The 70,937-nt window shown below is 42.4% G+C and overlaps 5 protein-coding genes across 17 annotated transcripts in view; 2 read left to right on the top strand and 3 right to left on the bottom strand.

Annotated features, from left to right (window-relative positions):
- LOC147254433 (chloride channel protein 2-like) overlaps window positions 1-9,516 on the bottom strand; it is a 192,478-nt gene extending 182,962 nt beyond the window's left edge. The window contains exons 1-2 of the mRNA XM_086216066.1: window positions 9,190-9,516; window positions 8,986-9,091 (exon numbers count right to left, since the gene is read on the bottom strand). Coding sequence (XP_086072192.1) covers window positions 8,986-8,988 — 3 coding nt within the window. The 5' untranslated portion in view covers window positions 8,989-9,091; window positions 9,190-9,516. The remainder of the gene's footprint in view (window positions 1-8,985; window positions 9,092-9,189) is intronic.
- A 13,173-nt stretch (window positions 9,517-22,689) lies between these two features.
- Window positions 22,690-27,319, top strand: LOC147254432 (homeodomain-interacting protein kinase 1-like). 8 transcript variants are annotated; one of them, XM_086216058.1, is made up of 14 exons: window positions 22,690-22,959; window positions 23,095-23,286; window positions 23,379-23,557; window positions 23,633-23,756; window positions 24,208-24,327; window positions 24,675-24,761; window positions 24,877-25,064; window positions 25,338-25,580; window positions 25,688-25,858; window positions 25,966-26,139; window positions 26,242-26,315; window positions 26,597-26,693; window positions 26,801-26,971; window positions 27,081-27,319. In XM_086216058.1, exons 1-14 carry the CDS (start codon window positions 22,756-22,758, stop codon window positions 27,163-27,165), a joined length of 2,109 nt encoding a protein of 702 aa, XP_086072184.1. In that variant the 5' UTR covers window positions 22,690-22,755; the 3' UTR covers window positions 27,166-27,319. The 8 variants fall into 8 exon arrangements, with proteins under 8 accessions (XP_086072184.1, XP_086072181.1, XP_086072188.1 ...); XM_086216055.1 differs by having other exon boundaries at window positions 26,242-26,415; window positions 26,523-26,693; XM_086216062.1 differs by lacking the exon at window positions 25,966-26,139.
- A 2,498-nt stretch (window positions 27,320-29,817) lies between these two features.
- On the top strand, window positions 29,818-34,722 carry LOC147254431 (homeodomain-interacting protein kinase 1-like). 6 transcript variants are annotated; one of them, XM_086216049.1, is made up of 15 exons: window positions 29,818-30,089; window positions 30,225-30,416; window positions 30,509-30,687; window positions 30,763-30,886; window positions 31,338-31,457; window positions 31,805-31,891; window positions 32,007-32,194; window positions 32,468-32,710; window positions 32,818-32,988; window positions 33,096-33,269; window positions 33,372-33,542; window positions 33,650-33,823; window positions 33,931-34,101; window positions 34,209-34,379; window positions 34,489-34,721. In XM_086216049.1, exons 1-15 carry the CDS (start codon window positions 29,886-29,888, stop codon window positions 34,571-34,573), a joined length of 2,454 nt encoding a protein of 817 aa, XP_086072175.1. In that variant the 5' UTR covers window positions 29,818-29,885; the 3' UTR covers window positions 34,574-34,721. The 6 variants fall into 6 exon arrangements, with proteins under 6 accessions (XP_086072175.1, XP_086072177.1, XP_086072178.1 ...); XM_086216051.1 differs by lacking the exon at window positions 32,818-32,988 and having other exon boundaries at window positions 34,489-34,722; XM_086216052.1 differs by lacking the exon at window positions 33,650-33,823 and having other exon boundaries at window positions 34,489-34,722.
- A 7,401-nt stretch (window positions 34,723-42,123) lies between these two features.
- On the bottom strand, window positions 42,124-59,235 carry chrd (chordin). The gene is made up of 21 exons (XM_086215146.1): window positions 58,820-59,235; window positions 56,631-56,734; window positions 56,420-56,546; window positions 54,597-54,752; window positions 54,382-54,499; window positions 54,185-54,272; window positions 52,170-52,311; window positions 51,744-51,881; window positions 51,446-51,528; window positions 49,810-49,957; window positions 48,390-48,496; window positions 47,969-48,248; window positions 47,633-47,874; window positions 47,385-47,498; window positions 46,023-46,214; window positions 45,813-45,906; window positions 45,633-45,689; window positions 44,571-44,674; window positions 44,095-44,358; window positions 43,261-43,354; window positions 42,124-43,083 (listed from the first exon to the last, which is right to left on the bottom strand). The coding sequence occupies exons 1-21, from the start codon at window positions 58,959-58,961 to the stop codon at window positions 43,019-43,021; spliced, it is 2,859 nt and encodes a 952-aa protein (XP_086071272.1). The 5' UTR covers window positions 58,962-59,235; the 3' UTR covers window positions 42,124-43,018.
- Window positions 59,236-66,971: 7,736 nt separating this feature from the next.
- Window positions 66,972-70,077, bottom strand: LOC147254429 (uncharacterized). Its single transcript, XM_086215792.1, has 4 exons — window positions 69,747-70,077; window positions 69,122-69,205; window positions 68,750-68,998; window positions 66,972-67,513 (listed from the first exon to the last, which is right to left on the bottom strand). Exons 1-4 carry the CDS (start codon window positions 70,075-70,077, stop codon window positions 66,972-66,974), a joined length of 1,206 nt encoding a protein of 401 aa, XP_086071918.1.
- Window positions 70,078-70,937: the final 860 nt, after the last annotated feature.

Genomic DNA, 70,937 nt, shown 5'->3' with positions numbered 1-70,937 from the left:
ATGTTAGTGTGTGACAACATCACAACGAGATCAACCACCTGAATAGTCAGTCTTATTACTGCTATGCCAACTCTGGCCACGTGGTTAGTTTTGTCAGAGTTTGAATCCAGTAGAATAGATAAGAGCAGCAAGAGTGTGGGAGAAAACTACTGACAGGGAGGTGCATATGTTGTCCATTACACCTTCAAATACCAGCAATATGTATTTAGCTTGATGCTGTTGGCTCCTGACTTCCAGCAGCAAAACTGTCCAAAACATGTTAACAAACTCTAAAGAGCATCATCGAGCATAATCCAGATCTTCTTTATCCTGCCAGAAATGCTCAGTAATCCAAAACACTTCTTGGAACTAAAAATAAACTAACTCTAATTTCTGGCTCAGTGTTCTGCACAGAAGCACTGAACAGGACGATTTATATTTGGTTTGTGATTAGGCCCGTCCATCCAGCCATCCATCCATCCATCCATCCTTTTTCTATCGCTTATCCTGTTAAGGGTCGCACCAAAAACGCAGGTGAACACTGGTGTTTGGGCACTCTGAAATGGTCGACTCGGCATTTCGACCCGCGTCCACCGACCCTCCAAGCGACTGGGGTGTTTAGCGGCTCGCCTCAGCTCTGCTCGGCTTGCCTGCAGTGTGACAAAGGCAACCCGCTTTGTCTCAGGTTTCAGGTGGGGTGCGCTGCGAGAGCTGCTCACTCCTCTCTCATTAAAGTTTTGGCCTCTGCCATGAGATCAGTCTTCCTGTTGATGCCCCTGAAACTCTATTTCACTCCTTTTTTTCAAACAATTTACATGTGTATGATCTTACCTGAATTAATCTATGTCATGCTAGGGAACTCCCACCAACTGGGGAACCCTAACGTGAACTGCGCAAGTGCAACTGCGTTTATAAACAAGTTGTATAGTGATCTTGCACATCTTTTTTATCGATCATGGCAGCGCACTGGCAAGATCGTGAAGTCCGCCAGCTGTTACTCATACGTGGTGAAGAGGAGATCCAGTGGCAGATTTCTGGAACCGTACGGGACACGGTGATTTATGGGAACGTCACTGTCATTTTGAGACACGGTGCACTTTTTTGTGTAATGATGATATTGTCAGACCCGCGTCTGCTGGAAGCTTGAATGGGACCTAATGCCGAGCAAATGCGGGTACAAAAACCCACTTTGGTCCGCGTGTTTCAATGTGAAAGGGGTAATATAGACAGACAACCATTCACACTCACAGCCATTCCTACGGTCAATGTATGTAATATAATGTATCCAATTAGCCTAGTCCCCATTTGCATGTCGTTGGACTGTGGGAGGAAGCTGGAGGACCCACGCAGGCACAGGGAGAACATGCAAACTCCACACAGAAAGATCCTGTACCTGAGCCGGGGCTCGAACCTGGAACCGTCAACAGTGCTAACCACTGCCACCGTAGGCCCATACAGACCATTCGAAATTCTTGTCAAACTCAAGGAAGGAGACAGCCAGAAATGTTGTCTCAACATCAGTAAATCAACAAAAATATCAGTAAAATTGGGATGGCCCCCTCATCTTTAAGTCAATGGTTGGTTCCACTACAAAAAATAGGTTCACCATACCACACCTGAGACATTGAAGCATCGTGTCTTAATATCAGCAGTTGCTAACAGTAGCTAAATGACAACAATGCTTGGGAGCATCAGTGAGGACAGCAGCAATGGAAACAGCTGGTATGTCAGATGAGTTCCCTCCTCACTATCTTAAAATAGAGGTTTCCATCTCCTGGTTGTGCATTTAATCTTTTTTGAAAGGGCAAAAACACCTCATGTGAAGCAGCCATAAATCCTTAGGTGCGAAACTGAAGGAGTTCATCAACCTTTCCTTATGGGACACTTCAAAATGCACAATGCAAAACGTGAAGAAAAACCCTGCCTACATGACCATATTTTTCTCTCCAGTTTGTTTACACATAAGCAGCCAGATAATTTACGGGTAGCTGTCCACCTGCAGGAATAAATGGCATACATCACTAGAGAATCTCTGTCTCATCCTGACTTTAATACACAACAGCCTGAGGACACACACACACACACACACACACACACACACACACACACACACACACACACACACAGAGCAGCAGCAGCACCACCACCAGAACAGCTTGAGGTGGATATTTTCTGTATGATTCTTTTGGTACAGACTCTATTAACTTTCACTGTGACACTGCAAACCAGTAGCACCTCAGGGTGCACATCTCCTACCTATACCCTAAAGGACAGTATTATTCCACCACCTGTTCCTATATTTTCCTCAGCAGAGGCTCTAACTGTCAAGTCTATACTGAAAAACATAAATGCTAACAGTTTTTTTTTTGTTTGTTTGTTTTTTTTGCTTTATTGGTTGCAGAGAATAAATCCCCCTGCAAATCTCCTGGGCTGGATGTGTTCGATGTTGAGGTTCGCAGAGCTTTCTCTCTCTCTCTCTCTCTCTCTCTCTCTCTCTCTCTCTCTCTCTCTCTCTCACACTCACTCTCTTTCTTTCACACACAAACACACACTGTCTCTCTCTCTCTCTCTCTCTCTCACACACACACACACACTGTCTCTCTCTCTCTCTCTCTTTTCTGTCACCAGCTTGGCAGCATATATACAATAACACATTCATGCAATGTGTTGTGTAATCTATTGTGTATCATTTTGTAAAAAGTGTTGACTTAAAAACTATTCATTTTCTCTGTTTAAGAGCTTTTATCATGTGTATATTTGTTTAATTTCAATTGAAGGGCATGTTTTTGTTATCCATCTTCACACTACTGATCAGCTTTCAAAAACGTTAAAGAATGTTCAGGAGCACGACACCTTTTTTGTTGTTGTTGTTGCTGTTGTTGTTGTTGTTGTTGTTGTTGCGGAAATTCAATGATTTGCCATCCTCCCCCGAAGCACACAAGAGGGTAGATACGCAACAGTTTTGTGGTCTTGTGGCCAACTAGGACATTTGCAGTTCATTAAAATATACAGGTTATAAAAAAGTGAGACAATTCTGCAAAGTATTATAAACATATTATCTGTTGTATTCGAATATATTGTATTGTGCTAATTGAACTGGGAAGAGTAGAAGAAAATCATTACTTGGCAGTGGAAATTAATATTGTAACTTGTTGGCACAAGCACTTCTTCGATGACAAAATTCTGCTTATTAGAAAGAAAATTCATCTCCTCCTGCCATCAGCTGACAGCACAGCGCCTATAACCCCAGAAACCACAGAGGCAGCTGTAGGACCAGACATACACTTTGACAGTTTTTCTCCCATCAGCCTTCATGAGCTTAGTTAAATAATTTCCTCCTCTAAACCGTCCACCGGTCTCTGTTATCTGGGTACATCCCACAGTCCTTTAAAGTGGCAGTAATTAGACCCCTTCTAAAAAACAAAACAAAACAAAAAACCCACCCTGGATCCAGGAGTTTTGGCCAAATATAGACCAATATCAAATCTTCCTTTTCTCTCCAAAATTCTGGAGAAAGCAGTTGCTAAATACCCTAGTGACTTTCTCCACAGCAACAGCTTATTAGAGGATATCCGGTCAGGTTTCAGGGTTCATCATAGCACAGAAACAGCACTAGTCAGAGTTAAAGTTACCATTGACCACCATATCCTTCTACAGAGACTGGAACATGTCATTGACATTAAAGGAACCACACTTAACTGGTTTAGGTCATATTTACTAGGTCATACATACTAGGTCAATCTCAGTTCATACTCACTAATGATAATCCCTCTGAAACCACTGCAGTCACATATGGTGTTCCACAAGGCTCTGTGCTTGGACCAGTCCTCTTCACCCTATACCTGCTTCCTCTAGGTCACAATTAATTTCACTGCTATGCAGACGATACACAGCTGTACTTATCAATGCATCCACATGAAAAAAATCAGTTGACTAAACTGGAGGCCTGTCTGAAGGAGATAAAAACATGGATTGACCTATAATTTCCTTTTATTAAACTCTGACAAAACTGAAGTTATTTTGCTGGGCCCAAAACACCTTAGAAACACCCCATCTGATGAGATAGGTACCCTGGATGGCATCACCCTGGCCCCCAGCACTACCCTAAGGAACCTGGTGGTGATCTTTGATCAGGATCTGTCCTTTAACTCCCACATTAAACAAATGTCAAGGACTGCTTTCTTTCATTTACGTAGCATCGCTAAGATCAGACACATACTGTCTCATAAAGATGCAGAAAAACTAGTCCATGTTTTTGTCACTTCCTGGCTGGATTACTGCAATTGCCTCCTATCAGGCTGCACCAGTAGATGTCTCTCCTGTACTGGCCTCTCTGCATTGGCTTCCTGTCAAATTCAGAATAGAATTCAAAATTCTCCTTCTAACATACAAAGTCCTCAACAGTCAGGCACCTTCATATTTGACAGAGCTCATAGTCCCCTATTATCCAGCTAGAACCCTTCGCTGACAGGATGCAGGGTTACTGGTGGTTCCTAGAGTTTCTAAAAGTAGAATGGGAGCCAGAGCCTTCAACTATCAAGCCGCCCTCCTGTGGAACCGTCTCCCAGTCTCGGTCCAGGATGCAGACACCCTCTCTACCTTTAAGAGCAGACTTCAGACCTTCCTTTTTGATCAGGCTTATAGTTGGGCTGCTTAGGCTGGCCCTTAGATATGCTGCTATAGGCTTAGACTGCCGGGGATCTCCCATGGTGCACTGGGCTTCTCTCTCTTCCTCTCTTTCCTCTCTGTCCTCCTGTATGTGTCATACATAAATCACAGTCATACGTGTTACTAACTCATCTTCTTCTCCAGAGTCTTCATGTTCCCAACTTCCCAGATCCCAGGTCCTGCTGGAGGAGGCTACAGTCCTGAAGAGGCTCAAGCTGCCACCCTTAGCACCACCTGCTCACAACCCCATTTCTCCATCAGTCTCTTTCCGTTTCTCTCCTTCTGATTAAGTGCTGGGTCATGTGGTGGTATGCAATCATGTATCAACAAAAGAAACTGTCAAGATTGTAACTCACCTGCCTTGAAAACCATGCAAATCACTGTAAATAAAAAGTGTGACACTTTTGTCTTTAATTTTTAAAAACAATCATGGCTGTCCATGTTTTTTTCTTCGTGTGTACTGGTAATTTGTTACTCTACACATTCCACTGTAGATTGCATTACATAATAGCCCATTACAATGTTACATTAAGCCTTACATGTTCCGATGTATCAGCACAAAGTTCAGCAGCAGTTAGTTTTCGCCCTAGGCTTGATTACACTCTAACTGCATGTAATTTCTTCATCTCCCTTCTTTGTTTTTGTATGAATTTTGTGCTAATAAATAAAAAGAAGTCTGACAATATTATATCATTAATCGGAAGATTGACCAAATTATCAAACAACTGAGCAGATAGTGACGTTTCCTTTCTGGACATTCTCATTTACAGACGAGGGAATGCATGCTGATTTTAGAGTATTTACATGGAAATGGTCACTATTACAGAAACAAAATTAAAATGTAGAAGATCTGCAATTATTAAGAGCTGCCACTTGAAGCATTTTTTTTTAAATCTTCACAAAATTAATTTTCTCGATGCCATGATATCATGCTATGAGTGACTTTTTGTGTTCCAAGCTTACAACTGTTTCTCCTCAACATGTCATTATCGCAACATCAGAGTCTCATTAACAGAAACTGTAATTTGCATAGCATCATCTAAGTTGTTCCCCGGCTATTTTGCGAACAATCAAGGGAAATGATTATCAGCGCTAATTGAACAGGAATGTTATTGGGATTGCGCACCACACACACACACACACACACACACACACACACACACACACACACACACAGAGCGCAACATGAAATTAAGACGATTAAAGCTTCATTTCTAAAGCTCCACCTACAAACTGAACTCCATTATAAAAGCTTTTCCTTCAATTTTGTTCATTTGAGGAATATTGGAAGGAGGCGGGTTATTTGATAACCTCTGCATGCCTTATTTCAACATTTAGTCTTGCAACACACACACACACACACACACACACACACACACACATGCTCAACCTCTCAATCCATCAAAGAAGGAGCAAGATTTACAGATCAATATTAAACACTGGGGGCTACCCAACCCCTCCCTGACACTCCATCCCCTTCTTGCCTCCACACTACAGCACATCTTCTGTCTGATACAGTCCCTCAAGTGGTGAACTTTAAAGTAAATCCCATTACATGCCCTCCGCAGCACGTCCCCCAGTGCTCTCTGTATTTATTTCATGTTAGACATCTCTATCAGTCTTGCAGATGTGCCGGACTGATTTGTGCTCAAAAAAAGTCCTCCAGCAAGCAGCTCTTCACCGGCTTAGTTCCTGCCACGCCTAATTGTTTCACACTTCAGCATTAATAGAATGTGTCTAAAGAGCCCAAGAGGAGAAATGTAGTTTTATGGTGGAGTGGAGAAAGTCTCTGTTCAGCATATATTCTCCCATGAGCCTATAGCTTCAGAAGACAGGATAGAATTGATCAATGAAGACAAATAAAAGCCATTCAACCATGACTTTATATCTGCGGAGAGGATAAGAAATGTCCCAAAGTGCAAAATGAGGAATTTTCAAGCAGTAATACAGAAGAAAATGTCATGACAAAATTGTTCTTTGGCACAATGGTGCTGGAGTCCAAAGATATATCAGCTGCTTGGAGAATTAATGAAGTATATTATAAGTAAAGTTCAGGAACAAGACCTCGCCTCCTCTTGTTCAGCCACCACACAGGCCTCACTAATTCAACCACCTGTAGCTAAGTGGTCTCATCACTCCCAGTGGAATAATTGCAGAACTATCACTGTGTACTGTACCTAAAAACGGTCCAAAAAAATAGCTGCTTGGTGGCAGGGCATAGTTTAGATTTCACAACAGTGTGTGTGTGTGTGTGTGTGTGTGTGTGTGTGTGTGTGTGTGTGTGTGGATAAGGATAAGGATAAGTCATCTGTAATACCTTCCTCATGATCAGATGCCAACACTTCATAAGCCTATTAGTTGAAAACAGATAATTATGCATCCCATCAGTTTCTCAAAGTATTATTTGCACAAATATCTGGTATGATTTCATTCTGCAACAGTGCAGAAAATATAGACTTCGTTATCATCTCCTAGTCCCATATGTTTCCCGTATTAGTAGCATAAAAATGATGGATATCTGTACCACTCCTCTTCATTATTTTGAATCTAAGATTAGTAAACAGTGGAAAGAACTCACTCTCTACTGGTTCACCTTAGCTTATCAACAGCTGGTGATGCTAAAAGCTACGAACTCTATGCAAATGTTCCAAACATGGTCACGTCCATCATTACACACTTGACAGCTCTTTTTTTCATATACTGAAAGTAAGACAGTACCCTAAACTTAGGTACTACATTAGCCAGTGGCACTTATCAATCACCAGTCCCCACGAGCTTGCTGTTGTATCACGAACAGGGTCAAAGACCTCAGAGATAGTTTGATCCACATTAGGGGGGGCGGGGTGAAATTAATCGTGTCTCTCTCTGAACTGGAGACAGCGTTGAAACCTTTTGAAAGGAAGTTGTGTACTCTTGAGCAAGTATGAAATCCTTTTTTGCCATTTCTTTTCATTCAGAAGGTCCTTTTTTTGGTCTCTTGATATTATGTGCAATATGTTTGCTGTATGTATATGTATCTGTCAATACAACTGACAGTTTGTGTCAGAGAACCATCTGGGAAATCCTCTGTAGAATTTTTTTGGAAAAGAGCAGGCTAACTGTCACAGTTATCGGTACAGTTAATAACATCAGTTATTCAGATCAGTTAACATACGTAGAGCCTGAAGTCAGCCACTAAGTTTTATCGAGGCATTCTTTACTGTTCTTTAAAAAGGGAATGCTCTCCAAATCGAACCGAATTGATGCTACAGCAGCATCTAGGCTTGCCTCTTCAGGAGTCACAACTGTTGTTTTGAACCAGCAGTCTCACTGTTGTCGCTCATAAACCACACAACTATCCCTCAAAGCTACTCACTTTTGATGAGAACACTAGCACATACCTTGAAGCCCCATCTTGTGTGGATCAAGCTGCCTCACAAGGTAAATCTACTCCAGAACCTTTGTCAAAATGAAAGGATGTCAATATGTTACTGTGGTCTGCCTACCTGGATGCTACAGGTCAATCTGACTTCAGAGAAGGGCAGTATGGGTAACATAGGAAAGCAACTGATTAAAGATGGAGGTAAGTGAGGGACAGGAAAGCAAAAATAAAAAACAAAACAAAACAGGATGCTGTAATATTTGGAAAATCATGGAGGATGATTTAATCCTTGGAGGGATGCTCCTCAAGGACCACAGTGGCTCTAGGCCCCCTAGTGGGACAATCCAGACACAGGCACAGTCCTCGTGTTGTCATTTATTGTACTTTACTATGATCCAGGATGTGTGGAGTGTGGGTTGGCTCCATGCCAGCAACATAAAAGCAACTTGTTGCCTCTGTCCAATTCAGCATTACAGTGTGTGTGTGTGTGTGTGTGTGTGTGTGTCTGTGTCTGTGTCTGTGTGTTTGTGAGTGTGAGTGTGTTTGTGAGTGTGAGTGTGAGTGTGTCTGTGTTTATGCGGTCACCATAATTAGAGGACTTTTTTCCCCATTTCCAGAAAGAATCAGGCACATGATCTCTCAGCCATCAAAACATCACTGCTAATAGTCTGGAGCCACTTAAAGAACTGTCTTGTGATTAGTGAGGCCGAAACTGATGTGCAGATATTTATCTGCTGAGGAAGGGAACCGTGACCACTGCACTAAACTGGGGCTCCTTTGAATAAATGCATTTGTGTGTGCGTGTGTGTGTGTGTGTGTGTGAGAGAGAGAGAGAGAGAGAGAGAGAGAGAGAGATGATGAAGTTCGCTGAGAGGCGATGTAAAGCTGTTAAGGGTGGATGAAAGGCAGCTACTTGCACACACAGACACACAGACAGAGACACAGACACACACGCAAAGCCACATGCATCAACTCACCATCCTGCTTGGGGCCCCAGGGTAGCAGTGCGTCCAGTAAATCCCAAGAAGACGTCCTGAAGCAGTGGTGAGCGCTCAGTCACCTGCAACTCTCCATCTTCAAATCCTGCAAGTTCAAAGACAAACTTTCATCGCAACAGCTCATCCTCAACAACTTGACTGCTGCTGCTACTGCTGTTGGCATGTCAGACTGTGGCCACCAACCTAGTCTGGATCCTGATGTTTCACGCCACCTCCAGGAACAGGCTGGAAGGGAATCCTATTGGTTGTAGCAGCCCAACTTCCAAGACGCATTTAATATCCTGGAGCACACCCTCTCTGAAATCCGTCCAGATTTGTTTCAGAATGACACAAGTGAGTGCGTGACTGCGCGCAGTGCGTCTCTGCCTTCACTGCGCTATTTCAAATAAAGCAATAAACCAGTGAAAGGATGCTGCTTAGCTCAGACATTCAACAGCCGGTCCTCAGCGCCGCTCCACTGTAGCAATGCAGGTTGCTGTCATGAACACAACCTCCCGGTCTCTCCACCCTGTCGCTGCTCCAGATATGCAGAATCGGAGACGGGCGCCCGCTGCCTGGTGGACTGGACGACACTGAGGTTCGGTTGGAGTAGGGTTGGGGGGGGGGGGGGGTGAGGGGGCGCACTTCTACTGGGGAGGAAGGGAACGCATGGAGCTAGAGAGGAGAGGGAGGAGGCTACCTGTGAAAGCGGAGTTGTCGGGCTTTCACCAGTTCGGATCATGTGTCCGTAGTTACGCCCCCGCAACTGTTTGGGCTTCTCATGGGTGTAGCAGAAACAACTGATTGGGATTCAGGTGAGGGCGGTGGAGGGTTGCGCATCTTAGATGCTTGGGGCACAGGCGCAGGTTGGGGGAAGGATATGAAACATCTGTCTTACATGCGCGTCAAATGATGTGGAGAATTTCTCAGAGACCGGGGATCTTCACACTTTCATAAATACAACAAATAATAAATAATAAACATAATAGCGAAAAGAGAATACAACCAGAATTCATCACTAGACGACAATTAAAATAAAAAAAAACACAAAAAAAAGAGTAACAGCACAATAAGTAAGGAAACTTGTGTTTGGTTGATTATTTTTTGTTGGAACAGTGCTTCTTGGAAATAAATCTACAATTGGAAAGCCTGTTTATTTCCCTTTTAACTGTTGCCACATTTGTAAGGGACATCCATTTGAGGGATGAGCAGCAGAGCTGAGTATGTGGGTTGCGCCCATGTAAAATTGGCCAAATCTTCTCTGACAATGCCAGACAGCTTATTTGGCCATTGACTCTTGTTTGGTGTGTGATGGATTGGTTAATTGAAGTTTGAAGAAACAAAACATATTGACAACTTAACAATTTATCCATTTAACAAACAGGAGCCTCAGTAGTGTGTGAAAGAACCATACTCAGCCACAACAGCCTGGCACCTCCTCCTCATGCTGGTCACCAGCCTGGTCACACACTGCTGTGAGATGGCATCCCATTCTTCAACCAGCATTTGTCGCAAGTCAGCCAAAGTGGTTGTGTTGGTCACTCTGGCACGAACAGTACGCCCAAACTGATCCCACAAGTATACAATGGGGTTGAGCTCAGCACTGCAGGCAAGCCATTCCATCCTCTCCAACCCCCAAATTCTGGAGGTCTCTGATAAAGCCTGCTCTGTGGGGGGGTGAGCGTTGTTTTCTTGGAGGATAGCGTGCGGTCCCAGACTGCGAACATATGGGATTGCCACTGGTTGCGGAATCTCAACAGCAAAATAAGCTGTTTGCCTTTGGAAGAGAAGATTTGGCAAATTTTTTCATGGACTTCAACCCATCTCTCCAAGGCTATAAGATCTATTTCCAAGAGCACTGTTACAACAAAGAAATAATCTACCAAACATAAATTTCCTATACTTTTTCTGCTATGTTTACATAAAACACATTAAATGGGCATTAAAGAAGGGCGGACCAATTCGGACCAATACATCATATTGTCAAAAATGGAATACCAGATACTTTTTGTATTTATCTGATTTTTATATCTTATTTCAGTACAGGTTTAGAAATATTAAACCAAGTGACATGTTGCCCCATCAGCAGGCAAGTTGTCATACTAAGCTGCTTTGTAGCAGCTCATCCCCTACCCATGCTTCCACTTCTATGTAAATATGCCTGGATTTTGCTCCATAAGATCAGTGTACGATGTTAAGAGAAAGTCATGAATTTATTTATGTATTTAAGTAAAGTTTCGAGCACCTCTGCTCCTCTTACGTCTGATGACAAGCAGGGGTGTGACCTTTGTCAAATAAAATGACTTGATATCATTTTGAATGACTTGATAAATGATACCCAAGTATAGGAGGACTTGTTGTTGTGGTAATGCTTAACACTTATATGGGACCATCATCAAAAGTGTGCAACAGAGGTGTTAGCGGTTTTGCAATTGAACCCTGGTAAAATTCTCAATGGTTACTGGTTCATTAGTGTGTCCAGTTCATATTTCATGATAACATTTAAAAACAAAACAAACAAACAACAACAACAACAACTTTTACAAGCAGGTAGATCATTTTTTGGTCTTCAAATGTATTTATTTTTTCTGTTCCCATTGCACAGCCTCTCCAATATTCTGTCCAGACTTCAGAATACTTGTGAAATGTTTGAACCAACAGTTTGTTTAGCTCATGTGACTCTCCACTCATGCGTTGCCACTATGACAAAATCCCTGCACTAAACTATCCCTTCATGACCCTTTTATGACTAGATGTAACAAAACAACCAAGGTGTACAGGTTGTCGAGAAAGTTATAGTGTTTAATGAGTAAAATGATGAGTGAGTGTAACACAACAGAACTCAGGGCAAAAAAAGACATCACTCAATTTAAAGAACCAATGATAACAAAACCCAAGACAAGATGATAATCTGGCTTGATACCTGGTCAGAGAGCCAAATTGTGAGATTGCTGCACAAATAGATTTGTTGTTGGGTCCACGTAGTGTATTACTGGAGAACATTTGTTCTTCTGTTTGCTTTAGTGGTTCAGTAAGGGTCTCTGAAGACGATTGAAACAGCTGAACACATAACATGGTTCTGCCAGACATGCCTTAGATGCAGTCATAACAGCAGAAATCGTCACTCATATTTCAGATGTTTGATTTATGAATTAAAGTTTGATTATAAGCCAGGACTTGAACCTGGAACCTTCTTGCTGCGAGGTGACAGTGCTAACCACTGCACCGCCGTGCCGCCCCTCAGGAAACCACTTCCTGGCTTTTCTGTCTGAACCACCAGCGAAAGTAAACCTCTCAAACGGCATCCTCTGTGCGGGAAGATGATCCCAAGTCCAACTGTCTTCTTGAGTCGGTTTAATTAAATGCTTGATCATGTAACATAGCAGAGGATGTATCCTTGAGTGAAGCATTCCGTGAAGGGAGAATGAAGTTACAACTCTGATTAACCTCATCGCCTTGCCTTAAACCTGCATCCAAAAGAATATGAAGCCCCATTAATCACTTGATATCTCTCGCTTCAAGCCAATAAACTCATCTAAATGTATCTAAATGAATGGATTAAACTAGTGAAAAAGCTGCTCCAAAATGAAGCCAAACAGACCAAAAAAATGTACACAAAGTGACACCACTTAACCTTGTGACAATACTAGGCGACGAAGGAACAAACTAAGTGTGGATGCAGCATGGTATGGGTTGTGCATGTAACTGCTATAAGCCACATGAGCTGCCATGATTGTCTGAGTTGTACTCACACACAAGAAACAACTACTCTACATGTACCTTAAAAAGACACAAAGTAAACAGAGCTATTAAAATGTAGTGGTGCTGGACTAAGCTAGATGCTCAAAGTCGCCACAAGTTTGTCTCTAACAAACATGGTGCAACGGAGCAGCTAGAAACAGGCAGGCTGATGGGCAGTGGATGTAGAGGAAGCAAGCTGTGATTGGCCGGTGGGTGAACCAATCAGCTCTTGGGGATGGAGACTCGCTTGCTGATCACACACAACTTAAATACAAGATGGCAGGGGTTGCTTGTCTTTGGCCCACCAGTCCCACCAGCTTCATGAGAACCGTGTTTAGAAAGGGCTGAAGCAGGGAATCACCGGCCTGTAGCCTCACTGGTATGAGGTCGACTGTAGTGTTTCCTTCTGATTCAAACCTCCCTCTTGACCTGTTCCTTATTCAAATCCACCAGAGGGAGCAACCAGTCGTTTTTCGACAGCACATTCATAGGAGCTCTGTCCCAAGTCACACACACCTGTTTTTAATTAAATTTTATTTCGCTTTTCATGCCATCACTTCATAAAATAAACAACAACATGGAAAGATGTAAATATCACAAATTAACAATTCCCTCATCCTTGAAAACAATGGGTCTTATTCATGAAATATTGATCTTACACAATGCAGGATATAGACATTTTTAAACCAAACATTAAATCTTACAGACAACTATTTGTAACTTCTTCCTCCTGACAGCTATAGTATAATGTATATAATGTATCTGGCAGTCACCCAGGCATGCAAAGACTGTTCCTCCAGTGTTGTTTCTCCTTCAGGTTTGCTTGGTAATTAGCTATAAACAGAGTGTATAAAATGCTCCCATCACATTTTTATTAATGTAATACTCAAACTTGAGTCGGTCCATATCTCAAAACTGATTCAGGAATCCACTCAAACCTGATTGAGGACATTTGCAGAACACGCAGAGAGGAAACTGTTTTTTCATAACCACTACATTTCTGGAGTGTTTTTGAAACAATAGAAAAATGCAGTATATCCCTGTAACTTAGAGGCTAACTTACTGTAAAAATATGACACCAACTTTCCTCAAAACCACTTGTTTAACCTGGCAAGTACCATCCAAAGAAGCTAAACATGAAAATTGTCTCCATCTAGTGGTCAGTCTCTACAGGTGTTCTGCTGTCGTCTATTTGTTTGCATGCCAACGCCTTTCCCGGAATCTCCGAGACAGATCGACTGTGAACGTTCAACCCTAAACTCATGATGTGCTGTTCCTTTCACCAGACTCCTGACTGTCAAACAATAAACCTTTTAAACAGTCATTGACTGCTTCTAAGCGCATGCTGTTGTTGCACCAGACTCCTCTCCAGCTGTGAGCTACAGTGGAGTCAATCAAGCAACTGCAACATGCAGTATTGCCTCCTCTGCAGCTGCGATCCACAGCAGAGTCACCCGTTAACTCAGAGGGATGATGTATTTAGATTTATCAGAAGACACACAGAGTCATTTATAGCTGCAAATTAAAGCCCACTCTGCTTTCATCTGATCTACAGGCTCTACTTGTGACCACATTTGACTTCAGACAAATAAAGTACTTGACTATTAAAAATTTGCAGCAGCCAAAGGTTGACAGATTAATAAACAGAGCAAATAAAGAGCAAAAGAGAAACAGTGAAAATAGATATGAAAAATATAGCAAAACAATTTGTAAAGTGTTCATATTTATATTCAACATTTATGTAGTTAACATTTATTCTGCAGCCCTGAATGTGACATTTTTTCACACACCGGGCGCGCGCGCGCGCGCACACGCACACACACACACACACACACACACACACACACACACACTCAAACATTGCCCCAAAATTTATGAATATTTCATTTTGGCGCAGATCCATTTAAGATAGCAAAAAACTTCCTCTTTTCACATTGAGTGTGGCAGAACATTTTATTCCCCAAATATCTGGGTGTTATCATATCACCTTGTTGGGGGTATGCACTCTCCAATTGCCCTCCAGTTTAGTCTGTTTTTACCAAAAACACCAGATCCCCCCCCCCCCCCCATGTTCGATGTATCCACAAAACCTGCTTGCAGTGATTATATGCATTAAAAAAGATTCTTTCTTCTGCCAAATGGAGATGTAGCATCATTTTCTCTGTCTGCACAGATCGATAAACAGTGGAAGTGGAAGAGCTTCTCATCTTGAAGCAGCTTGAAATAGAAGTGGTCCGCTATAGGGTATTACCATAGCTGGTTGGGACTTCCACTGCTTCTGTAGGTGATGAGCAAAGCTCTGGGTCAGACAGCAACATTATTTGAATAACGCTGCAACAACAACAAGCTACTTGGTTGCATTAAGCTCCCAAATGTGTGTTTCATTGCTGCTGCTTGTGCCTTCATGAAGTCTCTGCATTTGTTGACTATTGTCATGATGCTGTGTTGAGCTGCAGCTGTGAAAATGTTGCTTTCTGAACAACTACTTTGCTTATTCTTGTACAAATATGGTTTATATTATTACCATCATTATTATTATCAAGCCAATAATGATATGATCAGTATACACTATTAATAATACATTTAAGCTTGAGTTAAGCAGGTTTGTCCCATTGAGTTCATTAACTTGAACGATAGAGTGGAGCCTCAGAGAACAGGTTACAGAGAATTAGCAAGACTAGGGGGCGCTGTGAGAGCACCTACCACCCCTCTGCCCAGCCAAACCCAAACAACTAGTGATGAGTGGGCCCTCACAGCCCCCACATATGTTTGAGTGTGTGTGGCTGTTCCCTTGACTGACAAGGTGATGACACCTGGTCACTTTTTGCATGGAGGGGGCCACCTAGTGAAGCATGGAAGTGAGACTGCTATCACAGCGCACACACTAGTCTGTTCCTTCATGCAAAATCCCAGCATCAGAAGGCTTCCCTTCCCTGTGAGCCCCTCGTCTCAACTTGAAGCTTTAAACGGGACCTTGGTAGAAAAGTGCAAAAGGTCAAAAGTTCATCTTGTTGGAGGGAGGAGCACTTTTTAGTTTCTAATGCATTTTTAACGTTTATTTTGATAATACAGGACCTGACACAGGAGATATGATGATCATTAAATCTCGACACGCTTACTATTCCTTCCATATCAGTCAGCACATGTCCTCTTATGCACAAAGTTGTAATCATATGAATTTTTAAAATGCAGCACAAGAGGCGATATTTTTTAGATCAGGCATAAGATGACAACAGCAGTCATTGCACTTAAATGTTTGATACATCTCAACACTGTCTCTGCTACTGATATGCAACAGCAAATCGACAGTGAAAAAGACATTTCATCTTCAGCCCCAACCTTGCCCTGAATTTCCCTCCTGTTTGAGCAGATGTCAGCGCAGTGATGGCGAGAAGCTGGGAGAAGACGGTCCAGCCTCTGGCCTTCTCAGGGTGCAGATAATGAGCGTGTCTGAGAGCGAGGTAGCGGGAGTAATGATGGTCTTCTATTACCATATCTGGCCATTTTGTCACTCGTGTGGCTGGAGCAGAAGCACAAACAACAATAAACCCTGCAGGAAATGATGTCATGTCAAACTGGTGCAGGAGTCATGTTGGGAGGAAATCAGTTAATAGAAAATTCTGCTGCATACGAGTTGACTAAGAACAGAAGGAGACATTATTCACATTGTAAGGTCTTAAGATTGTTTACCTGATAGATTTTTTTTATTGATTTTAAAATCCATTCATTTATAAGGAAGTACACAGATTTACAGTAGACTAAATTTTAGTTTGCTTTTAATTTAGGAACCAGGATTGCCTCTCAGAGCCTCCAGTACTTTTCTTTTGGTTGTTGCCACAAAGCAGAACTGAAACATTTGGTGATGTCATTTTTCCTTTTTTCCTTTTTTTTTTTTTAAACACCAACGATTAAAAGGCTTTGATTTTTTTTTTAAACTTGCAAATCGTGCCCTGATTTATTTTACTGAGATCCACATGGGCTCCATAGTCTATAACAGATGCAGCTAATTAGCCTGTTAATTAATCTATTTAATAAATCTTTGGACAGAAATGGATATAACACGATTTGAACTGGATGATGAAGAATGTAATAAAACCTTTTTATGGGAGTTTGATCACTACTACTGGTCAAATATTTAGCCCGGAGGGTGGATGGCACAATTCATATTTGATCGAAATGAGCATATACAATTAATTACCATTCATTTGATTATAATTGTGATGGTGATTATCTGATAGATGTGCTGATGGTACCCACTGTTGTGGTTGTATCTTGAAATTGTTTACGTATCATGTTTACAAGAATCATAGCTTTCAAATGATGTGGCACCGGTGGACAATTCAAAGCAGAAGCTAGTTAATATTGTTGAAAACAAGTATTTTTTTTCTCCATAGAAATTACCGTTGTACATGCTTGCAGCTAAAAAAAAAAAAAAAAAAAAAAAGGCAAAAACTTTAAACGTCAGTTTCAGTTAAAAGTTACAGATATTGGTCATTTTGATTGTTGGTGATGGTACATTTAACTGTTAATGCTACTTATAATAATCTACTTTTGTTTTTTTAATTTATTCTGTGGGAGTAAAAGAACACCTATTTTTGTGTTTGTGAAATGTAATGATTGTCTCTGTTAACATCAATATTTAATGAGAGTAATCCATCCATTTTCTTCCACTTATTCCTGTTAAGGGTTGCGGGGGGGGGCGGAACCTATCCCAGGGGGGTGGGGGCTGCAGCCTATCCCAGCGACTAAGGGTGAAAGGCAGGGTTCACCCTGGACAGGTCACCAGTCCATCACAGGACCAACACATAGAGACAGACAACCATTCACACTCACAGTCACACCTACAGTCAATTTAGAGTATCAGTCAGCCTCGTCCCCTCTTGATGTCTTTGGACTGTGGGAGGAAGCTGGAGTACCAGAGAGAACCCACACAGGAACAGGGAGAACATGGAGACTCCACACAGAAAGATCCTGTGATGGAGCCGGGACTCAAACCTGGAACCTTCTTGCTGTGAGGCGACAGTGCTGACCACTGCACCACCGTGCCACCCTATGACAGAAATCATGTTTTTAAAATACTTTGGACTTGCTGTGTAATTTTTCTCATGTCTGTTATTGCTTTTCAAGCAGGCTTTCATGAAGATTAATTCAAACTGAGCAGGTTTAATAGCAAAATCATCAAAGACAAACATCAGTAATCCAACCACACACATATTCAAGTGTGTGATGTCCTTCTCACCTAAACCATAGCAGGGGGTAACAGGCACCTCCTCGTCCTTTCTAACTGTTCAACTAATAAAGTTTGGGTGCATCACAGCTCCAAATCTTTCTGTCTTCAGACCTGAAAGCTTTGAGGTAGGATTTTGGTGGCTTGTGGATTCATTAAATATACTGAGAGAGAAACAACACTAATTTGAGGAAATTGTCAAGAATCAGACTTGAAAGTTTATTTCTGACCTTAATTCAAGTTTACAGCAAAGTTTAGAATTTGAAAATGTCCTCCTGGACCAGCTCAGACGATGATGTTGCTTCAGGTAGGAGGGAAAGGTGCTGAATTTATGAATATATGCATGCAAATGTTTTACTGAAATGACTGAAAGGTTATTATGGACAGAGTTGCTCTTGATCACTTCTGCAGTTTCTGTACAAGTTACACGAACAGGGAAAATATTGCTCAGAATATTTTACCGATGTTTAATATTTTAAGGCTTTTGTTGGTTATATAATCTCTTTGGTGTAACTTCCTTTTTCTAAATGTTTTTCCAAGATAAATCAGTAAAAAAACAATAATAAAACAATGTCCCCTGTTTTGGCCCATGTTATGTTTCCTGAGTAAGTCATGAGAATGTTTGATATATGATTCATTGCATTTGTGACACTTTACCCATTAGTTATACTACTGACTCTTGCACAGTCAATCGAAGTAAAAGATAATAAACTAATGTGTTTTAACAATGAAACATGGTAGAGGTGCATATAGTGTTCAACACCACAGCAGTCTGAGCAGGGGCCGCAGGGCTTGAGGGTAGAGTGGCCGTCTGGCAACTGAAGGGTCGCTGGTTCAATCCTCACTTCTGCCGGTGACCATGTCAAAGTATCCTTGAGCAAAATACTGAGCTCCTTAATTGCTCCTGATGGCCCTGCGATGAACTGGTGACCCACACTCTAAAAAGTAAGTCAGAGTATCTGTTGACACCACTTAATTTAATACATACATGCAATTTAAAAAATGTAATTAATTGATTTAGATAAACTTCCTAAGTTGCTAACTTTATTTTTTAAGTTGTGATCAAATAACTATGTTGGTAATTACAAAAACTTCATTTAGCATTTCATGTACACTCAGATTTCATTGTTGGTAAGCTCAAAACAAAATTCAAGTTGCCATTACATAATAAACTTAGCTTAATAATGGAATTTTTCTCAACGTTGACTTTTCCATTTTAAGTTCCATCTCCTACCCAGACAGCTGAATAAGACAGGCTTTCATTGAGATGGTGAAAATTGAGCTTGTTTAACTGTGGGACTGCTCGCTACAGCACTGTTATCCAAGTGCCACAGCCACATTTTTTTAAAATGGAAGGAAATTTTAGTCATGTAAATGCAATGATGTCATCTTAAATGACTTTAATCAGATTTACATTTTGTTAAATGTGTCATTGTTTTTCAGATGGGTTGTGAGCAGGGCCGGATTAACACTCCACAGTGCCCCTGGGCAACAACCTGTTAGTGCCCCCCCCCCCCAACCCCCAAAACCCACAAACCCAACCAACACCGCGGTATCAACAATTAACCACAGAAGATTATAATATTGTCCAGTCAGTGCTTTAATATTAAACAGTCTCCAAGTACAAATTAAATGACAGAACATTTAACTTGGACTTGGAATCCCTGTCCTTTTTTAATTTTTGTTTAGCGCTCCCACTAAGCTGACCTCCTCTAAGGATCTAGGGCTCCTGGGCAACTGCCCAGTTGCCCTAATGGTTAATCCGGCCTTGGTTGTGAGTCTGCCGTGCATTCACCAGCACTGGTTTTGTTCATTGGGAACATAAAGCCCGAGATCACATTTATCATGAAATCACTCCCGTGAAGCTCAGCAAGGTGTCGGGTCAGAAACTCTTCCCTTCACTTGCCAGTGTTGTAGCACGAGTGCAGTCTCATCGGAGAGAGAGTTGTTTGTCCACCTCAGTCACCATTTGAAGAAATATGCGACTGTGGTGTGTGTGTTTAAAAACTGTGATTTTAGCACCAATATCCATGGGACATTTGGCTCCCACAAAAGCAGAAAACGCGCTCCTCACACACTGCAAGACTTTAAAGACGATGTGCTGAAGACGACTTGTGCATGTTCTCCAAATGCTCGCTCACTCACTCACTCACTATAATATTTTGGTCCCCATTTATGCTATTGGAAATACTGTCGCTAATTTCTTAACTATGGGAAACCTGGAGGCGACTTTCATGGCCAAACTTGATCGGTGCACCAAGAAACTAATGGATGTGGTTTCATCAAGAGGAGGAGCTTCAGGAGCAAGGATCAGGCAAATTAAGGACCTACTTCTTGAGGTATGATAAATATTTAGAGTTTGCCTAAATACGCTATGGGCAGTTCGACATACTGCAGATTAGCCTCATTTGAACACTTTATCCTGACACCCTCACTACCCTTGTTTCACATAGCACAACACAATTGAAATGTGGAGAGAAGCAGCCATCCGGTGCCTTGCTGTATACCTCGGAGAGAAAGAAGAGGACCTGTTCAAAGAGTTTGGGGTCTGTAAAGTAAGATTGCTCCAGCGCTACTCATTGCCAGTAGATTTTTTATAAAGCTGGCATAATTTTTATCCAGGATGTAACTCCCCCGTTGCCTGTTTGTATTTTAAAAAGACGAGAACAGAACCCACCTTCTCTTCTCCAGCTGCTTCAGGCGCACGCACCACCACTACATATTTTTGTAACATGGTATTTTGAGACACCGTACTTCATCAACAATAAAACTAGGTGCCAGTACATAATATGAGCCATGAAACGTTCTGGTTGGTTTTTCAACTGGAAGGTTACATTGTTCGATGCTCAGAGTTTCGAGTTACCATGAACACACTGTTACTCAGAAGCAGCTGGAGAGAAGTGTGTGAGGTTTTTTAAACTATTTACCCCATTTGTGCTGTTAATGAAGTATTATGCTTGTTGTGATCATGATTTGTGGACATCAGAAGCTTTTTTAATCTCAGACTCATGATGTGTTAGACTCTGGGTTGTGTGTTGATACTGTCTGGGAGACGCTGTCACATTTTCTTCAGGTGACGTGATTTTTTTGAAGAGGCAACAAAGAAATAAACTGAGAATGTTTCTCTGTCAGGCTAGTTAGTATTATGATATACAGTATGTTCAATGTTCAGGATAGTTGTGACAGCGGACCAAAAAAAGTGTTGTTTAATAAATATGTACATATGTTAGCCCAAAGAGAATGTTTTTAGTTCGTTTTCAGAATGACTGATGCGGGCTTACTTATGGTGATTATACTGATGTCACTATGCAGCTTTTAGTCTCTTGCAGTTTGTCTCTTGCCATAACATTTGACGAGTTGGCTTTTGCTGTTCTGTGTCGATGTAGACTTTGTAGTTTCGATGGCAATTTTGAGCCGGTCACACTTCAACATAGGAATTACAAACTTTTGGCACAGAGGACCAGTTGAAATGTAATTTTGTTTTCTCCCTTTGTTTTTGCAATGCTCAAGTTCAAAATAAAAATAAGCAGTTAATTGCACAAAAGCAGTGGTTGAACCGTCTTTCTTGAAAGCACAAAAAATATAAAAAAGAAAAAGAAAGAAAAAGTATATATGTATAGTTTTAAATTACTGCTACTTAAAAAGTTGTGTGCATTGTTATTATTAACTAGAAAACAAATTGAACTACTTAAAAAAAAAAATTGAGTTACCAACTTAAAAATTCGTAAGCAGTACTTAAAATAAGCTTTGACTGAAGAGGGAAAGCTAATTCGTCCAATGTAGTATTGTTTGTTGGTTCAACGCATTTCAAATTAAGTTATCATTACTGAGAAAGATTAATGGCAACTGTTGCGTTGATTTTTTTTCGGTCCATCCATCCATTTTCTTCCGCTTATCCTGTTAAGGGTCGTAGGGGGGCTGGAGCCTATCCCAGCGTCTACAGGTGAGAGGCAGGGTTCACCCTGGACAGGTCACCAGTCCATCGCAGGGCCAACACATAGAGACAGACAACCATTCACACTCACATTCATACCTATAGTCAATTTAGTATACCACTATAGTGGTTTAGATTCAACCACGACATCAACCACGACACTCCAGTACCCTGGCATCGACCTTTCTGGGGAGGCTGAGGAGTGTGACCCCCCCCCCCCCCCCCCCCAATGATTGGAACACAACCTCTGGTCCCCTTTCTTAAAAATGGAGACCACCACCTCAATCTACCACTCCAAAGGCACTGCTCCCCAATGTCCATGCAATGTTGCAGAGATGAGTCAACCAAGACAGCCCTACAATGTCCAGAGCCTTGAGATCCCCAGAGCAGATCTCATCCACCCCCGGAGCTCTGCCGCCGCACAGTTGTTTCACTGCCTTGGCGACTTGTGCCTTGGAGAGGAAGTCTTCCTCCGGTTTTGTTTCCTCCATGGAATACGTGTTGGTGGGATTGAGGAGTTCCTCAAAGTACTGCACTGTCCAACTATCTCTCCATTTGAAGTCAGCAGCCTCCCATCACCACCGTAAACAGTGTGAGCAAGTTGCTGTCTCCCCATCTGAGGTGACGAATGGTTTGCCAGAACCTCTTTGGAGCAGATCGATAGTCTTCCAATCCAGTTTAAGATCACTGACAGATCAAAGTAAGCACAAAGAAACTGGTTTCTTAGAGACCACAGAGCACGGAATTTAGACACGTGTCAGTGACATCGAAAGCCCATATAAAAGAAATCAGCTTCATCAGTAAAAACATTTCACCCATATCGGCCACCAGAATCAGTTGTCACCCAGAAAGTCTTTGGTGTAAAAACATGTCTTCTTCAGTTCAGCCCACGACTCGCTGGCTACGCTCCAAGACTTCCACCTACCAGGTGGTGTCCCACCTTGGACAAGGCTCCTTTGGTCTCGTCACCAAATGTATCAAGACAGATGAAAACAGTGACAGAAGACAGAAGACAGTGGCCATCAAAATGATTAAGAATGAGGAATATTTTGCTGGAATGGCCCTTCAAGAGGTAAGAAGGCAACCTGAGGATTCTCAGCATCCACGCTTGTGATAATCCTTTGGGACACGAGTCTGGTGCTAACCACTGCACCAGTGTACCGCCTCCTTTGTGACATTTTAAAATCTTAGTCTCATAAATTTTCAGATCGCGGCGTTGAAGAAAATTAGCAGCCTGCACTCAGAGAAGAGCAATCTTGTGAAATGGTATGGCCATTTCATCAACAATGGACACATATGCCTTGAGTTTGAGCATCTTGATCAGAGTCTCCAGCAGTTCATGTGTGAGAGACAGAACAAACCTCTCCTCCTGGAAGAGATACGGCCTCTCGTCTCTCAGGTATCTTCTATCATGTCAAATTCTGCAAGTAATAGAGTTCAGAAAAAAGATTTCTGATGAAATATTTTTGACCTTGTTCTTTAACTTTTCAGATAGCAAATGCTCTTCAACACCTTAAGTCCATTGGAATCATACATGCAGACCTCAAGTTAGATAATATTATGCTGGTCGGTCGGAATGAGCCCTACAGAATCAAGGTTATTGATTTGGGCCTGGCCTTTGAGGTGTCTGCTGCCAAGGTGGGCTCATATATTCAGACCCGGCCATACCGGTGAGTAACTGCAACCCTATTTGATCTCTCAGTATTGTCTTGGTGGCTGAAACTTAACTGTTGATGCTCTCTCAGGTCTCCAGAGATCCTGCTCGGAGCTCCGTTTAACGAGGCCATAGACATGTGGTCTCTCGGCTGCACCGCTGCAGCTCTTTACCTTGGTGTACCGCTCTACTACGGAAAGAATGAATATGACATGGTAAGTAGCACATCAGGTCTGTTCTGTTTTGAACTTGGATCAAGATTTTATTGAACCTGTCAAGTGTATATTTAGTATATTTTATCTTTACGCGAGTGAATGAACTTTTTACATTCTTTCACTGTTCATACAGTCAAAAACTGCAAACCAAAAAAAGAAGAAAGTGACAGACATTTTGCATTTGTTACATGTTCATTTCTTATTTCAGTACTGACTTAAAATCATTTAAATAGTGAGTGGGAACATGTGGCATGTTGCTCCAATGGTATGTCAGAATGATGTGTCTTTCATAGGAACTTGGAGGTAATTTGTGACGTGACGATTAACTACCTCACTTTTAGCCCAACCATGTGACAACAGATATAGCTGTTTCATTGAAACATTCATACTTGATTATTTATGTAAATGAATGAATTGTTTGAAACTGACTTTCTTTGTGTTATATCTTTAGTTGAGGTACATCATGTGGACGCAGGGTCAGCTCCCAGAGAACCTTCTGGCTTCTGGAAGCAAGACAGAAAAGTTCTTCCAGAAATGCTCTGACCTTCACACCACCACCTGGACATTAAAGGTATGGAACTCTCCAGTAAACCTTGAATCTTACTGACACACACACACTTCTTCTAGTGCTTCATATTTTAACAAACAACATCTCTTACTCATCATTTTTCCTGAGAGATCATAGATGATGGTTGTTTTCATCGCCTGATAGGTTTTTCGAAAGAATCAACCTCTAATTGGCCTGTACTTGGTGCCTAGTTTAGACATGTGGAGTTAAGATCCAATCAGAGGAAGAGAAGCAGGCTCTACACTGACACACAGAAAGCATTGGTTTAGTTTTGACTGAGGATTTTGAGAGGATTAAATAAATGTTTTTAGGTGTGTCTCTTGACATAACTTTGATCTCTGCCCCCCCAGTCAAAAGAACAGATCCTAATAGATGCTGGGATTGAGTCTAAAGAGACCAGGGCAATCTGGTTTAGCAGCCTGGATGATCTCCTGAATGTAAGTGACCTCAGTAGAAATGAATAAAGGTGTTACACGCTCAATAAATCCCAATGATGTTTCTATTTACTCTGAGAACTGAGTGATACATCTGAACTCTCTTTTGATTTTTCAGCGCAACAAAAACGTTTTCAACCGGGATAAAGATCAGGCTACAAGGAGAGCAGATACACTCATGTTCGTGGACATGATTAAAGGACTGCTGCAGCTCGATCCGTCCCAGCGGATGACACCCTGCCAGGCTCAGAAGCACCCCTTTATTAGCATGAGCTACCTGACGGAGTTTCACTCCAGCAGCTCCTAGTAAGTCCAAGCTCTGAATTTGATGAACTATTCCTCCCTTATCTCTGTGATTGTGGATTTATGTGTAATGTCTGGGACATATAATGAGCTCTTGCTGCATTTTATCCTGCAAGTTTTTTTGAATAAGTTTTACATTTGCACTGAGTTGATGACGGGAGCAGGCCATTCAGGCCATGGAGTAAAAAAAACTGATCCATTTGCTTCATTTGAACATGATTCATTCTATATATGTTATATTTTCAAGGCTAATGGATGACTTGATTTTTCTTTCAGTGCACAGTCCTGCTTCAAAATCATGTCCATCGCTAAGATCAGGACACAGCCAGCTCCACAGCAGTCCCATCCCAGGACTGCCATCCCGGTCCGTGAGAAGCTTTGTCCTTCTCTTGCTAAGAGAAGCAGTCTGGACCACCTTCCCCACAACAGTGGACAGAAGAGTGGCATCCAAGAGATGAAGAGGAAGCGCAGTCCTGGTCCTGATCCACTCAGGACTGCAGATCCTGGAGATCAGCACAGGTAGGCTCACCTGCATCACTCTTTAAAGACTCAGAGATTGACCTTTTTCAGTAAAGTCAAACTCATCTTGTGCACAACCAAATAATATTTCCTTCCTACATGGCCAGCCGATTCCATCAGATGGCTCCTCCTCCTGCTAAGAGGAGCAAACAGGACCCTCCTCTCAGCAGTGGCCACAGAGGTGACATCAGGGGAACGAAGAGGGCTCGATCTGAAGATGAGATGAGAGCACCCCCCCACCACAGAGGAATCAGGACTGCAAATGATGATCAGCACAGGTAGGCTCACCTACATCACTCTTAAAAGACTCAGAGATTAAACTTTTTCAGTAAAGTCAAACTCATCGAGCGCCAAACAAAATAATATTTCCTTCCTACATGGCCAGCCGATTCCATCAGATGGCTCCTCCTCCTGCTAAGAGGAGCAGACAGGACCCTCCTCTTAGCAGTGGCCACAAAGGTGACATCAGGGGAATCAAGAGAAAATGCTCTAAAGATGGCACGAGCGCAGCCCCCCACCACAAAGGAATCAGGACTGCAGATCCTGGAGATCAGCACAGGTAGGGTCACCTGCATCACTCTTTAAAGATTCAGAGATTGACCTTTTTCAGTAAAGATATCTTTGCACCCAACAAAATAATATTTCCTTCCTACATGGCCAGCCGATTCCAAGAGTTTGCTCCTCCCCCTGCTAAGAGGAGCAAACAGGACCCTCCTCTCAGCAGTGGCCACAAAGGTGACATCAGGGGAATCAAGAGAAAATGCTCTAAAGATGGCATGAGCACAGCCCCCCACCACAAAGGAATCAGGACTGCAGATCCTGGAGATCAGCACAGGTAGACTCACCTGCATCACTCTTTAAAGACTCAGAGATTGACCTTTTTCAGTAAAGTCCAACTCATCTTGTGCACAACCAAATAATATTTCCTTCCTACATGGCCAGCCGATTCCATCAGATGGCTCCTCCTCCTGCTAAGAGGAGCAGACAGGACCCTCCTCTCAGCAGTGGCCACAGAGGTGACATCAGGGGAACGAAGAGGGCTCGATCTGAAGATGAGATGAGAGCACTCCCCCACCACAGAGGAATCAGGACTGCAAATGATGATCAGCACAGGTAGGCTCACCTACATCACTCTTAAAAGACTCAGAGATTAAACTTTTTCAGTAAAGTCAAACTCATCGAGCGCCAAACAAAATAATATTTCCTTCCTACATGGCCAGCCGATTCCATCAGATGGCTCCTCCTCCTGCTAAGAGGAGCAGACAGGACCCTCCTCTCAGCAGCGGCCACAGAGGTGACATCAGGAGAACGAAGAGGGCTCGATCTAAAGATGAGATGAGAGCAGCCCCCCACCACAGAGGAATCAGGACTGCAAATGATGATCAGCACAGGTAGGCTCACCTGCATCACTCTTAAAAGACTCAGAGATGATACATTTCAGTAAAGAAGAAATACATTTTCTGCCATTAAACTTCTTATTTGACAAATATTTACTTCCAGGAAGAAGAAGCTTAGGTTGGGCCACACCCACAGCAGCGGCGTGTTTGGGCTGTCCGACCACGGAAGGACAAAGAACGATGGCTGAAGCTGGAAAGCTCAAGCTAGAGTCGCCTGAGAAAACCTGGCATAAGAAGCAGAGAGACAACAGCAGCTCCGATGGCCCTGTTCTTGTTTTATTTCCCTGTTCTTTTGATTTTTTTTAATGTTTGTTTAAAGAAAATAAAATTGACATCAAAATAGACTCAGCTTGTTTTGTGTCAGTCCATTTGACAAATAAAGAATGTTGCGTTTTTCCTCAAAATTTGAAATATCCTCGGGGACTGGATCTTTCTGTGTGGAGTCTCCATGTTCTCCCTGTTCCTGTGTGGGTACTCTCTGGTACTCCGGCTTCCTCCCACAGTCCAAAGACATCAAGAGGGGACAAGGCTGATTGATACTCTAAATTGACTATAGGTATGAATGTGAGTGTGAATGGTTGTCTGTCTCTATGTGTTGGTCCTGCGATGGACTGGTGACCTGTCCAGGGTGAACCCCGCCTCTCGCCCGTAGACGCTGGGATGTGCTCCAGCCCCCCCGCGACCCTTAATAGGAATAAGTGGAAGACGATGGATGGGTGGGTGTCAGCCTCACCGCTGGTGGACCTCTTGGGGGGCTCTGGTCGGGTCTCGGACCAGAGGGGCCCTATGCCCCTGGGCTCTGCTCATGCTGTGGGGGGGTGCTCGATGGGACCGGGGTCCTCTCTGCCCCGTCTCTCTGTGGGTTGCTTCCAGGTGGGCATTGCTGCTCCTATTCTTTCCTACGGGTCCTGGCATGGGTTGGGCCTGTGGCTGTTTCCTGGGGGGAGGGGTGGCCTGGGGCTCCCCGTGTCCTGGGGGTTTCTGGGTGCTCTGGTGACCTGGTCCTGACCTGCCTGCTATCCTGGACTGGGGGTGTGATGTCCTGGCCCCCCCACATCAGCTACAGCCAGCTACGCACAGCATCCAAGACAAACCGTAGCACACACATACACACACACATACACACGCGTATACACACATACAAGCATGCGGCGCACAACTGACCCATAAACACACACTCAGACATTTATCTAAAAATTATATTAAACCAAATGGTAAGCCTGCACTGGAAATTCTGCAACCAATGCTTTTTCCTTTTTTTTTCTTTTCTTCTCTCTGTTGTAGTTGTAACTTTTTGTTTGTTTGTTTGCTTTTTTGTTTGTTGGTTTGGTTTTTGTTTTTTTCTGCTATTGTTGTTGTTGTTTTTGTCCCCCCCCTCCTTGTCTTCCCTATCCTGTCCCTGCTCTCTCTTTCTATCCACTCCTGAGCCTCAGTCCGGTAGCTTCATCAATGAACCAACACCATTCCAAATAAAATTAAGCATAAATGGCGATAGGAGGAGTTTGTCAGATTCCTCCAATGCAGAGTAAAACTGCTTCAGTTCAACAAGGCACCAGGAACATTGATGCTGCTTGCCCCAGCTGCTGAACAGGACAGGTTAAAAAATATAAATAAAGTCTTCCACCTGAGGCAGGACCTCTGCCCTGACCCAGAGTGGGCAGTCCACCCTTTTCTGGATTGGTCTTGAGGACCATGGTCTCAGACTTGGAGATGCTGATTCTCATCCCAACTGTTTCACACTCAGCTGCAAACTGCCCCAGCAGGAGCGAGAGGTCGTTGTTTGATGGAGCTAAGAGGAATCTACAAAAAGCAGAGACGACATCCTTCCACCACCAAACTCAACAACCTGACAAACGGCAGCCTTGGTGTAGTCCAAACCTCACTGGGAACAAGTCTGACTTACTGCCAGCAACGTGAACCAAGCTCTCACTCCCTTGATACAGAGACTGAAAGGCCCTTTGCAAGGGGCCATCTTCCCCAAACTCATGGAGTACCCCCTCCACACACACACACACACAAACACACACAAACATACACACAGGACGCCCCTGGGAACATGGTTATAAGCCTACTCTAAATCCACAAAGTAGATATGGATTGGTTGAAAAAACCCCAATGCCCCTTGCAGCACCCTAGTGGGAGTAAAGAGCTGATCCAATCTCCTCAATCTGAGATTCAACTATCAACCACGACATCAACCACGACACTCCAGTACCCTGGCATCGACCTTTCTGGGGAGGCTGAGGAGTGTGACCCCCCCCCCCCCCCAATGATTGGAACACAACCTCTGGTCCCCTTTCTTAAAAATGGAGACCACCACCTCAATCTACCACTCCAAAGGCACTGCTCCCCAATGTCCATGAAATGTTGCAGAGATGAGTCAACCAAGACAGCCCTACAATGTCCAGAGCCTTGAGATCCCCAGAGCAGATCTCATCCACCCCCGGAGCTCTGCCGCCGCACAGTTGTTTCACTGCCTTGGCGACTTGTGCCTTGGAGAGGAAGTCTTCCTCCGGTTTTGTTTCCTCCATGGAATACGTGTTGGTGGGATTGAGGAGTTCCTCAAAGTACTGCACTGTCCAACTATCTCTCCATTTGAAGTCAGCAGCCTCCCATCACCACCGTAAACAGTGTGAGCAAGTTGCTGTCTCCCCATCTGAGGTGACGAATGGTTTGCCAGAACCTCTTTGGAGCAGATCGATAGTCTTCCAATCCAGTTTAAGATCACTGACAGATCAAAGTAAGCACAAAGAAACTGGTTTCTTAGAGACCACAGAGCACGGAATTTAGACACGTGTCAGTGACATCGAAAGCCCATATAAAAGAAATCAGCTTCATCAGTAAAAACATTTCACCCATATCGGCCACCAGAATCAGTTGTCACCCAGAAAGTCTTTGGTGTAAAAACATGTCTTCTTCAGTTCAGCCCACGACTCGCTGGCTACGCTCCAAGACTTCCACCTACCAGGTGGTGTCCCACCTTGGACAAGGCTCCTTTGGTCTCGTCACCAAATGTATCAAGACAGATGAAAACAGTGACAGAAGACAGAAGACAGTGGCCATCAAAATGATTAAGAATGAGGAATATTTTGCTGGAATGGCCCTTCAAGAGGTAAGAAGGCAACCTGAGGATTCTCAGCATCCACACTTGTGATAATCCTTTGGGACACGAGTCTGGTGCTAACCACTGCACCAGTGTACCGCCTCCTTTGTGACATTTTAAAATCTTAGTCTCATAAATTTTCAGATCGCGGCGTTGAAGAAAATTAGCAGCCTGCACTCAGAGAAGAGCAATCTTGTGAAATGGTATGGCCATTTCATCAACAATGGACACATATGCCTTGAGTTTGAGCATCTTGATCAGAGTCTCCAGCAGTTCATGTGTGAGAGACAGAACAAACCTCTCCTCCTGGAAGAGATACGGCCTCTCGTCTCTCAGGTATCTTCTATCATGTCAAATTCTGCAAGTAATAGAGTTCAGAAAAAAGATTTCTGATGAAATATTTTTGACCTTGTTCTTTAACTTTTCAGATAGCAAATGCTCTTCAACACCTTAAGTCCATTGGAATCATACATGCAGACCTCAAGTTAGATAATATTATGCTGGTCGGTCGGAATGAGCCCTACAGAATCAAGGTTATTGATTTGGGCCTGGCCTTTGAGGTGTCTGCTGCCAAGGTGGGCTCATATATTCAGACCCGGCCATACCGGTGAGTAACTGCAACCCTATTTGATCTCTCAGTATTGTCTTGGTGGCTGAAACTTAACTGTTGATGCTCTCTCAGGTCTCCAGAGATCCTGCTCGGAGCTCCGTTTAACGAGGCCATAGACATGTGGTCTCTCGGCTGCACCGCTGCAGCTCTTTACCTTGGTGTACCGCTCTACTACGGAAAGAATGAATATGACATGGTAAGTAGCACATCAGGTCTGTTCTGTTTTGAACTTGGATCAAGATTTTATTGAACCTGTCAAGTGTATATTTAGTATATTTTATCTTTACGCGAGTGAATGAACTTTTTACATTCTTTCACTGTTCATACAGTCAAAAACTGCAAACCAAAAAAAGAAGAAAGTGACAGACATTTTGCATTTGTTACATGTTCATTTCTTATTTCAGTACTGACTTAAAATCATTTAAATAGTGAGTGGGAACATGTGGCATGTTGCTCCAATGGTATGTCAGAATGATGTGTCTTTCATAGGAACTTGGAGGTAATTTGTGACGTGACGATTAACTACCTCACTTTTAGCCCAACCATGTGACAACAGATATAGCTGTTTCATTGAAACATTCATACTTGATTATTTATGTAAATGAATGAATTGTTTGAAACTGACTTTCTTTGTGTTATATCTTTAGTTGAGGTACATCATGTGGACGCAGGGTCAGCTCCCAGAGAACCTTCTGGCTTCTGGAAGCAAGACAGAAAAGTTCTTCCAGAAATGCTCTGACCTTCACACCACCACCTGGACATTAAAGGTATGGAACTCTCCAGTAAACCTTGAATCTTACTGACACACACACACTTCTTCTAGTGCTTCATATTTTAACAAACAACATCTCTTACTCATCATTTTTCCTGAGAGATCATAGATGATGGTTGTTTTCATCGCCTGATAGGTTTTTCGAAAGAATCAACCTCTAATTGGCCTGTACTTGGTGCCTAGTTTAGACATGTGGAGTTAAGATCCAATCAGAGGAAGAGAAGCAGGCTCTACACTGACACACAGAAAGCATTGGTTTAGTTTTGACTGAGGATTTTGAGAGGATTAAATAAATGTTTTTAGGTGTGTCTCTTGACATAACTTTGATCTCTGCCCCCCCAGTCAAAAGAACAGATCCTAATAGATGCTGGGATTGAGTCTAAAGAGACCAGGGCAATCTGGTTTAGCAGCCTGGATGATCTCCTGAATGTAAGTGACCTCAGTAGAAATGAATAAAGGTGTTACACGCTCAATAAATCCCAATGATGTTTCTATTTACTCTGAGAACTGAGTGATACATCTGAACTCTCTTTTGATTTTTCAGCGCAACAAAAACGTTTTCAACCGGGATAAAGATCAGGCTACAAGGAGAGCAGATACACTCATGTTCGTGGACATGATTAAAGGACTGCTGCAGCTCGATCCGTCCCAGCGGATGACACCCTGCCAGGCTCAGAAGCACCCCTTTATTAGCATGAGCTACCTGACGGAGTTTCACTCCAGCAGCTCCTAGTAAGTCCAAGCTCTGAATTTGATGAACTATTCCTCCCTTATCTCTGTGATTGTGGATTTATGTGTAATGTCTGGGACATATAATGAGCTCTTGCTGCATTTTATCCTGCAAGTTTTTTTGAATAAGTTTTACATTTGCACTGAGTTGATGACGGGAGCAGGCCATTCAGGCCATGGAGTAAAAAAAACTGATCCATTTGCTTCATTTGAACATGATTCATTCTATATATGTTATATTTTCAAGGCTAATGGATGACTTGATTTTTCTTTCAGTGCACAGTCCTGCTTCAAAATCATGTCCATCGCTAAGATCAGGACACAGCCAGCTCCACAGCAGTCCCATCCCAGGACTGCCATCCCGGTCCGTGAGAAGCTTTGTCCTTCTCTTGCTAAGAGAAGCAGTCTGGACCACCTTCCCCACAACAGTGGACAGAAGAGTGGCATCCAAGAGATGAAGAGGAAGCGCAGTCCTGGTCCTGATCCACTCAGGACTGCAGATCCTGGAGATCAGCACAGGTAGGCTCACCTGCATCACTCTTTAAAGACTCAGAGATTGACCTTTTTCAGTAAAGTCAAACTCATCTTGTGCACAACCAAATAATATTTCCTTCCTACATGGCCAGCCGATTCCATCAGATGGCTCCTCCTCCTGCTAAGAGGAGCAAACAGGACCCTCCTCTCAGCAGTGGCCACAGAGGTGACATCAGGGGAACGAAGAGGGCTCGATCTGAAGATGAGATGAGAGCACCCCCCCACCACAGAGGAATCAGGACTGCAAATGATGATCAGCACAGGTAGGCTCACCTACATCACTCTTAAAAGACTCAGAGATTAAACTTTTTCAGTAAAGTCAAACTCATCGAGCGCCAAACAAAATAATATTTCCTTCCTACATGGCCAGCCGATTCCATCAGATGGCTCCTCCTCCTGCTAAGAGGAGCAGACAGGACCCTCCTCTTAGCAGTGGCCACAAAGGTGACATCAGGGGAATCAAGAGAAAATGCTCTAAAGATGGCACGAGCGCAGCCCCCCACCACAAAGGAATCAGGACTGCAGATCCTGGAGATCAGCACAGGTAGGGTCACCTGCATCACTCTTTAAAGATTCAGAGATTGACCTTTTTCAGTAAAGATATCTTTGCACCCAACAAAATAATATTTCCTTCCTACATGGCCAGCCGATTCCAAGAGTTTGCTCCTCCCCCTGCTAAGAGGAGCAAACAGGACCCTCCTCTCAGCAGTGTCCACAGAGGTGACATCAGGGGAACGAAGAGGGCTCGATCTAAAGATGAGATGAGAGCACCCCCCCACCACAGAGGAATCAGGACTGCAAATGATGATCAGCACAGGTAGGCTCACCTGCATCACTCTTAAAAGACTCAGTGATTAAACTTTTTCAGGAAAGTCAAACTCATCGAGCGCCAAACAAAATAATATTTCCTTCCTACATGGCCAGCCGATTCCAAGAGTTTGCTCCTCCCCCTGCTAAGAGGAGCAAACAGGACCCTCCTCTCAGCAGTGGCCACAAAGGTGACATCAGGGGAATCAAGAGAAAATGCTCTAAAGATGGCATGAGCGCAGCCCCCCACCACAAAGGAATCAGGACTGCAGATCCTGGAGATCAGCACAGGTAGGCTCACCTGCATCACTCTTTAAAGATTCAGAGATTGACCTTTTTCAGTAAAGTCAAACTCATCTTGTGCACAACCAAATAATATTTCCTTCCTACATGGCCAGCCGATTCCATCAGATGGCTCCTCCTCCTGCTAAGAGGAGCAGACAGGACCCTCCTCTCAGCAGTGGCCACAGAGGTGACATCAGGGGAACGAAGAGGGCTCGATCTGAAGATGAGATGAGAGCAGCCCCCCACCACAGAGGAATCAGGACTGCAAATGATGATCAGCACAGGTAGGCTCACCTACATCACTCTTAAAAGACTCAGAGATTAAACTTTTTCAGTAAAGTCAAACTCATCTAGCGCCAAACAAAATAATATTTCCTTCCTACATGGCCAGCCGATTCCAAGAGTTTGCTCCTCCTCCTGCTAAGAGGAGCAAACAGGACCCTCCTCTCAGCAGTGGCCACAGAGGTGACATCAGGAGAACGAAGAGGGCTCGATCTAAAGATGAGATGAGAGCACCCCCCCACCACAGAGGAATCAGGACTGCAAATGATGATCAGCACAGGTAGGCTCACCTGCATCACTCTTAAAAGACTCAGAGATGATACATTTCAGTAAAGAAGAAATACATTTTCTGCCATTAAACTTCTTATTTGACAAATATTTACTTCCAGGAAGAAGAAGCTTAGGTTGGGCCACACCCACAGCAGCGGCGTGTTTGGGCTGTCCGACCACGGAAGGACAAAGAATGATGGCTGAAGCTGGAAAGCTCAAGCTAGAGTCGCCTGAGAAAACCTGGCATAAGAAGCAGAGAGACAACAGCAGCTCCGATGGCCCTGTTCTTGTTTTATTTCCCTGTTCTTTTGATTTTTTTTAATGTTTGTTTAAAGAAAATAAAATTGACATCAAAATAGACTCAGCTTGTTTTGTGTCAGTCCATTTGACAAATAAAGAATGTTGCGTTTTTCCTCAAAATTTGAAATATCCTCGGGGACTGGATCTTTCTGTGTGGAGTCTCCATGTTCTCCCTGTTCCTGTGTGGGTTCTCTCTGGTACTCCAGCTTCCTCCCACAGTCCAAAGACATCAAGAGGGGACGAGGCTGATTGATACTCTAAATTGACTGTAGGTGTGAATGTGAGTGTGAATGGTTGTCTGTCTCTATGTGTTGGTCCTGTGATGGACTGGCGACCTGTTTCATATTTTCTGGTTTGCTGCAGAAAACTTAAGTATGTTTCCACTGCAAGTGGATGGTAGATGTTCTACCGCCATGTGTGATGACCAGGAAGCTTCCCAAAAGCGGTACAGATGGCGGAAAACCCTGTACAACCATGATGTACAAGAAGTACATCATGTTTCTGAAGGTACCTTTATTGATTCAGCTGAAGTGAAAAAAAAGTATGGGCAGAAATAGAATTTGGCCAACATAATCTTTAGGTTACTGGCTCTAACCAGAAATATCAATCGCTATGATCAATTTTTGTCAGCATGTTGCTCTTACATTGAAAAAAATCATATATACTGTATGTGTGTGTGTGTGTGTGTGTGTGTTTGTGTGTCTGTGGGTGTGTGTACATTATGTATATGTATAGTATGTGTGTACATATATATATAAACACATATACACACAGAAAGAGAGAGAGAGAAACAGAGAGTAAGAGAGAGACAGTCACTTACACAGTCACTGTTTCTGATTTATGAAGCGTTAAAAAAGCAATGTAATAAAGCTCTTCCAACCATTTCATCACGGGGGGATTCATTGTTAAGTGGTACTGTTTTCTGAGTACATATACTTTATTACTGCTCGTAGCTCCATCTTCTCCTTTTTTTTTTTTTACTTCTGTATTTGTACTCTAAATCAAGATTTACAATTTCTTAGCTTAGCTGCAACTGAGTAAAACAATAAACATATTTGCTTCTCCAAAAGGTTGATGTACAGGAAGTACAACTATCATTCAGGGATCTGACACTGCTTTCTAGGACTCGTACAAGACTTGAAGACATGTAAGTGTCATCATTGATGAGCTGTAGTTTATTTCATCATCTCCGTAAAGGTGATTTCACTTAAATTACATGAAATGTAAAAGTATCGACAGTAATATTCAGTTGTTGCAGCTAAATGTTTTTAATGTCTCTTTCAGGACATTTGGATTCTGACTGATAGAATGGTGGACATGTCTGGTACCATACACAGTCTCAGGCATGTTACCATGTCCTTTTTTTCCTCCCCTATGTGCTGCGCCGCTTGTGGTCCTCTGTGATTCTGATGGCTGTCTTGGTGGGGGGACCCCAACAGGTCCGACCATGCTGGACAGGTTTCAGAGGAGAGACCAGACTAAAAGCAGCACCTGCCCCTCGAGCTCAGGGTCTGGACGCAGGGCTTGTCCTCGTCCTCCACTGAGTGTTGCTCTCCTCCACATGTGGTGGGAAGATGAAAACTGCATGTTGGCTTCTTCTGTTGCAGTTTAACTTCAGCAGCAGATGTTTCCCAAAGAAAACAAGAAGTTAACTCCCAGACACCAGCTGCCAGTCCTGCAGGCTCGTAAGCTTCACTGACTCTTCAAACAACTGCAAAACGTAATCAGCAAGCCTGCTCAGTACATTACTCTATGCAGACTGAGTGCGTTCATTCATTAAAAAAAAATTGATCACTGTTAAAGATGATATGTTTCACGGTTGATTTCATATTAATATTTTCTAAGTTTAGAAGTTCAATGATATCTTATAGTACGCGTCACACTCATGACACAAATGCAGTCATGCTTTTTCATGTGCGTGTGATTGTTATTTCTGTTTATAATGATATCTCTGGTTCTCAACAACTAAATAAAAAAATTGAAAATAAAAAGACTTTTGCCCCCCCCCCCCCACACACACACACACACATGTGTTTAAATTTCAAGTTTAGGGGAATTTTGCCTCAAAAGCAGGTCCATATCCCTTGATGTTGATGGTCACTGACACATTTGTCTGCATTACACTTATTTGCCAGCAGGTGTCAGTCAAGTACACAATATTAGAGGAGTCATGCCTTTGACCCCATTTTCAATGCAACTGGTTGAGCACCGTTTTCAAATACATGCAAATACATTTAGGTTAAATCCACATATAAAATTAAAAAATCTAAACTTTATGTTGAATTCCATATTTTGTGCTTTCAACTGACTGAAAATGAAAAGATGGGCATTTTATGGAGGAGCAGTTCCCCTATGAAGACAAAACAAATGTTACATGATAAAGCATCAGATAGCCCACTTTATAAATGAGGACTTCCCTAATCTCATTTGATTTTTGTCAGCTAAAGCTACCAGAGGAAAGCAGAAGGCTTTTCATTGCATCATTGCAAACATTTCCACTCTTCTGTGGCTTTACAGCAATATTAATTCCCTCACTTTACCCTCCTCTCTTCCGTCTGAAGGTATTCCAAATAACTGCCTCCGAATTTATAAGACGTCCAAATGTTGTTGTTGTTTTTATTTGTTGTTCCAACGCTTGTGCAAATGTGCAAGACTCAATGAAAATCACCACACTTTTTCTTGCATGTAAAGTGCAAAACCACATGTTCAGCTCTCGGAGGGAAGATCGGGTGTCGTTAATTCTCCACTGTGATCTATAAATTCAGTGAAAGACATTCTGTGGACGCGCTCCAGTTACCAGGGGCGCTTGAATCAGACCTGTTTGAACCATTAAGAGCTGAAAGGAGACACTGCCCCCCCCCCCCCGTGCTATTAGATCACGAGGATGAGGGAGAAAAATAGGTTTAATAGCATAACTTCTTTTAGAAGTGCCACTTTGATATCACTAAAACAAGCCAGGCAATGACCAAGCATGGTTTCTATCCTTTAACGCGCAATATTCACTCCTTACAGTTCTAACGTTTGCACATCCCTGCTCTGTTTTAACAATCTTTGATATAAATTGAGATTTGCAAGCAATATTAGAAATGACAACTTGTTTATATGTCATATTATTACCTGACATTATCTATTAATAAAAAGTTGGAAACTACAACCCTCTAAACTTTCAGCCCCTGGAACGTTGGTGCTGAAGTCCTCAGCTGAAATTTTGTTCTGTGATTTAGCACGACAGAGCAGAATAATGTGTATTATGTCAGTATCACTTCCTCTAATCACTAGTAGTAATACTATGACTAGGATTTAAATTCAACTAGTAGATGTCTTCAGGCCACCTCACAGTTATAGCCAAGTTCTCTCTCTCTCTCTCTCTCTCTCTCTCTCTCTCTCTCTCTCTCTCTCACTCATTCTCTCTCACATACATGCACACACATACACACACACACAAATACACACCCAACACACCATCTCTCTTCTGAAAACCAAACATTTTCCCTTCAATTGAACTCCTTTCACATTCCTCATGTCATCAGGTATGCTTTTCTCCCTTTGCTAGCTTGTTGAGTTCTGTCTCTTTCACGAACGGAGAGATCAATAATTCGTTAAGATACAGCCAACCCCACAACTGCTCCGCTTCTTTTTTTTAAGGTTTTTTTTTTTTTTTTTGATGGACTTTGTTCCAGGTCATTTTACAGTCTGGAATCTCTTGCATTCTAATCTCAGCGTCTGTTCCAGCAAAAGTCCTAATGTTTAACCTCTTGGGTGGATCTAAATAAAAAAGTCAAATTAAATTTTGCTTGTAACGTGAAAAATACCATCTGAGACTGTAACTGACTGAAATAAAAGTTAAGAGAGTAAGAAAGTAAAGTTGTGGCTTTTATTTTCTCAAGTTTAAACGAATCATCACAACCTTAATCATGAAAAATGCTCAGAAAATGTAGAAGACTAAAGGAATTACACACTCAAAATCATTAATTTGAAGAAAATGTAGGAAAGTCCAACGTGTGTTGTAAATTTCAGGATGGCTTATCAGTAGAAACTGATATTGATTGATACTGATGCTGAATTAGAGTCTTACTACCCGCACACATTTATTCAGCTGGAATGTTCTTGTATAATTTGTATTGACACACTTCTTAAGAATTTTCAAGATACATTTTCCAGCTTTGGTGTCTTGGTATTTTTCATGCACGTTTAATAAATTTATATCATTTCAATTAAGAGGCTACAAATTATTGCACTTCACAACCCCACCCCCAATTTGCTGCAACAATTTACATAATTGTGTATGGCAATGGCCGTCGTGTACTTCTAATGTAATAAACACACTCCAAACCCAAACCCTAAAAATCCTGAAAATCGACCTCAGACGTGTCTATGGGGTGTTTCTCATTACTTGTGTGACTTAACTTTTTCATTAGAACCCAAGTTTATCTTCAAGTTCAAATGTACTACATCCTCCTGTCACCCTGGTTGACCAAAATGCAGAAAAACTGACAAAACTGAATATCTAAAATGTCACATCCTGAAGCTGAGTCATTCCTAAACTCTGCCTCGCTTTATGGAGTGAGAAATGTGGCAGTTTATAGTCTTTTCACACTCCCGGAGTGTGTTTGTGTGTATGTGTGTAGAAGCAGGTGTTGAGGTCGTGCCTTTTGTGTTGTGTCAGCAGTTGAGCGGCAAGATTTAAAGGGCTCTCTAAAGGTTCTTTTAACAACCCGAGTAAAAGTGAAGCAGGAACCTAACACTTGGGTTATTAAAGTACAATTATGGAGTTAAATTATAAAATTATGGGCAGTCTGGCAACGCATGTCAGGTTGACTGCTCTGCTACTTTCCTCTGTCCTGGTCAAGGCCTTTCCCTCCCATTGGAACTGTGTGGTCCCAACCCTGTTACATACAAAAAGAATACCATGCGTAATTGTCCATTACCATTTGTGGCAGCAGAGGTTGCTGTTCTCAAGACAACTTCTAACTGATGTTTTGTTGCTTTCATTTCTCACGCATAGATCATCTTTTCAGGGTCATAGATGATGTTTCTGACTGATTACACAAGAGCTATGGGGCTGATTTTCACCTAAACTGGTGGAGGGGAGTAGCGTTGGCTGAAAAGGCCATTCAATTTTGGTGCAGACTAATAAATAGTGCCATCTAGTGACAACTTGAAGTAACGTGGTTTTTGTTGTACACTTACATGGACTCCTCCTAGTCCATCTCAAATTTGGTCAGAAACTTTAAAACCTTGGTGATGGACGAAAACTGAATTTTTGTTTAACTTCCTTACCATGGTGAGTTTGATATTTTGCCATACAACAGAAAACTGTTATTATTGGACCACATCTTTTCGAAACCTTACATTTTTCATGAGACCCACCCTGAATGATGAATGGTCAATGGACTCATTTTGGTATCGTGCCTTTCTACCTTAGCGGCACTCACAGCACTTTACAGTGTGATCTCATTCACCCACCCACTCACACACTGATGGTAGAAGTTGCAAAGCAAGGTGCCACCCTACTCAACAGGAGCAATTATGGGTTCAGTGTCTTGCTCAAGGACACTTCAAAATGGTCCTGGGGGAAGTGAAGATTGAACCAGCGACCCTTCAGTTGCTAGACGGCACTCTCGGCCAGTCATCATAGCACCACCAAGTGGTGACAGGAACGTGAGCTTGATGTAACAAAATTATACTGTGTTAGCTTAACCTGATGCACAACAACATTTTATGTGCATTTATATTCTCTGGTGCCACCTTGTGGACACAGGAAGTGCTACTTCCACCACAGTGCACAAGTTTTCTGCTTCTTCTTCCAAAATTCAAATAGCCTCAGGTTACACCATCCCCTGACTCTACAGAATAGCCACACTGGGATGTAGGGTGGGGTGTGAGGTTCCCGCTCATCCCTGCTTGTTTTACATTTGGTTTGGCTGGCCTGGGTGGAGGTATGTGAGGTCAGAGAAACCTCTAATTGTTGCTGGTCATTCAACAAGTAGCAAGTGTTTTATACTCAAAAATAATGTTGTAAAGTTGTACTTCAGGTGTCCTGCTGAACAGGAAAAGAATAAGAAAGTAAAAAAACAAGATGAGAAGGAAAGAAAAATAATCCAGCATGACATGCCTGTTCCATAAAACAGCATGTTTTCCTTTAACCACTAAAACATGAGAGATCAGGCATGGCTTTGATTAAAATTTAATAACTGCAATAAATTAGAGCTGGCAAAGTCAAATGTTTCATATCAGCAACAATGTGTGAGGAGGCAGCTGTGAGAAATGAAGAAGAACTGAAATGAACATCAACAGATTTTCTGTGACATGATAATATTTTGGCCCGTTGAGAACAAATCTACAGTTTTGTTTACGTACTGTGGGATGTGGAAAAAGGGTCAAATCAAGAGAATTTGCCAGAAAAGTGAAAGGAAAATTCCTCTCAACTGCTTTCATAAATCTTGTGGGTTTGACTACCTTTTTACTTTTGGCTGGTTCAAGTTGACTATCACGCATGCACACACACATGCGCATACACACACACACACACACACACACACACACACACACACACACAGTCACTGCTGCAGGTGCAGGGCTCAGGCTGGTACAAGTCTCATGCTCCTTCACGGGTTGCCACAGACCGTAGCACAGAATGCTTAACCTTTGCCCTCCCCCATCCGGCTCTGGCATCCCCCGCCTCCACACACACGCACGCACAGAGACGCTCTCACACACACACACACACCACTCCCTGCTGCCCTGATGAGTTTGCAACATGCCTTTAGTGTGTGCAAACAAACCCACACTTTAACACACACACTTGCACTGTGCCTCGGGGAGGTCGACAGGTGCTGTCAGAAGTGCTGACAGCCAGCTGGTTTATAGGAGGCACCTTTATTGCAATTATTTGTTTTGGCCAGCAGAGAGCAGTAGCTGTGTGTGTGTGTGTGTGTTGTGTGTGTGTTGGAAAGAATTCCTCTTGCCCTTTAGCAATGTGTGTGTTCCTGATTTAGGAATTTTTACATGTGTACATCTGTGAATATGTGTTTATGTTTCAGTCTGTTTGCACTTGAGGTGTGTGTGTGTGTGTGTGTGTATGGATGAAACCTTGCTGGACACATGCATGTGGTCTGCGAAGAGCAGGTTAAGGAAGGAATGGAATGAGACAGGGCACAAAAAGTGAGGAAAACAAAACAAATGGAATGATAGATGACTGGAGAGTAAAGAAAACAGCTAAGGATTTAGTTGGAACACGCTGGCTTGCAACCACCTCTTATCATAACTCCTTATTTAAAAATATGGTAATGGAAATGGAAAATAGAAAAAAATGGAGTCCTCCTGATGAAAAGTTCAGATAAAGACACAAAAAGGGGGAAGCAGGGAAAGATTAGTAAGGGAAGCTGGTTAGCGACAGCATCCAAAACAAACCCACAGGCATTCCCTCTTCTATCAACTGACATCTTGTTTTATTTTGTCTCCACACCATTCAATAAATACAAAATACAAACCAGCTTCATATTCATAAACACTAATAGAAAAATTCATAAAATATTACTTAATTCAAAACAGATGGGCAACAAACAGCCAAAGCAGAAAGAGAAAGATGATGATGAGGAGGAGGCTGTTGTTTCTCTCCCACTGATCTTGATGCCCTCTACAGACGATCCTCCACGAACTGGAAATATGTTCTGGCTATAAAACAATGTTGAACACAACTTTTTTTCCAAATTTTCTCTTTTGCGGTTCTAGAATGCCTCCATGCCACCCAGTAAGTTTATTGCCATGTACATCTGTATTGTAGAACCACGCACGCGCACACACACACACACACACACACACATTCTTCACTGGATCAGTGAGAGAAGTGAGTAGCTACAGTAGCGATGGCTTTACTTCAAATAAGAAGGCCTGTCAAAGACTTTTTGGAAGCTGAACAGCAACAGATTCTCTTTTTAAAGTCATTTCTTAAAAATATCTGTAGCTTTTGTCCTGTTGAGCTGCTTTGAAAACAAAAACAACAACAAAAAAGGCAGAGGAAAAATAAATTCCAGCAAAAGTGGAAGGCAGGAAGCAGAGGGTAGCAGTTTGGTTTGTTTGTTTTTAAAAAGTCTTGAAGGTCCACTTCAAAAGCTCCATCCTTTCACTTAACCAGTCTTTTGAAAGTTTGTGTGATTGTTTGTCCATCTCTGCTCTTTTCTATCCGTTACAATCCTGAAGCTGATGGCAAGGCGGGTGGATGGGGGGGGGGGGGGCATACAAGAGGAAGGAGGGTGGGAAGACCCAGTGTGCAGCTCTGGGTTTGGGTCCATCAAGGAGGAGGAGGAGGAGGGTAAAAGTGGGGATGCCTGTGTTGGCCATCATGGATCAGTGTGTCCAGGTTTGCCTTTTGTCTGGAGCCTTCATCGTCACATCACCTTCCTCTTTGGAACCTGTAGTTAAAAAAAAAGAAAAAGAAAAAAGAACCTGATGAAGCTGCTGTTTGTAAGGGAGTTAAATGAATAAGGATTTGAGAAATTCATAGACGTTTGTGTTCAGGGGGTTACTTCCATCACATCAGATGTGTGTGTGTGTGTGTGTGTGTGTGTGTGTGTCAGTGTATTGCTCACTGAGGCATTCAGGACAGCAGGAACCCTCTCGGCGAGTGATGTTGGTACAGGTCAGTACTGGACATTGCTTCCTCTGACAATTGGTCACACCATGCTATGGAAAATAATAGGTGATAAGAGAGAAAATATAGAGAGAACGTTAAGTTCCTCTTCATAATCAATCAGAATGTAATAAAAAGAGAATAGTCACTCTTCTCTTTAAGGCATGTGTGTGTTTATATATATATATATATATATATATATATATATATATATATATATATATATATATATATATATATATATATATATATATATGAAATAAATGAAAAACAGAAGAGTGAAAAACAACCAAAATAACAAAAGTAAAAAATATATTCAAATCCCTGTAGATTAACCATGAACCAGGGAATGCAATACAAATCTTTATCAGGAGATGGTGACATAGGCAGCATTATGCATAGGTATGACAGAGCTGAAGTCCAAGTATCAGCTGGTATTGCTTTGAGAAAATCTGTGAGGGTGATGGCAGAAGAAACAGATTTTGCTATATCAGAGATGATAAGAAAAAATGGTTTCCATCTTCCATTTTACGTTTTTCATCTTTTAAAAAAAAAAAAAGGGGGGGGGGCAAAAACAAGCTCAACTCAACTTTACTATATCATGTGCAATTCCTCAAACTCCAAATACAATGATGGAAACGTGATTGGTGAAACCTTTCAGTTTACACACACATTGTTCAACTGTAATTAAATTTTAAAGCAATTTCAAAATGCATGTTTTATAGATTAAATTAGTTTTATGCATGTTTTTAAGGACTTTTTTGACACTCAGAAAATGTGCCATTGTACTTACATCACACCAGCAGTTGATGCACTTCATCTCTCCCACCAGCGGTACCCAGGGATGCCAGTTGTCACTGTTTTGGTAATAGTTCTTGCCGAATTTGCAGTGTCTGGGTCCATCCGCTTGCATCATATCACTGTGCTCCAGGGCTGCAGTGGTCCGGTCCTCCTCTGGACACTCCTTACAGCAGTCAGATGGATTTCTTCTCACAGGATGACTGCAAGTCAGTGCTGGACACGTCACCTTCTCACAATGCACCTCGCCTGTCGAGCCCTGTGAGCACATTGTGGAATTGTAGATGTAGAGAGTGATTCTTTTATTCTAGCTCCAAATGCCTGTTTCATGAAAATAGTTGAAAAGTGTCCCAGAAAGGGCTGATGAGAAATGTATTTATTCCTTAGCTTCTTTGAAGTCCAACACAAGATAAATGATCCATTAAGAGCTTATGTAAAGTAAAGCCAGATGGTTTATTGACGTTTATTTACCTTGCAAGTGCAGACGGCACATTTAATGTAGCCAAAGGGAGGTACAAAGGGGTGCCATGTAGTTCCTGGGGCATGCATCTTCTGGTCTCCCTCAAAGTAACAGCCTGAGAAACGGAAAGGAGATGGAAAACGTTACTGGGACAGTTGAGACAATTCCTCTGTGATTTAGAGTTCACTTTTACCTGCGAGCAGAGAAAGAACGAAAGAAATACTGTGAACTCGTGCAACCGAAAGTGAAAAATCCCTCGGGGGAAATATCAAAGAAGAGTGAAAAAAAAAAAAAAAATAGAGGCAGCCAGAAGCTAATGTTCACATGAACTCTGAACAAGTTCTGGAAAATCAAGTCCAATGCCCTTTCCCACATGAAACACACAACAGGAAACTGTCCATGTCAGATGCCTTCTCACCTACTAGAAATACTGAAATATGGCTTAGGTGAGGGGTGGCGCCAGGGGAAAATACACAGAAGGCGAGACATGAATGTATGAACATAAATGTATGCTGCGGTCATATAGCCACTTCTACATTTGGCCATAAAACACAATGTCTCTTGCTGTTCCTGGAATTTCTCAACAATTAGCCTCGCCAACAATTTTTGAATGTTACAGTTTCTTCTGTTTAATATTATCTTTACAGGGGTGGACTGCAATGAAGAGCATTTACTCAAGTACTGGACTTGAAGCAATACTTCACCCAAAAGTCTACTTTGCACACAAAAGATGATTTTCTTTACCACTGCGTCACTTCTTTGTAATTCCAGAGAGACCGCCTATTCGCCGTTAACTTTATGTTAATGACTGTAAGCTAACAACTGAAAAACTGTCCAAACGTTTACAAACTACTTACAAAAAAACCAAACTTGCTTCAAGATCAAATCACGCTCTTTTTCTGGTGAACCATAGATCACATTTTCGCCTTCTTCAGATGAACGCAGAAGCTCTTGGCATATTATTTTAGTGTCTAGTGCGACTAATTTGGACATTTGTGTTCTACAAACTGCTCCTCGGGGGAAAAGTTCAGATTTACTGAGTAGACTGAGACAGGAGTGCAGGTGGTACCTACCTTCAGGATGTTCTTCCACCCTCTCTGGAGCTTTCATGTCTTTGGGCTCCTTCCTCTCTGTGCAAGAAAAGGGAAATGGAGACATAAGTACTTAGTTTATAACTCTTATTACTGTGGGGAGTAATTTGGGATTGTGCACATAAACAGAAACTATTTCTCATGTGAAAGAAAAAATCCTACCGTCACAGATTGGGCAACATTTATCCTCAGGCTGGATAGTTCGGGAGCAGGTCAGCACCGGACAGATTACCGGATCACAGATCACAGTTCGTTTCTAAAAATGTATGAGAGATGTAGAGAAGTAAGTCTGGGACAAAAGACATCACACAAAAACCCTGCATCCTGGAAGCTTAAACTATCAAAGAAGGTAATTAAGATTAGTGTCTGTACCTGGCAGCTGCAGGAAAAACACTTATCATAGTTGGGTGTCCAGCGGGAGCCATGAGCGTGGTGCTGGTTCTCAAAGAAGCAGGTATGCGGGTCTTTCTTTAGCTCCTCTGGGTCTTTCACAAAGAGGTCATCAAACTCGGCCTCCTCCACCTCCCCCCTGGTCCCAAACTCACAGTTGTTTGGCACATGGACCTGCATGGAAAACAGAGGGAGGTTAGTTAGTGATTTGTTGGCCAGCTGATGGCAGGCTGCTGTCAATCAGGCTTGTTAATTGCCCCTATATGGAGTGTGTCTGCTGGTCTGAGCAGATGGCTGTTTATGTGTTGGACCTGGTTGCTATTAAATCAGCTGGACTCTGCTGTTGCTTTCTTATTAAATCAACCACTGCACCTGCAAAGCTGCAAATAGGCCTGTGGTCTGTGTGTGTGTGTGTGTGTGTGTGTGTGTGTGTGTGTTTCTGATCCCCAGTAAAACAGACTTTTCAACGCTGTCCCTCCAATAAGACAACACCTGCAACCTGTGAAGGTGTGTGTATGTGAAGGCGAGGGAGCTCTAAGTGAGCAATCACACATAGACATAAACACGTTAAAAGGACGCCACCACGCCTCCTCTGCCTTCAATGCAATCATTTATTCAACACCTGCTTAAACAAACATAATAGGGTCTTCGCCTGAAGTACCTTCAGGCTCAGGCCCTAAATATAACTTCCATATGAAGTTTGAAACAAACAAGACTTGTTAGACACAATAAAAGATGTGTTCACAATCATTTTCAGTCAGAGGTTCAGTTTCTTCTGCCATGCTATAATGTCTTTCTCTATCTTTGCTGTGTCGTGTTGCAGTTGGGAGCAGAGTTTGCCCACATGAAGACACGAGTAGAAAACTCAGGCAGCAGTCACCTGCGTGACAGTTGTAAAACGGTAGTCTTGTAATAGTAAAACGGTCCTGTTTTACTATACCAGTTGTGTGTGTAAGGTCACTGTGCTGCGGCTGTGCTGCAGTTGTAAAGCAGTTATGTTATGTTTGTCTATATTTGCAACTATGCATGTAAATTTGGTTTTAAATTCTATTTTAAATCTTGGTGTAATGCATGTTATCTTCATATGTAAAGCTTTAAAAACAACATTTTCTCTCAGATTTTGTCAGGATCAGAACACAAATGTGTTGTGTTAAATTCAAAAAAGTGAAAGAGAAAAATCAACTTAACTCTGGTGACCAACTCAAATTTAATACTTAATGAAAAACTGAAAAAAGATCCACTAAAAACATATAAATCTGTGTCACATTATATATGTTTATATATATAAAAATAACTTGGTAAATCCTAAGATGAATACCACAGGTCTATGGAGGCTATACGTACCTGTCCTCGGATCTCTCCTCGTGGGTTCAGCTTGGTGCTGACCTGGATGAAAGCTGTTCCTTGGTTCAGGTGTTGCAGTAGCTCAACACTGATGTCCTTCAACACTCCCTGAGCCTGAGAGGGTGAAGCCAAGTAGAGCAGAGTAGAGTAGAGGAGATTGGAGGAGAGTGCAGTAGAAGAGAGTGTTGAATTTGTGTATTTTGTACACGTGTGATCACCTGTCACATGTTGTATTTACCCGTACATACCTGAGAGCCGTAGAAACCGGTCAGAAGCCTCTTGTGAGCAGTGCTGCTGTCGTCTATCTCTCCAATCTCAGCGAGCCCATGCAGGTGGGTGTTCACAGTGAGGTCATCAGCCTTGCTGAGGCCTGCCACAATGATCTCATAATGAAGGTGACAGTGCTTGTCCACAGACACCCAGGCATGGCCAGATGCACCGGTTCTAACGGGTGGGGACACAAAGTGTCCAGCCAGAGGAATGGGTAACTCTGTATGAGGAAGAATATGCATGGATTCAAAAAGACTTAACAACAACAACAACAACAAAACCATATGGACAATAACACAGCGAAAATCCTGTACCATGTCTGGGCGCTTCGAGGCCGCTGTAAGGCAGTGCCTTGATCTGCCCCCTAAGCTCCCCTTCTTGGCTGTGTGCTGTGGCTACATTGATGAAGAGTTCGTTCTGCAGCAGCATGTGAATGTTTCGGGCCTCAAGACGACTCCAGCTGCCCACTGCCTGGCCTGTGGCCTTGTTGTACTCTGGCGTCAGGTCGTACAGCACAGAGCGCTTGTTACGGCGTCGTGGCTTCAGTTCGATTGTGAGGCCGACCACATCACTGGTGACCCCTGCAACCTGAACCTGAAGGAAGCAGAGGAGGTGGTGTGTTCATCTGTACCTGTACATTTTGGGGAGTACTCCCTGTCTTCCTGAACACAACTGTTTTTAACATATTACAATAAAATAAATGCCTAAATAAAAAGAAAACACACAAACCCATACCTGGTAGTCCAGCGTGCCATTATCATGGAGGTTGAAGATAGCGGAGCCCATGCCTCCTGTCTTCCCTGGAGTCAAAGCATCCCCACTGGACATGACACTCTGGATGGCTGAGCCACAGAACCATAGATTAGATCCACATCACTTATTTAAAAGTATCACTTTTCCCATCAAAGTTTCCCTCCCTTAAACCATAGTGGAGCCTGACAGCATGCAGGATGAGGCAATGATTACTGTCATGTTCAAATTTGCTGCTTAGTTGAAGGAGGAAAAAGGAGGGGGAGATGCATTACATTCCTGCACGTTCTGCATCCACACACACATCCAAGCCACACACTCATAATGTCAAGACTTCACCTAGAAAGAGTCATTGAGAGGACAGATTCAATTGAGGCACTGATGTGGAGTCGTGTCTGCTCATGTAATTATGAGTGACACCTTTGGCAAAGACTGTACATGTTGTTGAGCTGTCCGGCGCGTACACGCGCACACACACACACACACACACACACACACACACACACACACACACACACACACACACACACACATTGAGAATGAGGTAACTGTGGTTGAAATAAAAAGACTGAGTTGAGGAACTGAGAGAAAGACGGGGGAAATGAGTAACAGAAAGGGATAAATAAAGTGGCAGTGAACAATTTAGAAATGAGAGGATGGATAACACAGAAGACACACACACACACACACACAAAGAGGACAGGACAGAAACATTATGCGCAAGACTAAAAGAGTGCAAGATGGAGAAAAGAGGTAGAAGGAGGAGAGAAGAGGGTGAGAGGGAAAGGAGTGTGCTGGGTTTGAATTCTTCACGCATAACGTCAAGCTGTTAATCACAGCACTGGAACACCGGCATGAATCGTCAGGTCCAACAGACTGTGACTCTGGCAGCAGCAGTGTATGTGTCAGAGTGTGTGCTTGTGCGTGCGTGCGTGCGTGCGCGCGCGTGTGTGTGTGTGTGTGTGTTGAAGTGAATGTGTGCTGGACACCTCCATGTTCATTGTCAGTGTTGAAGTATACGTCCCATGACAAGACCATGTGCGTGTGCTTTAACAGTTCACTTCAGACGATTGGGCTGTCCACAGCATTCCTGAAACTCTCTCTCTCTCTCTCTCTCTCTCTCTCTCTCGCTCTCTCTCTCTCTCACACACACACACACATGCATGCACAATCTTGGTGGGCCACCAAGTCAAACAGAAGGCCTATAAACATGGTTTTCCCCCGGTGATAAGACTTAAAAGGATGGAGAGGAAGAAAGAAAGTGACCAAGTATTAACAGAGGAGGAAGGACAAAAACTGCATCAGAAAGAAAAGCACAAACACAAACAAATATCCTCTTTCGTGCTTGACGCTGGATTAATGTGAAGAGGCTATATGAAGCTGTTAGATGTCAAGAGTGACTTACTGTCACATGATTTTCTTCCGGTGATGAATCCAGAGATTTGCCGGGGAACCTGACCCTCTGTTCCCACGGCAATCTCTAGCTGACCGCGAGAAAGCCAGAAAAGTTCACGGCTGTTGAGGTCTGTGAGCACCTCTGCAAAATCTGGATCCTGCAAAGATTGAAATAGGTCAACAAATAGGTTGACAACAAGAGTGACCATACCCCAACCACTATGAAACAAATACAAAGTGTTGCTTTGTTTCTGACCGTAATTAAATGTTGCTTCATTTTGAATTAAACAAGGAAGAAAACAGGACAGTAAAAGGACAGTAAAGGCTTGATTAATTCAGCACATCATCAGAAAAGTGACATACTAGACACAAATTACAATGTTACATAAAAACTTCTAACACCCCCCCCCCCCCCCCGATTTAAAACCTTGAGCAGCCATTGGCCCATAGTGCCATTTCATATTGAGCTAAGTTTAATTCCAAGCAGACAGACTCTACTCCAGGAATGGTGAGTACATGCGGCATTAATAGCACAGATGTATGAGCGTGTTGAAGAAATGTTACTTTTATGACCTCAGGGCCTCTGTACAATATAAATATGCTATATATGAACTATAAATCCGCATAGCCAGGAGCCAAAAAAGAGAAGGGGGTCTGGACAGAGGGAAGGAGACCTATGCTTGGAAAAATGAGTAAGGTGCACAAATATATTGAGGCTCTGTGTGTAAATCAAAAACACGCTCAGAATTGTTTTTAAAAATATGACACTTGGGTACTAGGAAACAAAGAAACTTGTCAAAACTGCTAAAAAAAAAATATGCGTGAACTATTGTTTGGATGGCTGGCTTTCAGTGTGTCAGCAGTTTGGGTTTCTGCATCTAGCTAGGGGACACATCAAGGGTCATATAGTGGTTACTAAGCTCGAAATTTTCATATATTTGTCACGGAGGGACTGTCTCACTGCCAGGCTAGAAAGAGACACATTGGTCCTTCACGCAATTCCTGTCAAAATTAAAACCAGACCCGCCTTTCATCGCTCCTCTTCCCTCTTACCCTCCCTCCATCCATCTAAACCCACAGACCACTAACCACTGACATGTGTGAGGAGTGTGTACACTGGTCCATCCTCCTCCTTCTCTCCTTTTGTCTCTCATCCCTCCCTCACATCTGTGTCCCGCAAAATGTCCTCTCTTGTTCTGTCTCACACACATGCACTTTCTCTTGTCCCCCCCCCCCCCCATACTTTTCTTCTCCATCCAGTTTTCTTATCAAGTCTCAGGTTGGTTAGCTGGGATCAGAGCAAAGACACAAACAGTGCAAGGATGTGGTGATACCACATCCGCCTCCAAGAGGAGGAGACCAAGAGTTGTTAATATGTCACTGTGTCATGTGTTCCTAACCACCAACAGCACTGCTCCCCCTCCCACAGACAGCCATTAATTCTTAGTCTTTCCTGAATGTCTACCTAAACCCTCCCCCTTATTTCATGATGCACATTAGGCTTCTTGTATTTTTCATGGTAACTCAAATACCAGCCCTGTCACTCTACACCAGTTAGACACAGAATACATGATTGATTCCTCTGTTCACACTGTCATAGTGGTACTTAGTTTTCCTAAATTATCAGATTATCAGATTTTACTCACGTGAGATGTGATGTTGGCTCGAATCTCTCTCAGAACGTGTTGACGGTAAAGCAGCTGGACTCGGATGGGCACCAGAACAGGTTCTGGGGAGAGCAAGAAAGGTTGTTTTTTTTAAATAAATTGAGACCGCACAGATAACAAGATTTAGAAACATTTGTGGACTTGGAAAAAAGAAGTGGCAAAAGTCCACAGTGGCATTGCTTGCTCATTTTTTTCAGTAAGAAATCACTTATATTCCTGTCAACGCATTCCTTTTCATTTCCTGTCTACTGAGCCCCCCTCTTTCCTTTACTCTCACCTTTATCTTTGTGTTTGATGAGGCCTTGGAGGATGAGGATAAAGTGAAGGTTGTTCTCTGTGTCGCTCAGCGTCAACATGGCGATGCCTCCCATCCCTGAGTTCTCCTCCGACGACGTCAGCGTTGAACTGAATGTCTCTGTAAAGACATCATCATCATCATCATCATCATCATCATCATCATACATACATACATACATACATACATGTGTATCTGTACTCTCTTACTAACTCACACCAATGCTTCTCAGTAAACAAGTGTAGCTATACACCAGGATTTTTAAGATTACACAAGAATGTATACACCCCCACCGCCTTGTAAATACTATGACAGAAAGACAAAAGAGTATACTCATCTAATCTAACAAATATTGCACCCCCATAAACAGGACGTTTATACACACAATGACATTGCACAAACACACACCAGCGAATAGAGCCCTGTGTTTGATGATCTTCCCCTCCACGTCTTCTTGTCTGCTCATGGACGCAGTCATGCTGACGCGCATCTGCTCAGACTGCAGCTGTCTCAAGAGTGGCTTGGCCAAGTTCTTCCATACACCACAGATCTACACACACAGAAACACGCTCAGGTAAGCAGCTGGAATACTGGTGTGTAAAACCAGTACATCAAAGTGTCACAAATACAATTACAATACATTTTTACAGGTTTTACAGACCTGTATCGATACTCCTGCCCCTGGTATTACAATATATCCTTAAAAGGCAGTCAGGGTTCACATACCTTTTTACCAACGCATTACCAATTTTTTTTCTATATTATAAATATCAAAATCATGCCAAATATCTATATTACATGTTAAAATTAACTCAGGTATATCTAATCACAACTGAGTGTATATATCATCAAAATTGCTGAAGACAATCTGTGTAGATTGATGGAACATAACCAAGTATTAAATTGTATCAGTACCAACTAAAAGAGATATGTAAACAACATTAACTCTACCATATTTACAAAGTTCTGTAACTTTTCAAGAATGTTCTGGCTTCATTCCGTTTGTTTTTTTTCCATACTTTTCCAGGTCTGGAAATTGTTTTTCTTTTCAAATAACTCAAGATTTTTCATGACTGTATTAACCCTGAAAAGTGCACAAGAGTGCATCTTTGCAAATATCTCTCTAATAAGTTGAAACAGAAATTTTGAATGAAACGCGTTCACTCAGTTTATCCACTTTCTTACCATTATAATGTGATGTACATACTATTAAACTACCCAGGTGGTAGACAAGTTGTCTTTTCAGCTCTGTTTTGACATTTTCAGTAAACTATACAGCAAATGGAAATATGTACCGTATCACATCACATTGCAATATATTGTGATAAAATCTTATCATAACTCTTGCATTGTGCTACGTATGGTATGGTTTCATGAGGTACTTGTCTTTACCCAGTCCTGGTGGTCATGGACTTCAAGCAAACACACATCGATCAGACATGAGACTACACTCCTCAGCTCAGGCTGCAAACCTTCAATTATTCCCTGTCACTTGCTGGTGTGTCGGCACCTCATAACTCAAGAGTTCAGGGGGTAATCTTCATCTTAATTAGCGATACACTCTGTCTCCCCCAGTAAACAGTGATGTAATATTTGAAAAATGCCCTTCTTCCAACATTTTGCTCAACCCTTCCAACACACACACACACACACACACACACACACACACACACACACACACACACACACACACACACACACACACACACACACACTGCGTGTTCCTTTTATGTGCTGGAGTGTTTTCTCTAAGGTCCTCTGGTGCTTGACACTGACATTTATCTAAAAATAATAATGGGCCAATTTCAGGGACCTGTATTTAGGGGGCTCCTGCCACGCTCAACTGTGTGTTCAGCCTGAAATGGAATGTGGAGATTTGTGTATTTTGGCAGGAAATGATATGTAGTGATAGGGTCAGACATCAGGGAGTATGTGAACATGCATGCATGGGTACTACTGTCACACTGATATAACAGTTGAGTGATTTATCGGGATAATATTGGCCTGTTCAAGATACCTTTGTGCTGTACACTTGACGGAAGTTTCCTAATTTTAATGTGTGTGGGTAGTTGGTGTTTACTGCAACCAGACTGGCTCATGTTTAGAGAGAGGCAGTGAAGCAAAGAGGCAGCGTCACTTTTTATGTGTGTATGTGTGTGTGTGTGTGTGGGCATGTGTGTGTGTGTGTACACACGTGTGTGTGTGTGTGTGTGTGTGTGTGTGTGCTGCTGTTTATTATTGCACAGTGATTTATGGGAGAAGAAGTCAGAGTTTGAGCACCAAGTCAAGGAGTCGACACATTCATCACAGTGGAACTTAATTTCTCTCTCTCTCAGGAAACACACAGACACGCATGAACACATAATAAAAACAGAACTAACGGGAGCAAGATGAGATTATTTCCTTTTTGTGTGACGCCTTACCATGTCTGACTGCCCCTTAGGGACTCGGTACTCAAAAGCGGTGGTGCCATCTGAATCCAGGAAGACTATTTTAGTTGGTTGAGACATTCTGGAAAATCACAGAAGATCAGAATATGATAAATATGTTACCCACAGCACTTTCATCAAACTCCAAATACATTTGGCCTAAATAACAGACAGATGATACACTGTGTTACCTTTGAAATGTGATGGAGAAAGCCAGGCTGGTTCTAGTCAGAGAGAAGCGGGCCCTGGCAACACCACTAGAGCTGGGCAGCCATGAGTCTGTCTTTCCGGTCAGCAGTGCTACAAAATCTGATGGCAGGAAGACTGATTTCAGCATCCCGTCCATGAATCCCACCCTTCTGGATGTTTGTGGTCTGTGTATGTGTGTCTAGGTGCTGCTGCTCACCTGTGCGGCTCTCCCCAGGGCCTACATCCTCTGAGCTCAGGTAGGATCGGTCATTGTAAGATTTGTGCAGGTCATCGTCTTCCTTCCCTTTGCCTTTCTCATGGAAATACTCAAAGCTGTCCAGAACAGCATCAGTCTGCTTCTTATCGTGTTGATCTGTAAAAAGAACTTTTGAATCAGAGATGTACCTGCTGGCTACCTGTAGGAGGGCTTATAATTGCAGCCTATTCTTTTATTTTAGGAAAAATACACATTATTTTTACGTCTTACATTCTATTGTGCAACCCTCCTCTCAGTTGTGGCCTGCATTATACACTTTCTAACTGATCTTGACATGATAAACCAAGTCAAGCCAGACTTTTTAGAACACATTGTGGTGCACAGATGAGAACAGAGCACAGTGTCCCCCTTGATTATGTTTTGAGGATGTATGAAGAATGTGGAGAGAGAGAGGAAGTGTGAGCTCCATTGGGAGAGGACGGCCAACGTCCATGTTCTCTCTTCTCTTGAACCACGCTTGATTCTTGTCGTTGAAGAGGAGTATTGGGACTGACACACGCCTTGCAATGCAAACAATGACCCGCTGTTCCACACACACACACTGCTGGCGAACGACTAGGTCTCACTGCTCACACACACATTCACATGTACATAGCAACACATGCAGTGGACCCACTGACACGATTTGACAAAGAAAACCACACTTATACTTTATTCCTACATCGCTGTTTTCTGAGCATGTCTGCTTTCTTTCTCGGGGTCTGATTGACACACAATGCACGCACTCATGCGCGCACACACACACACGCACACACACACCACCCACAAATCCCAAATTTAATCATTCCTTTCTCATTCCCTCACTCTTCTGCTCCACTGGGCATGCCGCACGGTTTCTGGGTAGTGTCACTCGCACTTCTCTCCACTTAGCAAAACCGTATCCTCAGGTGCACCAGTCACCACACACATACAAAAAGCAAAAAGTACACACACACACACACACACACACACACACACATATATAAAATACAAATACACAGCATTTTCCATCATTTATTCATCATTTACCCAAACATACTAGCTACTTTTGTGCCAAGGCTAAGACAAGCACACTCAACCTTTTCCTTAAAATCTGACCGCAGCCCTGTCCAATTCTGGACACACACACACACACACACACACACACACACACACACACACACACACACACACACACACACACACACACACACACACACACACAGAGCCCTGTGTTGTCGCCCACTGATGGAGGCCACAGTGCTTTACCTTTACTTTCCATTCCATTACCAGACACAAGGCACAGAAAAACACCAAATCTACTGAATACCAGTGAGAATACCCGCCCAGTGTGTGTGCATGTGTCTGTGTGTGAGTGAGGGGGACTCTAATTCTCTAATTGTGTGTGCGCAGCGGTGTGTGGACAAGGAGAGCAGCAAAGTGTGAATGAGGCTAAATGGATGGGTGGTGCTTTGAGATGTGGATGGTTAGAGAGGCCGTCCATTGGATCCAGCTGAATGGAGAATAACTTTAACCTGCTCATTGTGTCCAACAGCTGTTTCAAGACGAGCCAGTTGGAAGTAAAAAGCAAAATAACTGTGAGCGCACCGGGAAGAATAACAGAGAAAAAGAAGTGAGCGGGGGAGAAGAGAATGCTATCGAACCAAGTATAAACACATGAACAAAAGTCCATATGTTTTATTGTTGTGATTTAAGCTATGTCTCTTTATGTCAAGTACAATTTGTATCATGGTAAAAAAAAAAAAACATCTTTTGAAGATGAAAACTTTGGAGCAGATGAGTACCTTTGGGGCAGGTCTTACAGCAATGCCCTGGAAGCAGGATGGGATCATCGCAGTCAGGGTCTGGGCAGTCCTGCTTTATATTCTTACAGTTGACTTTGCCAAACACCTTCCCGCGACGACTCTTTTGCTGTAGAGCACAAGAGAAACAGCTACATTAGGCACTGAGGGAACAACCTCATGTTAGAGAGGAAGGAAGGAAGACAAAACTTACAGGTTCACAGTAGCACTGGACACAGTGCATGATGCCAAAGGGTTCCCCCAGATCTGGGTGCCATGTTTCCTCCAGAGAATAGAATCGACCACCAAATGAGCATCCTGGAACACACACACAGCTGATTATATACAATGCTGAACATATGATCATTCCAAAAAACAGTCAGTTTTGACATGAAACTGATGCTGCATGATTAATCACCACTGCAATTTCATAACCGTAAAAACAGTTTAAACAGTAAAACAAACCTCACAGAAATGGTCTTTTAGTTTTTGTAATTGCTTTTTTTTTCAAACGAGTGAAACTTGCGAAACAAATGTTTGTTTTTGTGAGCTTTATTCTCGTTTTAGTTAGTATGTTTGATTCGAGGGATATATTTCCAAATTATGTATGTATATTCATGATACCATTTGATCAATTTGTGGTAATAATGTGCAAACAATCCTGTAGTACAGCTGATCATATATGATTATCGTCATTTTTATTAACGCTCGAAGAAACGAGTTAAAGGAGATTTGGTGCACCAAGAAGGTTCTTCCTCCATGTAAGACGACAACATGGCAGCTAGAACCATTGCACCCATTTTCACATTTAACGACACAATCCTCTTTCACTCACTGCCCAGGCATGTTGGAGGGGACTGAAACTCCCCAGATATCTCTTAGGGTTTTGGGACTCAAGCTTTCATCCTGCCTCCTCTAAATGATCCATGCACTCAATGTTCCACAGAGAGATTAGCAGAGATTCCCAGAAGTGTACACAAACTGGATTTTTTTCTTTAAAAAAAAAAAGGGGGTGGGGGTTCATGATGTAAAATAATACATTTTGAAGACATCAAATGTCTGGAAGGTGACGAAAGCTCACATACTGGATAGAAGTTAAGTCAAAGGGATTGTTATAGCATAAGCTGTCATGTTTGTGGTACCCTGACTCTTTGGATTTGATATGAGACAATGATGTGCAAGTGCGTCATCTTGAGGGTGTTAAAGTCAGTTGAACCCTGTAAACACTACAGACAATGTTTGTACGGAGCCAGAGGCATATCATCGCTCTCATAAAGAGACTGCAGCATTTCTCAGTGGTACAGCTGATAACAATAACTTTAGACTTCTTATTACTGTCCTAAAATGACAATATTCACGCAGGAATATTACAGTGATGTTTGTTGGGGATACACTGGGGCTCCACTATCAACCTGGTTCACATTATTGTTCATCAGTCCAGTTTAAAGCAGCCAAAACTGTGAGCAGGTCGCTCTTCCTGCCACTTCTGTCTCGTCTCCAAGCAGCCCAGGCTTGTAATGGAAAGTTTGATTACTGATTACAGTTTCCATCGTTGAATTACACGTTAAGGCGCCTTGGAGTTCCCAACTTCTGACTAGTTACCTTATAAAACCCGCAGTGAGCTTTGAGCGAAGGGACTTTCACACATGAATCAAATTGCATTCATTGCGGTTATGACTCAGATGTTTGCCTCCAGTTTACACTTGAAGTAACCCAGGAACGTTGGCTACAAGGGAGTTTGGGAAATTGACAGAAATGTTGCTCTGTATGCCAGTAGAATAGGACTTAAAAACAAAACAAATAAACAGAAACTTGGCTCAACTCATTTAAAAAAAAGTGCGCTGCAGAATCGACTCTCGCGTGCGGCTTCCAGGCAGCTGAACTCAGGTCACTGCCTCGCGCTGGAACGCTTGTGCAGCTCACCAATCTTCATAAGAATATCACGTGATTTAAATATTACCGGGTTTTTTTTCAAGTAAAAACAAGTACAAATCTTGTTTTTTTCCTATTGGTAAAAATGTTAAAGTGTTTGCAGATATTCGGCATAACTGTGAAAAAAAAAAAGAATCCGTTATTTTTTAAATCGACATCAAGCAGGCTCAACTATACTTACGTTGTGTTCAGCAAAAGGTGTTTGTTTTTTTTTTGAAGCATAAATTATTTACAAGATGTTCGTTATATAAATGTAAACCGAATTTATGTTAAACTTCTTTTATTTCATCATTCATTCATCAAGTTAATTTTTAGTCAGAAACGCAACATACCGGTGACTGACATTAGGTTAATATGGACACATTTTGAAGGGAGTTTTGTACAAGTAGCTGCGGCTCTGTATACCTATCTAAAAGCTGCTACTGTTTCTGTAATAGGCGTTGACTAAAACCGAATCGCTGGTTTTCTTACCTGATAAGCCTTTGGAGGGCAGCGGTTCTCTCTCTGACTGGATGGGCAGTGCGGGAGATTTGAGCCGCGAGGCCGCTCCGGTGTGCAACCACGCGCAGCTCAGCACGCACAGCAGAGAGCGGAGAGCGCGGGGAGCCACCATCCCAAACGTCCGTCCGGCTCGTTACGTCTCTGCACGATATTTCACTGAATCCTCCGATGTCGAGTGTCTTCTTAGCTTCCTTCTTGCCTTTACACGTTTGATGAGGTCTTCGCACAGATTTCCCTCTGTATATCCAAGTGTCTGGGGACAGTAAAGCACCAGAATCATCCGAGGTTCAGTCAGACACAGAGGGGTTCGGAGAAATAGGACATAGTCTGGTCTGTGCCGCGTCTTTGCTTACTACCAGCAGCCTCCAGAGTCCCGTCCCTTTCAGTTTTATAGTCCGAGTCCCTGACAGCTTGAAGCAACCACCGGGTGAGGGGGCTGATGGGTGGGATGGGTGATGTGTGGGGGTGGGTCAAGGCTGCATTAAAACCTGGGCGACGTGGGCAGCTTCCCATGGACCTCACAATACCAGAGGTTTTAAAATAGCAAACAGTTATTCTTATTTTAGTCATAACTTGATAATTGAAAATGCACCATTGAAGAACAACATCATTTAAGGTCTTTCATCTTCCGTTAAAAGGGACTATGTCACCATCTGGTTATAGAATCCAAATTTGTTTATTTTAGGAGATCCTTAGTACCCAGTTACAGTTGTGTTTTTGACAAATTGCACACCTAAAACTGGGTGCAATTCCCATAGGGAGTTTGAGTTTGATTGCATTTATGCTCTATTAAACAACAGATAGTTAATATAAACAGAAAATGCATTTGAAATGCAGAAATATCTATAAACATAAAAACTGTTTATCTATATATACACATGCTCCCATACTTGGAAAGTCATGAATGCAGATTTACAAATATGATCAATATTCATGATGTATGTTAATGAATGTTTGCTGCACTTTCATGCAGTAAACAAAAATTAAAAACCATCAAAGTAAAAAAAACAAACAACAATGTACAACATGCAAACCAACACAGTGCACTCAGACAAACAGAAAACAGTCTTTAAGACTTGGGCTACTTCTGTTTCACAACTGCATTGTGCCTCAGTACTTAGAAGATGAGAAAACAGAGCAAAATCAACGTTTCATCAGAGGCCTAATTTTGAAGCGGACTTTATTATCGTGATTCATCTGCCATCAAAGTTGTTGCGATGTAATTCTCTGCTAATCATCTTATCAATTGATAATCTTTAGCGTGCCATCATACAGATCAATAGGATCCCAGTGGCAAACAGCAGCTAGGGATCACATAGGAAATTAATCTGGCCATGGGGTATGAGGTGATGGGGGTGGGGGGTGGGGGTGGGGGGGGCTGAGTTCAATTCACTAACACTTAACAAATGGAAATGAACCAGTCTAGTCAGCCTGCATTTTATACCAAAACATTTTGAACAGTTGAATCTCAGGAACAACTTTGATTTTGATAGATGAAACGGAGAGAGGGCACCCACAGTGAATGTTAGTCCGATAAAAGCTTGGATTCCATTCAAACAAACAAACAAACAAACAAACAAACAAAAACATTAAAGATGCACAATCTCTTGGTCACGGGGAATGAATTGGTTGTCTTTCATAGTGAGTTATTGTTTTGGATTTCTTCTATCATTTTGGTAATGCCAGTGAAATGAAAGAATTCCATCACGCTGATCGGTGGTGTCTGTCATGACAATCATGCACATGAACATTATTGTTTTTTTTTTTTCTAATGTCCAATATGCCAATTTTCTTGGAAGATAGCCAGCATAAGAATGTCAATATTATCTGTTTAAAGACATATTAAAAATGATATTCACGTTTTTACATACTTAAAAATGGTTAAACGCCGTGAATACGGGAACTTGACATCTTATTAGATTATTTCCAAATATTTGGAAAAGCCCATGTTGTTGGTGCCAATGTTATTGTGCATCCCTGACTTTTTGTATTACAAAAACATATGAACTCAATAATTTGTCGAACCTCAATAAATTACTGTTGCATGTTTGTTGACATAAAACTGTCACCAACATTTTCCGTGGATAATTTCATTTATTACTTTGTACATTCTTATTCTAATGTTTGAATCTGGTAATCCTCCTAATATCCTGGGTGTGCTGGCATTATTTTGCTAATATATTGTCATTATATTACAGTCGTAAAATTGTCCTAAAATGAGGGCATGGTGCAACACAGCTGACCCCATAGAGCGTGAATCTCTTAATCAGTAAGTGAGGAGGAACGTGTGTGTGCGTGTGCGCGCATGTGTGTGTGTGCGCATGTGTGTGTGTGTGTGTGTGTGTCTAGTTGGCTGATCCATATCATTTTTTTCTTAAGTTTGAAGCTGAGATGTGAGTGACGGACACAAATGAAAATAGCTGGCATACCTCAAGAGAACCATTTTCAATTGGCTGTCCTGGCTCTCTGCTGCAAACCTCTGTCCCCTACTAGACCTCAGACTGTTTCTCTTGGCTTGTCTCAAAACTTATACCTGTACAAGTCAATCCCCACATATTAGGACTTGTTTGATTTGCATAGGTTCTTAAATTAGCACCAGGGCCAAAAAAACTATTGAACATCAAGCCCTCTCCATGACCAGTGTGGAGCTACACAACATCAACAATAAGTAAAATTTATTAGGACATATTTAGATCTGGGAAAATTTCCCATCAAACAAAACTTAGCGAAAGAACAAATCAAAGTGCTCCCCGGAGGGCCCGAACAAATGCTGCGCTGTTCAAGTTTACATTGCTGCAGTAGTGTTCATGTTGATTTATCTTGGTGAAGGTCAGGCTTTTAATATAACTGATATGTTTGTAATAACTAGCTGATTGGGAATTCTCCATCATAACAATCAAAGATGATGGTAGTCCAGTTGCCAAGCTCTATGCGTCCTCTGTAACCCCACCTAAGATTATCTGGGTTTGAGTTTAATACAGAGGAGGGAAAAGCTTTGACAGTGAAATTACAACATTCTTTGTTTTATGTTCTGCTCCAATTGAAATATCCAGACCCCACTTCCCCACTGAGGGACCAAAACACTGGTGGACTTTATTTTGTTCCATTTCTACAGCCTCTAGCCTAAAGAGAATTTTATAGGAAAACGTGTCAAATCTACTCGCTTTTGTGCCAAAAGTGCGGACCAGGGTGAGAACGCAAGGTGCTATTTTAATGTCGCTGTGGGAGCCACTTCCATTTGGGTGTTGGGATTCACGCAGCGCCCATCCACCCTGCACCCCCCCCCCCCTTCCCCCCTAACAATGATGGTCGATGATGGACTGTTTGCACTTCATCATGGGGTGATAAGCGACGCTTTTCTTCCGCGGTGCACACGGTGATTCATTAGGCAGACTGGAGGCTAAATTGTCTATTGGGGGCGAAGTTATGACGGCTTGTGTATTGGAAGCGTCCAGCTCATGTTTAGAAACAGCCTCCAAACTCCATTGGAAGCTATTATATAGCAATTTAGGGAGAAAAATCGGCTGAATTAGATCCCTCCTGCGTATAAAGCAATCCAAATATACTCGCACAATAGCTCACTTCTTTCACCAATCCAAACAAGATATTACGGTGAAAGCTGACTTCGGGAGAAGAAAATTAAACATGCAGAATTTGGATTTACTTTTAGTCTTGGAAAAATATTTTTAGTAGAAAAAAAACAAGTTCATTAAAGAGAAAAAAAGGATACCTGGCAATAACTTGTGCAAGAAACATCATTTACTGGATGCAGGTTAGTGTATTTTGGCTTCAGATCCAGCTGGAAGACTTACATAAACTTTCAATTATTGGACTAAAATATTATTACATTTTCTTTAACGACAGTAACTTATATTCCTCTAGCTCCAGTCTAATTTGATCTTTGTTAAGTCATAATGGAGATGTAGAGGATGTCTCATATTCTACTGATCTACAGCACGGAAAAAAACAAACAAACAAATAAAAATAACACAATAATAGTACAATAACCCCACAGCTATCGATAAACAGTGGACTGAGCCAAACGTGCAATTCTGATCAGGCCTTTAATGTGAAGCAGACATTTTGTTCCGTCTTTATAAGAAGCGCTCTGCGGTCCAGTAAGGTCTCCAGAGTTGAGAGCGCAGCGGCCCGATATGAAACACTGCTGTCATGGAGGAAACACGCAACATCAGAAGATTTGTTATGTAACGTAGTTAAAATGACATTATTTGCTCTCGAGCACGCACTGGGACAGTGTGTGTGTGTGTGTGTGTGTGTGTGTGTGTGTATGTGTGTGCGTGTGTGTGTGTGTGTGTGGGGGGGGGGGGCTATCGGCTGTTAATCATCTCTATAGTGCAGCTAAATGGATACACACTCTCTCCATCAGCACGCTGTGTATTTGCTGTCTATCAGACGCCCCCCGGTTTATAGGCCAAGAAAGAGTATCGGTTACCCCCCAAGTATGTCTGACCACAGAATGCTCACTGCAATAGGAACCGCATCCTGTTTGCTGGTTAGACTCTAGGTGATAATATTCTCTCTCTCTCAGACACGAGCGCGCACATAGACACAGACACAGACACACACAGACACACAGACACACACACACACCACCTGTTCCCCATCACACGGATCTTGTTGCACAAACGTGACTGAAGTAACAATGTGATTCTTTAATTTCATTATCAAGCTATATTACGATGGAGTATTAATAGATTATGTATGATATTGAGAGGGCTCCCACGTTGGCTATAGCCATAGAACACATTGGTCATAGCGTGACTAATAGAACCAGCTATGTGTGACTCATGTTTGGATCAGCCATGAATGATACACACTCCTGCATGGTACAATGATGCATTTCCCACTGCATTCCTATTGTAGACATTCAATCAAAAGCAGACATCTAAAGGATATAACTGGTTTTATGACGCGGGGAAGTGATGACAAATGTTCAGATTAAGAGATGAGAGCTGTAATCATCATCTAACCGAATCCGTGCATATCAGTAAAGCAGGATGTACCTTAGAATGCGCGAGTAACAGCGCGACATAATGCGTCCCCGCCTCTGGTATGCAGATGTCAATAATGATGGTAATAAGAGGCGTCCCGCTTAGTTGTAAAGCTAATTTGGCGCTGCTGCAACGGAAAAGGGTCGAATAGGTCTTTCCTCGTTCAATATGTAAATAGAGGAAGTCTTGCAGAGTTGATGTTTATTCATCCAAACGGGGTCTATTTGCTGACGCGTTCGAAACTCGGGCAAGACACAACGCATATTTCTTTGCTTATTTCCGAACTGCGATGCGGGACGGAGGGAGTGTGAGTAGCAATAATCGCTATAGAGGCAATTAGCGAGCAGAAGCCATCTCCAAATGTACTGGTTTGTTTTGACACCTCCATGGGGACGTGTGAGAATGCAGGGGGTAACCCACATAACGAGTATTCTGTGAATATTACTGTGCTATTTCTGAAGTGACAGAGATATAAAATACGTCCACTGAATGAATGAATTAATGGGTGAAGCTTTCTGATTATGTCAGATGTGACTGATTAAAAACTGGACTTATGGTTTATACTGCAATAAACTAGCACTGACTGTCTAAGAGTGTACTTATAAGCAGTATTACAAGTAAAATCATGTTGATGATACAAATCCTCGGTGAGTAAAATACACAAGTCAGCAAAAGTACTTAAACTTAAAATGATGCAGCCAATGCCTTCGATTTAATATGTCTAATGGTGGAAGAAATACACAGTTCCTTAAGTAAAAGTAGAAATGCCCAGATAAAACAGTACTTTGGTTCTAGTATTTCCAGTATTACACCTTCATGAATATGTGCTTCAGTGCCGAGGAGCATCTAACTCTCAAGCCACTGACCTACAAAGGTCATGTTACATGTCTGTGTGTTCCAGTTGTGCTGCTCGGATTGTGTCCTTGGAAATGTAGAGGAATAAAATAAAAAGTCCCTAAAATGTAAATATTTGAGTAAAATAAAGATAACTATCATTACAGAAGCCCATCAATCAGTGGTGGAAAGAATCAGAGTATTTTATTCAAGTTCTGCTGTATTTAAGTAAAATGTCAAGGTATTTTTTACTTGAGTATTTGCCTTTTAAGGGATTTTGTGCTTTTACCCCATTACATTTCCAGGAAAAAATGTACTTTTTACTTCATTAGAATCTAAAAGTTATTCTGAAGAAAAATATTCAGCATAGAAAACATGGCATAACCTGATGAACACCCACAGTATAAGCTCTCATGGAAGAAAAAAAAAAAACCTTGCCTGAAAGTACTTGGCAGCAAACACTGGAAATACTCGAGTAAAAATACTCAGGTACACTGCAGAATGCATTTGTGTTAGGAGCACATGAGGGTTGCCTAATATGCACACATGAAATCTCCATCATGTCTTCTTCATTTCTTTACATAAATGAGATTGCATCCACAAAGGCACACACACACACACACACACACACACACACACACACACACACACACACACACACACACACACACACACACACACAGACACACACACACACACACACACACACATTATTCTTTGTAAAGCTGATAGAGAAATTTGCCAAAAGTAGTTGCATCTGTCCTTTTAAAAAAAAAAAAAACAACAAAAAAAAACGTGTAGTCTGGCCTTGCTTTGACTCTGTCTGACCTGCTGTTCAACTGATTTGGTGTATGCATGAATACAGGCCAAAATCCTCTGATCCTTCCCATTTTGATTGATGCTTGTTTTAATTGCAAGCTTTTTTTTTGCTCTTCTTACAATGAGATTTAAAAGTTTAGGTGGTCGGTCCAAAGACTTTGAGACTGAACCGTCCAAAAACCCCAGTCAGAGGAAAACAGGGACAGGAAAGGGGAAGTTGGGACACTAAAGCCCACATGAGTTAATCATAATTCAAGTGGTCACAGGGAGATTGAATATGAACATGCCAAGTATAAATATCCTCAGCACCAGCAGTTCCTCAAATGTGGCTTGGAGCCCCAGGGATGTAGGAGAAAATTAGGAAAAGATTATACTCTCACTACATCAGTTGCCAAGATAACATAAATTCAATCTGAAATGAACGTTAAAAACCAGGCGTGTGCGAAGTTAAGTCAACGAAGAGGAGGCACAAGAGAGGTTTCATTTACACCAAACAAAGATATTGAAGCTTGTCATTTTATTTAACCTGGAGCCAGTGAAGTGATGTCGGAACAAGTGTCAAATGTGTGTGAAATTTTATCATTTAATGTGCTTGGACAACTAATGACAACACCGATCACATGCTTCTCAATGTAATATTACCAATTCTGTTGTAGTTTAGTGGCTTATAGTTCTCATTTCTACTTTAAAACAAATTCTCTAAGACATTTGATCTATTCAGGGATTCTGGAAGGAGTCCCTCTTTCTGCTCATTTCTTTTTACCGTCACCTGCTGTCTTTAATTCATGCATGCTGTTTTCTCTTTCCCCTCTCTGTTCTCTCGCTTGCTGCTGCTCCTTTTGAAGTCTTTGGGAGTCCTGCGGTTTTCAAAGGGTCAGAAAAGGGCAGCCTACTGTCCTATCGAAGCCAGGCCGCGGGATAAATGTGTGTTACCACCTGTCCTCGCTGCTCTGTGTCAACACCAACGGTGTCACTGTACTCACACCTCGGCATATCACCTCCCGCTGTTCATACATTGTTCCCTCTTGCTCACACACATGGCATTGCATGAGCACTTAGGCAAAAGCACACACCCATGGTAGTGCCTGTGCCCTCATACACACATACTGTAGAAAAACATGACGCTAGTGTGGGACCCCTACTGTCCGACAACCATCACACAGAGACAAATCAAGGAGTCCTGCTGGTAAAAGCCCACCCTTTCCTCACACTTTACATTATAGAGGACTCATTCTGGCCTAAGCCCAAAGCAGCGGGGGTTGTTTGGTTGAGGGAAAGAACTGTGTCCTGGGGAGAGAGTCAATTACAGGTCTGGGGTCACACAGAGAATGGAAAGAGGCAGCCAAAAGTCCTTCAAGATGAAAAATTTGCCTTTGAAATGGCACCCAAAGATCAAACCCCTCAGAGGATTTGTGGGTGTGTTGGTCAGAGGGTTTTCATTGAGGAGTAAGATCTTCTTATTCAGCCCTGGTTTCCTGTGCTGCGCGCCCAGAGGGAAACATCCCTAGAGTCCCCACATCTGGAAGGGAGGCCAAGGTGGAGCAGGAGGATCCAAAGCTGGACACCAGACCTGAATCTGTGTCTGACACAGCCAGCTCCTCAAACTTCTCTATCACTTTCCGTACTGACTGAAAGGGAATGTCCTTGTGCCAGCGGCCTCCATCTGATCCACAAGGCCCCCTATAGGCTGAGTTTTTACTGGTGAAGATGTGGTGAGGAGGGGGGAGGCCGCATCGCAGCCTTAGCCTGCCTTGGCCAAGGCCAAAAGCTGGGAGAACCCCAGCAGGATTGAAGCGGGTAGGGAGTGTGACCAGATGCTCTTGGATCAGAGTGTTATAGAAACTCAGTCCCCCACCTCCAAAGTTTAGGAAGACCCCAAGTGTTCTGATCTGAGGTGGGACGGTGCACAGCGGCTCCCTGCTACCATCATAAACTGCACAAAATTTTGAGCCTTGCCTCTCCAGCCACCAGCCATCAGAACCATCCAACGAGATCACACCTAAAGGGGGAACAAAAATTGATAGCATAAAATACTGAATATGAATTATGATATTTGGCCCTGTCTCAGTTTGCACCATCATCAGCTAAAAATAGTTTTCCAAGGCCCTCAGTTCATGAACAAATATCCATTATACATGCTAACATCAGCATGCCAGTATTGCTACTTGTGATACTGAGACAGCATTTAGCTCAAAGCACTAGTGTGCCTTCTACCTGACCTAGCTGTTGGCAAGGTCCAATGTTGCTTGGAAACTTGAGTTTTAAGAGTTCTGGGTAATTACATGAATCAATGCAGGCAAAATGATAAATAGCATTTGTAACATTCAGTTACAATCTCAGTATGAGGGATAGCGGCACCAAAGTAGCCCTTCCTTATATTGAGGGGTTGTGATCACAGTGCAACTGATGATGATGAGGATAAATCTATGTTCAGGGATGAGTCAGATGGTTTTTAGGCATTATTATAACATGAATAGATCTATTGTAGCACAGTGGGAATAAGCTTGACCACAATGCAGTGGACAGGAGTTAGAAAGACGGTGGAAGGACCACAAACTAGCTAGTGGGATTTGTGATTACGGGTTTGGGGTTCTGAAAAAATATTCTGGAATCTATGAATGATAGTAAAGAAGGAAATTAGTGGGAAAATGTTTCTTTCTTATTCATCACAGACAGTAGTTCATAGCGGTGTGTTACCAAAGCAGCACGTCCCCAGACACATTCTGTTATGTTTATGTCGCTATAAACTGGCTTGAGATGAATCTGGGTCAGATAAGAGATCCCTTTTAAAAATGTGCAGTAAAAATTGAAAATGTGCATGCACATGTTTTAGTGTTCTCACAATCAGTGGTTGCATGTTTTCTTTTTCCATATTTGATGCATATGGTATCATATTGATAATCTATTTAAGTTTGACACATGTTTCAGACAGACGAGTTCTGCTGCAATCGTTTTAGAAAAAAATGTTCGAAAAGCCAGAACATAAATCCCCTTTTCCTATTATCTTTCAACAGTAATCGATGGTGTGTCAATGTTCTGACCACTTGTTGGCACTAAAAGCTATGTAGTCGTGTTTGATGACGTGTGCATATGTGTGTGATTATAGGGTTGCGAAGACATTCATGTGGGTGCGGACCTCAGCAAGCATAGTCTTGCTGACTAATTGTGTGTGATTCTGGAAACAATAAACACTCTGGCATTGAAACAACTAAAACAAATTTGAGTTAATTCTTACCAATTCTGTAGATGGAACTGTTGCACACATCCACTTCCCAGTAATACTGCCCTCGCACAATGGCTACATCAGCATAAACCTTTGGGAGGCTCAGCGTACCTCCAGGTTCAGAGGACATTATTGACCTTCTGACCTTGTTGTCTGGGAGTGGGCCAGCAGGGGTCTCCCCCCGATAGGTAACAGTGAGGGAGTAGTTGGAAAGATGGAGGGACGAAGAGGCAGTAGAAGGGTCCAGAGCAAAACGTAGCCCTGAAATATGTCACATCAAAAGAGACAATTTCATTATCGATGGTTCTCCAAAAGAAAATCTGTTCATTCTCTCCATGTATGACCATATATCAAAGGAAGAAGACTGTAAACATGATTCCTGACCAAACACAGATTGCTCCATCTCCTCCTCTTGCAGGTCGGCTGCACCATCAATTGGTGGCATCAAGGAACTGCAAGCAATGGAACCTAGTCAAATGAAGGAAGTGTCATCAGGACCACATATGCGCACAGGTTGACTGTAATAAACTGTCTGGACCTGTGAGTGCATCCCCATACTCACTGTATGAACAGTCCTGTGCTGTTTCATCATCCCTGCAGTATTTAGCACCCTAACAGTGAAGGAACATGATATAAGACAAGATCGTGGATTTAATAACATTATGAAAACATACATATATTTTAATTTTGAAATATGACGAACTCACCGTACCTTGCAGCATCGAATATGTGATAAAGGCAGTTTTAAGTTCAAAAGAAATTAATCAAAAGTACATAGAAAGTAGTATATTAGTATTTAGTCAGTAGTATTAGTATTTCTCAATCCCAAACTAAACGAATATCACAGGGTTCATCACAGGGCTGATAGGGCTGACAGACAACTGTTCGCCATCGCAATCACACACATTTAGCATGTCTGGATAAGTTAACATGATTGTTTTCCATACAGTGTACTGCACCTGCCCTTTTTAATTACTCATCATACATACGCATACATAAAAGCAGCTGCAGTTTATCACCTGCCCATGTTGGAGGTGCTCCTCAGCCTCCCCTTCCATGATGCTTGTCTGCTGGCTGACCTCTGACCTCAGAGTGGGATGTTTTGGGAGACAGGAGGTGGCAGATGACCAGGTCCAGCATGGCAGCTCCACAGCATATCGACAGCAGGGGCACAGCACAGAGCAGACAGGTGTGCTGCTTGTATCACAGCAAAGAGACTGGCTGGCTCTCTGTCCAGCTGATAAACAAGGAGCACACATGGTATGAGAGCATGGCAGGATCAGGACAACGTCACTCCCTCTGTTACAAGCTGGACAATTGGAGAACTGCAAAAAGTCCATGTCTTTTTCTAAATTTCTATCCTTTTTAGACTTTCCAGCATCAAAAAGCTTGTCCCCGTCAGTGCCTTCTTCGAGTAGAGGAGCTCACTACCATCCTTTTCTTCTGTGGTAACAATGGTAACCAAGGTCAGAATATGAAACCTCTTTGCCTAAAATGTATAATACCGATTTGTATTCAGATATCAAGAAAAGTGTCAAAAATGAAAACAGTTCTATTCATTGCCAATGCAGAGATATGTATTGCATGATCATCCCCAGGACGGCAGGCTTCAGACAGTGCAGCAGAAGCATCAATGGTCAGCTTTATATCCCTTTGTGAAGATATCCTTTTGGATAAAGAGGCTTTCCTGGTGGAGATAGCCCACTGAGTTCAGAGATGTTGCCTTTTTTTTTTTTTTTTTGAAAAGCCAAAATCACAGGAACAGACTGTAGGATAGACAGAAATCCCAATGTTGTGTTCCCTCCTCTGCCTCTCGGCTGACTATTGTGGGTGTATCAGGCAGAATGGCCTGGGAGCTGATGAAAGAGAAACAAGGAAGCCCAGCCTTTTAAGGGATACTCATTGCTTGGTGTTGCCATGGTAACAGCACTTCCCATAGAGATGCACAACTGGAAGATAATATGTTGCAAAGAACCCTGTGCTGTTTACTAAAACACACACACACACACACACACACACACACACACACACACACACACACACACACACTTCCATATAAATACAAAGAAACGTGGCAAACCTCTGTAACACCAGTATATAAACTAGCAGACACAATCCTGGTCACAATCTCATCCAACTGTACCTCCCCTGTGGAGGATTAAGAGGTCCACCTTCAGGACAACATGATGTGAATGGCAAA

This window comes from Aulostomus chinensis, chromosome 10 (assembly GCF_037954235.1).
Source record: "Aulostomus chinensis isolate RoL2024-O1b breed Wild chromosome 10, RoL_Achi_v1.0, whole genome shotgun sequence".
In the NCBI taxonomy this organism is placed as follows: Eukaryota; Metazoa; Chordata; class Actinopteri; order Syngnathiformes; family Aulostomidae; genus Aulostomus; species Aulostomus chinensis.
The sequence above is the reverse complement of the archived record's forward strand: the minus strand, read 5'-3'. Positions and strand labels throughout refer to the sequence as shown.

Coding starts and splice junctions, on each gene's coding strand:
- chrd (XM_086215146.1), bottom strand. CDS start 58,961: ATGGTGGCTCCCCGCGCTCTCCGCTCTCTGCTGTGCGTGCTGAGCTGC. Junction 49,958..51,445: donor GAGCCAACATCACATCTCAC/GTGAGTAAAATC, acceptor CAATCTTTGCAG/GATCCAGATTTTGCAGAGGT. Junction 45,907..46,022: donor GTTTTTCCTGCAGCTGCCAG/GTACAGACACTA, acceptor ATACATTTTTAG/AAACGAACTGTGATCTGTGA.
- LOC147254431 (XM_086216049.1), top strand. CDS start 29,886: ATGTCTTCTTCAGTTCAGCCCACGACTCGCTGGCTACGCTCCAAGACT. Junction 31,458..31,804: donor CCACCACCTGGACATTAAAG/GTATGGAACTCT, acceptor CTGCCCCCCCAG/TCAAAAGAACAGATCCTAAT. Junction 33,270..33,371: donor GATCCTGGAGATCAGCACAG/GTAGGGTCACCT, acceptor CTACATGGCCAG/CCGATTCCAAGAGTTTGCTC.
- LOC147254429 (XM_086215792.1), bottom strand. CDS start 70,077: ATGGACTTTTTGCAGTTCTCCAATTGTCCAGCTTGTAACAGAGGGAGT. Junction 68,999..69,121: donor GATGGAGCAATCTGTGTTTG/GTCAGGAATCAT, acceptor GACATATTTCAG/GGCTACGTTTTGCTCTGGAC. Junction 67,514..68,749: donor CAGTTCCATCTACAGAATTG/GTAAGAATTAAC, acceptor TTCCCCCTTTAG/GTGTGATCTCGTTGGATGGT.
- LOC147254432 (XM_086216055.1), top strand. CDS start 22,756: ATGTCTTCTTCAGTTCAGCCCACGACTCGCTGGCTACGCTCCAAGACT. Junction 24,328..24,674: donor CCACCACCTGGACATTAAAG/GTATGGAACTCT, acceptor CTGCCCCCCCAG/TCAAAAGAACAGATCCTAAT. Junction 25,065..25,337: donor TTTCACTCCAGCAGCTCCTA/GTAAGTCCAAGC, acceptor TTTTTCTTTCAG/TGCACAGTCCTGCTTCAAAA.